The sequence below is a fragment of the Sylvia atricapilla genome, chromosome 7, assembly GCF_009819655.1.
Source record: "Sylvia atricapilla isolate bSylAtr1 chromosome 7, bSylAtr1.pri, whole genome shotgun sequence".
Classification (NCBI taxonomy): Eukaryota; Metazoa; Chordata; class Aves; order Passeriformes; family Sylviidae; genus Sylvia; species Sylvia atricapilla.
In genome coordinates, this window is record NC_089146.1 from 26,902,380 (window position 1) to 26,957,947 (window position 55,568).

General features: G+C 42.7%; 1 protein-coding gene across 1 annotated transcript; it reads right to left on the minus strand.

Annotated features, from left to right (window-relative positions):
- Window positions 1–20,350: 20,350 nt before the first annotated feature.
- Window positions 20,351–55,341, minus strand: TFCP2L1 (transcription factor CP2 like 1). The gene is given in 19 exon segments (XM_066323058.1): window positions 20,351–25,884; window positions 26,315–26,366; window positions 28,757–28,899; window positions 29,302–29,402; window positions 30,061–30,127; window positions 30,130–30,150; window position 30,527; window positions 30,998–31,090; window positions 31,186–31,234; window positions 32,578–32,669; window positions 34,358–34,468; window positions 35,335–35,487; window positions 36,086–36,192; window positions 36,429–36,449; window positions 36,452–36,533; window positions 38,100–38,176; window positions 50,867–50,935; window positions 50,938–51,017; window positions 55,180–55,341. Coding segments are annotated over 19 exon segments (1,419 nt in total). The 5' UTR covers window positions 55,242–55,341; the 3' UTR covers window positions 20,351–25,846.
- Between the last annotated feature and the right edge of the window lie 227 nt (window positions 55,342–55,568).

Here is a 55,568-nt window from a genome sequence, read left to right on the forward strand (position 1 = left end):
ACTCTGGTAAAGGAAAGAAAACAACATTTTCCAGACACTGTCAGCACCAGCACACTATGACCTATCTCTAAAAAGTGAAACAGAAGATTTACAGTAATAAACTTCCAGTTACCGTATCTATGTGAATAATTTCCACCTTGTCACTAGAAGAACAGAAGTCTATATAATACTGAGCAAATGACCAACACAGCACTAAAATATGGTTGATATTTCTGTAAGTATTTGACAGCTGAAAAATGAGTCAAGATTATTTACTGAGAATTATATAAATGAAAATATTACCTATATATAAGCACACACACAAGCGCGTATATTATGTTCATTATGCAAAAATATACCCAAATTTCTTCAGACATGTTGATTTGAATAAATGCCATTCCTTCTCACCATCTGTTCTAAAGAGCATTCCTTGGCTTTAAGCTGTAATGTGTTTATGGAAAACTGGCTACAACCAGCTCAAACAGGTTGAAATTTCTGTCCTTTCTATCAGCAATCAGTCTCTGGCAAGGAAAGCCAAGGGGAAATGATCCTTGACACACTGCTCTGGGTGCCTGTGAAAATCCTTCTAATTGCACACTACTCCCAACAGTGACAATAAGTAGATACTATTTGCCATTAATACTGATTGCCATCAGTCTAGGGCAATAACCAGATAACCCATAAATAAAAGCATGATTTGTTGTAAATATGTCCTCAGTTCACCTCAGCTTTAAGTACCTCCCACAAAGCTGGACATGGAGACAGTTGCTGTTCAAGGGGTTCAGGCATTGTGGTGATGCAGCTTTCATATCACAGGTGATGCAGTTATGTGTCTGTGGTCTCTACTACTGCTAAATCACAGGGACTTTCCTACAGGTGACATATGTTGCTACTTTAAAATACCCATAAGATAAAAATGAGGGTGCCCGATGACGTGTCTCCTGCTGGGCACACAAAATCCTCAGTCAAGTGTCACTCTAGACAGTTTCCACACACTGGGGAAGACAAAGGAGTTGTCACCATGCTGGTTTAGGTGTCCTCTCATAACAACACAGCAGGCACGGCTGCACCATGCAGCAGGAGGGGAGTGCAAGCAGTGCACTGCAGGCTGCAGTGACAAGCTGAATCACAGAAGCAGTCACCGAGGTTGGAAAAGACCTCTAAGATCACCGAGTCCAACCATTAACCCAGCACTGCCAAGTCCACCACTGAACCATGTCCCTAATCACCACATCTACACGGCTTTTAAATACCTCCAGGGCTGGTGACTCAACTGAAATATCATGCCAGACATTTCCAGAAAACTTGAATCTCCCCAGATTAGTCCAAAGCCTGGCAGAAGTCCTGATACCAGGACTTTTTCCAAGTGAGAATCTTATCTGTGAGCATGTTTACAAGAGCATCACTAACTAAAGTTAGAAATTAGGGATCCCCTGGGGAATTCAGACTAATGGACAACATTGGTTAACTCGGCAGCACAAGCAAAGACCTCATGCTGATGGAATAAGAAAAGGTGTCCTTCCTAGCTCAATGTATGTGCAGTTCTTTGAGCTGAGTGAGAAATTTATCTGCATTTTTATTTTCATTTCCTTGAACTAGAGATAGCACAGCCCAAGCAATGATTATGTATCAGGTGTATTTTTTGCTGGACAAAGTTCACCTGACATGGGGGCAGCAGTCACATAGGCTACAGCTTTGCTGGGTTTTAAAGACCTTAAGGTGTTGTTTGGGCAAATAACTGCTTGGCCTCACTGCCAGCAATCCAGCGGTCCCCTTTAAAATATTTTAAAAACAATGAAATAACTCATAGAAGAATCTTGATGATGCATGTTTAGGCCTTCTAAGTTACATTTCAGTTCCATTAAAAGCTGCAGACATTTTGTGAAGCAGAAAGCTGAAAATAAAAATGCATGCCACGGCAGAATCCAGGACCACAGGAGGTCAAGATTAGTTAACATATTAAGAAAAAGGTAATATCAAACTTAACTAGAAGCCTGTCTGAAATGAGGATGCAGGAATGCTTCCAATTCAAGAGCATCACACTGACCCACCCAAGAATAAAGACCTGCAGGGAGACACTCAGAGAAGACTGGGGGCAATCCCTCACTTTACAGAAATGAGAGGGATACACTTAAGCAGGACTGGGCTCAACTAATTCAATGTCAGCATTTACAAGCTCATCACCAGTGTATGCTGGTCACACAGGCTCCTTCTGCATTTAAAAAGGATTCACCCAAATGTGTGTGGAGAAGTGGGCTGGACTAGTTACTCCATGGAAGTTGATCATAATGGATATGAAACCACTGGCTTAGACAAGATAGCTGACTTTTGGAGGGCTAAAGATGACTCCTAAGCACAGTTTGCCATTTTACCTGGAACGGTTTCAGCACCAGACAGTGCAGGACCAATCACTTCCTCATCTACTGAGACCAGGTGTGTTTTTATTTACTGGGTAACACCATAGGTTCCTCCAGGCCAATGGATCCAAGTTTTTTTGACGTGAAAAACCAAACCGTGCATGTCAAGATCTAACCTCTGCCAGGTCTTGAGACACAGCAGGATCAGGCACTGGGTCTGGCAGTCACAGTAAAACTACTTTTGGTCCCATGCAGTTCCAAAGTCACTGTCTATTTTAAGTATTTCAGTTTCTCAGGCAAGGGAGATGGCATTTTTCTGGAAGGCATATCTGTGTGGAGCTGCATCACTGAATACTGAGGGTCTCTTTCAATGACATCTGCCTGGAGTGACACCTCAGTCCTGTTCAGCTTAGCTAAAGTTATCATCTGACTACATCCAAAATATCATAAATCCGTCTTCAAGGAAACATTTGTTCTGACCACTGACAGTCTCTGTCTAATAAATGTCTTCTAGAAAAGGCAGAGTATGGTATATCACATGAAAAAATATGCAGACATTACAGACATTTAGCAAATCTGGATCTTGGGAAAAATACCAGGTGAATTCAGCATGTTTGGTAACAGCATTGCACTGTCACATCCCAGCAGATACTGTCATCCACCACACGCAATGTCTGCATTCCCAAGTCAAAAAATTGGCATATATTTTTCTCGGAAAGCTTGAGCCTAGTGCCTCATTCCTCTCATCAACCACTAATTCCTTCCTTTATGTTAGAAGGCATCTCATTTCCTTTGCACACATCAAACTTTCCCCCTTATTTTTCCCTCACGAAGACTTCTGTATATTGAACCACTTTCTCTCTTTGATTATCATTGGTGAAAAAATCACATCACCAGATACTCTTACATGAACAACCCAGACCATTGTTTTGCCTCATTATACATTGCTATAATATTCAATTTCAGTGCTTAGGACTCATGATCAGGTTCACTGCCAGCAGAATTTCCTTTTGCCATTCCCAGTGTCTTTATGAACTTCTCTAATTTCATTGCTCTTTGAAAGAAGCAGGGGTTTTGGGTCAATAATTTCCCATCTTTGGAAGCTAATTAATATTTTATTTCTTGTGGTGTCCTTGTGACTGTGCTGAGATGCTATTCCTAAAACAGTTTTAGACTATTTATTCTTCCCCTCCAGGGATGAGAACACACCACATACTCCTAGTTCACATCATCTTGAATCCATTCCTCACAGCACTGCACACATTTTCAGCACTTTCCTCCATTGTAGCTCAAAAGCCATAAGTTGTCATGGCCCATGAAAATCATCGGTACAGCTTCACCAGCTGTTACTTAAACCAACTTCATCAATCGATGAGGCAACTAATCCAGGCAGTCATCTCTTTTCAAAAGTGTTCCATCACTTTATTTTATTTTTTTAATTTCTGTCTACACCTCTGATCCTAATGTTGGTCTTCAAGCTGCCAGCTGAACTGTTTCCACTTGTTTCCATATCACTGACAAACCCTTTTTGGTAACACTAACCATTGTCTGCTGGCCTGGGTACTTGGGTGATGCCCCTTCACTATTACCAAATTCAGTTTTGCTGTTTTGTTGCAGCTAGCGGTTAATATCAAGAGTTAACATTCCTTTCTAATTAGATTCTACATTAAACACATGTCACAAAAATAAACCTTTTATTTTTTAAGCACATACTGCTGAGCAAAATTAACTTACACCCTGGTCTTTGTGTCTTAAGTGACAGTGATGTGTTTATGGCCAAAATACCAACAAAGCTATGACAACACAACCCAGGTGATTACAATGTGAGAGCTCCCTGCTGATGCCACAGGCTGCATTTTTTTAGCTTGTAACTCACTGCCCTCTCCAAACCCAGATAAAACAAAAAACAGAGAAAAAAGACAAAGGCAAAGACAAGATGAGATGAAATGGAGGAAAGAGAGGTGCACAAGAGGAGAAAGGCATCTGAGCGTGTGACTCAGCCAGGTCAGGCAGGGCCATCAAAGGCTGATAATATTTGGCATCATGAAAACATTTTCCTCAGAGTTTGGGAGTCAAGAGCATCTTCAAAGAACTACAGACATGAGATGATATATTATGATCCATTATTGTGGCAAACTTAACCAGCTAGATCCCACCCAGACTTCATTTAAGATCCCTGTATTCTCTGTTACTTGTTTTCCTGTGTCCTGTGCCTTTAGTCCAGTCTGTCTCCTCTTCTCCAACACAATGACACTTTGCAGAGATGACATTATCAAATGTCAGAATGTGCTCATGCAAACCTTGCTGTTTGCTACACAAAAGAGTCAGTGAGAAAGAGACAGATGACCTTCTCTCCAAATTTCAGTGTTCAGCTTAATACTGATGACCCTAAGGCTGCTCAAGTTGTCTAGGCTGCTATGTCACCTCAGTAAGCCCTGTTAGCTAAGGACAACCTAAAACCAGGCAGCACTGTCTGCATGAGGATGGATGGGAGCCACAAAATCTGGATGCAATCTCATGCACTACTTGTCTCGTGGATATATGTCTTTTATTAAATGACATAAGGTGGCTAGACAAGACAGTCTGATTCCCCCCTCTTTCATGTCCTGCAATAGCTTTTTTCAGGTCTCCATCAGTGTTGCCTCTTGCACAACCAACACTTTACTTACTTCCATGGTCAGGAACCACACAGTCCTTAAACCCTCACTGTGCTTAAAACAGTCCTTAAGCCAGCACTGCTTATGGACCAGGGAATCCCAGTGCTCTTCCCATGGCACTGGACTGCAGACGTGCAGGAGCAAACTGTGGAAGCAGTGGGTGCCAGGTTCTCTCTGCCATGTTAGTCCCAGCAGGCAGGACTCAGGGTCACTCCCAGTCACCTCTGAGATGCTGCAGCAATGAGAACACAGTGACCAGGCTGGACAGAAAGAAGAGAAAACCCCCAGCCCAACAGACAGGGCAAAGTCTGTAACACCAGCATGGCTGCATAAACCAGAGCCAGTTGGAAACATGAGCAGATCCTCGCAGGAAGGCAGACAAACACTTTAACACCACTGCTCATAAAGGGCAAAGCAGAAACAGGGAGGTTAAGTAGTTTACTTAAGCTATGGAGCAGAGCCTAGTTAGACACCCTGGAGCTGGGCTCAAGCCACGGTTAGACCAGCAGCTTTCAAATAATCATTCCCACAAACTTCTTCTGTGGTGATATTTCTGAACAATACCAGGGAACATTCCACCATAAATTGTGCTGTGTTCCAGTTTCCACATTATAGCTATGATGTAACTCAGTAACACTTTGTCCCATCAAGCCCAACAACAATAGATTTGATCAGAACATTTGTCTCAGAGAGACAATGGGGAGTTCTGATTAACCTGGCACCAAGCTCTGGCAGTTGCCTGCAAAGAATTTTTTTTTATTTTTATTTTTTTTTCTAAATGCTTGCCCTTGGCAACTCTTCAGCCTGCAGTATGCCAAGCCTGTGGCTGCCAGGAGAGCTGTGGAAATGCCCCATGCCATTTGACATGCAAACAACATACTTCATTTCAGAAATGCAACATTTCTGCAGAAGTGCAAGGAGGAAGACACTGTTCCCCGAGCATCCCACCAGCCAACCACATGAGCATCAAGGACATCAGACAGATGCATAGGCTCTGTCCTGTGAGAACTTGCTGGTGGAAAGTGAACAGCAGGCACTAGGCTCCCAAAAGATGAAAGAGAACAAGGGTAGCACTGCAGCACTGCTCTGCAATGGCTTGGTTGGCTCCTTTTGCACCTCTGCCCAAACCACAAAACCTCTGTGGGTTGCTGCAAAGTGGAGGGGCCCCTCCACACAGATAGGTGCAGGTGGAAGCCCCGGTGAGAAGTCAAAGTGGGGGCATACTGGAACACAGTGACTGACAGGCATCAGTCAGTCATCAAGGGTACAGGAGCACAAGCTACAGCCCAGTGTGACTGTGAACAGAGCAGAGCTCAATTCTGCATCCAAGCAGCAAGTTGCACCAAGCAGTTCCCTGAGGTCTGCAGGGTGAGATAAAGTATTTTTCAGTTTGGGCTTAGGGGATATCCTGTATGATACCTGACACAGCCCTCCCTGCTCACAGCCCATCCCAGACAGCTGCCTCCCTGGCTTGCCGGCAGCTAGCACCGCCCATCTTCCATCCATCCACCTGTCCCACACTTCTGCTGCTCACATCCCACAATCTGGCTGGGTCCCTGCAGGCAGCTGCCCTTCTCCCTAGCTGTGCAGTCACAAAACCCCTTTCCATAAGGGGCCAAACCATATCAAGGCTGAGTGTCAGACTTGTCCTGGAGTAGATTACTGCTAGGCAGTCATGCTGAGGAGATGAAAATGTAATAGGGGTGTATCTCAAACTTGTCCTTGCTATTTGTGATCTAAGACAGTTTGACATATGTTCAGGGGAATATGGGAAAAAACAAAAAAAAACCCCACAAAAAGCCCACAAAGAAAACAAGAAATAAGAAAGAAGAAAATACAGTAACCAAAGCCAGCCAGAGGGTCTCAAAGCAGCTCTCGGCCTCCAGTTCTTACTCCATCCTTCCTCCTGCTCAGCCTTGCTGTCACTGCTATCTCTGCAGCAGCACAAAGGAAAGGGGCCCATTCAGCTAGAGGAGATTTGGGTCCAGAGAAAGAAAGGGGGCTTCCCCAGGCCTCCCCATCAGAGCAACTACAAATAGACCATAAGCACAGCATCTTCTGCATAGCCTTCTTTCCCACCAAAAAAAACCCCATCAAGGCAGTTTTTCCAATACTGGACAAAAATTCCAGATACTCTTGTTTACACCAACAGCCACTTCCATTCTCATCCCTTTGCCTTTCCCATGGTTGGCATGAGTGGTACTTCTGCAGTTAATAAGTTCTTGTGTGTGTTGATGGAGTTGAAGGAACTTTCTCTGGGTGGATCCAGTCAGACAGAGAAGTTTGAGACTTTTTTTAAGCATGTTACTCATCCAGTAACCTAACCAGCCTCTGCTTCCCATTCATTTCAATAAAATATGCTTGTTTTATTATAAATTCTGATTTGATTTTTGGAACATGAAATGTCAGCCCTTGCCAAGAAAAAAAGCTACGTTCTGCATGTCACCACTACGTTCTCCTCTTCTTAAGAGCTTGATGTTGTGAAATAAAAATATCAATTTATATTAAGGCCATATTTCTATCAGGCCAAGGCTTTTAATGGAAGGAATCTGTGTATGGTAATATATATTAAAAATGACTGTTACTAAAAAAGCCCACCAAAACAGTCACTGCTCAAAGCACGTAAGCCACTACCTCGTTTCCTCTATAATTTATTCAAAAGTCCCTGGCAGTCCTATGACAGTTGTATTATTGTTTCATCCACCACCAAAATAACGCCCTGATTCTCGGGTTCATTTCAATATGCAATTGCAATTGCTCTGCAATTATACAGCCAGATTGCTAAGTGTGCACCTAGAAATTTAGAAACCAAATAAAAAATTAAAAGAATGAAAAAGAATGAAAAACACCTTGTCTTGAGATTTCTTAGAGGGCCTCAAGAGTGGAAACTCTCATTTCTTAAGGACTTGGTTCATTTTATTAATTATATTCCTCCCATGGAGATGGACAAATGTTTCCAGCCCAGAATTTTTGGAGCTATGCAATAATTAGAGTTTTCTCCAAGCTCAGGAGGTATTGGAATATTCTGAAGATACCCAGATTTAAAATACAATAAAATCTTTTCCACATGGTTGCAGAGTGGTTTGAAAGCAGATAGAGAAGATCCAGCTGTATAAACAATTATCCTTCAACATTATCTGGAAGCCATTCAGTAGCTGTAATAGCATGAATAACTCCACAGTTCTGTTCCCCAACACCAGTAGACTAATTCATATGCAATTACATTTCCAGCCATCACCATCCACATTCCTAATTCATGGCATTTCAAAGAGACTAATGTCACATTTATCCTCTCTGTTACTAACCCTATAATAATTTAAAACCATCTCTTAGTTGATCTGTATCTTCATTAAGGATAGTTTCAAATTACATTTTTGATGCCCCTGCTTTGGGGTCATTCACTGTGCAGACCTCAGGTCTATCTCTTCCTGTAAATATTATCTACCTAAATAAACCAGGGCCCAAAGCCAGTGATCCCCAGCCTAGTTCATCTTGATATGTTATTTACTCACTCCTCATTCCATTTAATAGATCTGAAGTTCTACCTCCAGATATTTTCTTTCCCTATGCCTTTCTTTCTGAGTCTAGTAGGTTTAATTATTTCCAGACCTTGCAGCCAAAAGTGAAAGAAATCTAAAACATACTATTAGAACACTTTTTTCTTCAAACACCACAAATAATCCATTACAATTATTTATGTCTTTGGATTGAGACAAAGAAAGAAAACAAGTATGCCATAAATGACAACTTGATGTATTTTGGTATACCACAGAACTGCATCAATGAAATTACTTTTAACTTGTTGTGCTGAGGTTCCTGAGAAATCTTATCAGGATTATTGCTGAACACAAGCCAAAGTTGATACTGTTTGTATTTTGAGTTGCAGGAAAAACAAGAAGAGCTTTGGGTGATGATTGAAGACAACTAAGAAGGTGACTGTTTTGAGAAAAGAGCAGTGGTTGTAATGGTGTAAGGGCAGAGGCAAGGCACTGTCTGTAAGGAGAAGGCAGAACTGCTGAAAATGTCCTTTCATTTCAACCTGCCAATGTTTTTTTTTTAAATTTAATACCAAAAGATTATATCTTTACCACAAATTTTGCCCTGATCACCTGTATCCTGCCCTTCACCTACAAACCTTTGCATTTCCTCTGGGAATCCAGTTGCTTTAGGTCAAGTGGGATATGAGTGAAAAATCAAGTGATGCATCTTGATTCACAATAGGTCACAACAATAAGAGTAGGCACAGCATTTAGAAACACCTTTAGATCATGATGTGAACACCACAAATCGTAGCAGGTGCCTGCATCCCTTTCATAGCAAGAAATCATAGAATTGACTGGTGCTGTTCTCAACTTTGAATTTGTCATCATAGGATAACTCAAACCATTCTTTGCTTTACCAGAAATTTTGATGATATGGTACATTTTTCTAGAAAGAAAATAGTCTCTAATCAATTCTCATTCAATAGTCTTACAGAAAAATACTAATTGAATTCAGCAAGCAATACTCATACTAAAAAAAAAAAAATAAAAAAAAAATATTTTCGGTTCTGAAAGAAAATTTTCCAACTCTGGTGTTATTAGCAGCTTTCTTCTTCACTTCTGAAAATCTACAATTTTTCTACCACTACCCATATTCAGAATTTACAAGGAAGAATTTCTTCCTCTACAATGAGAATTTGAAAAGGTCTGTGAGCAGCCTAAAGCAAACTAGTTCATTTATTTCATGTGGCCCTGCAGAAAGACAAGCACTCTGTGTTTGGGGTTTTTTCTCAGTTACTACCTAAAAAAAATACTGCAGGGTAAGGATTTGGTCTGTGCATCAACTATCTAACTTTTGCCAAGCCACCACATATCCCAGTTTGGGGTTTTTTTGTGCACTGCTAAATCCCATGTGAAAGTAGTTTTGCCACAGCAGGGCAACCTGTGATGATCAACCAGCACATGCACTAAGTCTCCACTGTGGTCGTGCTGTCTTGCTAGAAATTCATGCATCCATAACTCATCTCAAAAGAGCAGTTCTGACTCAAACCTTATGGAAAAAGTTGCACATAAGCATTTAAGCACAATTAGTGGTGCTGGCATTTCTGTGTCATTGCAGGTAGAAGATCTTAAGACTTCTACACACTCCATGAACTTTAGTAAACTGACACATTTTGAACGCTCCAACACATTGTTTTGGTTAACAGAAAAACCCACATCAAGCTGTTTTGCAGCTTTATTCCTAAAAATCCATGACACAATGTCTTTCTTTGGAGATAAAAAGAGAGTTCTGTGTCAGGTTTCCTGGCTTGAGCAATCCTAAGCTTTATATACTGTGAAGCTTTGAGAGCACTAACAAAATCATTGAGAGACACTGAGGCTTTGGCTGTTTTACAGCTTTGTCTCAAGGGAAAATAAGAAGAGACCATTAATTTGTTTGTCTTTTAAGGAACTGTACTTAATGGAAGCAAGAATACAGGGAGGGTGTTTAAATAGTAGCCCACATCAAGTAATAATAGTGGTACTGACATTGCTTTTTAAAGTAAGTTCAAGTGTAAGGAGCTGGGGCTGCAGGAAGCTGCACACATCTCTTGATTCACAGTGCTGCCTGCTCCCTCAATAGACTTTTTTTTCTTTATCTCTACGGGCCTGTGGGTTTTTTTACTAGTTAATTGCCTCATCTCTGGCTGAGGACCTCGATCAGATACATAAACCACTTGACGAGTTCATGCTCAACTTCCATGGAGCAGCAAAGAGTTAGGGTTAGCCTTGGCTTTTGCAGGACACAGCCAAACCATACACCCCAGCTCTTCCTGATGGTGGGCTTCAGCACCCTGGGATGGAGGTGTTCAGGATCAGATCAGGCAACTAATCCTGCTTAAAACATTTTTCTTGAAGGGTAGGCCCCTCTCACAATCCAAGTTTGCCACCACCTGGGCCAGAGACATCCTGGGAGATGAGAAGAGATGAAGGGACTGAGAGGGAAACCACAGCTCTGTAGCTGCAATGTGGTAGGAAGATGATGAAGTTAAACCATCACAGGGGTTACTCACAGAGGCTGGAGATGTGGCCCCTCATTCACACTCCACAAAAAACGAAAACCATATCCCCAGGGTGAAGCACAACTTTATTGCTGACCTCTCTGGTATTGTCTGAAGGAGGACAAGACACTCTTCATTTGAGGCTGCTACTGTCATATTTGAATGTGCATTTTCTTTCCCCAGCCACCTCAAACACACTGTCTTGGACCAATGTGCCCATTGTTGTAGCTATGAGATAAATCAGATTAAGAAATTCTCCCAAGTCACAACCAGTCATTTATTTCTAACCTGGAGTAGTGTCTGCACAGACACTGGCACAGGGCTTACACTGCAGCCCAGGCAGAAATGGAATGCAGGGCAGGAATCTCTGTGGGTCAGTGCAGCAGCTAGACACCTCCTGATGTGGGAGCCCATCCCCAATCACAGACAGCTCATCCAAAGAGAAGCAGTGCAGGATCAGCAGCAAGCGTAGGGCAAATTACACTTAGAAAAGCTGAAAGAAGAATTTGGGTGGGGGAGGAGGAGGGAACAGGGCATGGAAATGAAATACTGTGGCAGAGGAAGCACAGGACAAATGGGTTTTGATCTTACCTACAAGTGTGCAGTGAGTGGCCATTAACACACACCACAATTCCTGGGACTGTCCAGCCACACAACACCTGAACCCAGACAATGTATAAGGCCAGGGAGGAGGAAAGGTTTACTTTGATCAGTGAAGCAGTGAAGAACAGGCTCACTGTGTCTACATGAGGATTTTACCCCTTGCTAGTTCACAGGATCCCAAAGTCTCTGAAGACATGTGGGACACAGATGGGAAACATCAGAGCATTTGCTGGTGACTGCCCATGGCTCCCACCTTACCTGTGCGGCAACACCAAATATTGTTCTTGCCTGCACGGGGCAGGGAGTTCCACCTCTGAGCTCTAAATCTCCAGTGACAGTGGGAACAGGTGAAGTCAGGGCTTTCTGCTCCTTGCCCCAGGAGTGTCCCTGGCTTCATTTTCCCATGTGGAGGACCCAGCCTGCACAGTGTGATATGCTGTGACTGCTTGGTGCTGATCCAGCACTCTCCAGCTTCTCTTAGAGTGCACTAACCTCTCTTTTTGACTGTCATCCAAACACACTCTTAGCACCACACTTTTTATCTCCCCAGCTGGTAATTGCACCAAAGGAGGCTCCCAGATAAATATCAGTAGTAACACATTCTCCCTCACTTGCCATTGTTCTTCCATGATTCAAACAGCTTCAAATGACAGGTTTGAAAAATGGCCAAGGCTTGTAAAGTGTGGGAATGGAAAGTTTCTGGATGCTGGCAAGTGCTTATCAACTCCTACATTGTCATATCAGTAACCAACTGGCAACAGAACTGTGCCAAATTAGGTGGAAAAGGAGCACACACAAAGAAAGATCAATAGATCTAAAGACAGAATTGCTATAAGCATGAGTACTCCTGAATAATTTCACCCACTATTTGCTACAGCAGGACTTTCTCTTCAGTAGCATCTCAAAGTGGCGTTCCAGTGGCTCTCAAGGAAGCCGATACCAACATCCAAGTGTTTTAGCTTCAGTACCACATATACCTCATCTACTTTTGCAGCTCTTCAGCAAAACCAACCCTACAGCTTAGTCATAGTTTGTTGTGGAAAATATTTTATCAAGCCATGAATTTTTTGGATCTGCTTAGGATTAATAAAATGCTTAGGCAAGCCTTTCAAAGAGAAATGTTACTGGCTATCAAGTGCTACAGAGAAGTTCTTACTCAGGAATATCCAGTGCATACATAGTTCAGTGGTGGGATGCACTGCCTGTCCAGTTCTGTGACATGGTGCTCTTTCCCTGACCACCACTGAAGCGATGCTTTTGGTAGCAGTGTGTGCAAACCTCAAACACAGAGCAGTCACACCCATCCCATCTTCTCTCTCTGGTAAAGAGGGTTTAGCCATGCTTCCCTCGTTCACTTACTGCCACAGGATTCTGACAGACCAAAACTATTTTTACACTACAGAATTTCCCTTTTCATAAAGATTACGTGGAAGAGAAAGATCATCAACCCTCCCAAAAGTCCATCTGAACATTATAAAAGAGTAAAAAACAAACAAACAAAAATCCTACTCTTTTTTCAGCAACTTTTCCATGAACTAGGACATACTCACCAAGCATGGCTGCCTCTTATATGCTGAGAAAACTCATCTTTAACAACATGAAATTCCCCCAGACAGACAGCATGTCTTTCTAAGGTACTCCATTAAAAATACATAAAGAAACAAAATGCTACAGATTAGTTAGGAAAGGCTGGCTTTAAACCTAATTCTAATAAAGTTCCTATTAACCCCATAGATGTCAGCTGAGCTGGTCCCAGAGATGCTGCAGCCATACTCAGAAGGCATCCAGATCTATCAAACATAATTCCATAGGTCTTGTGGCCAAGTCATCATGTCAAGTACCTGTTCAGAAAACAGTTTGTGTTCCCAAAGCAGTGAGAACAAAGTGTACAGGTTAAACAACTTAATAAAAATGTACCTTAAGCAATTGGTGTTCTACCCTGCTCTGCTGCCTTTAATTTACTGAGATGAACAATGAATTAAATAATACTCTGCCAAGGGGAAAAAAGTCTGTGTCAGAATATCTCATTTTGAAAGTGAGAAAGGAGTAATTTTGAATGGCAAAACCTAAATTTACCATTTGTTGAATTGCAGTTTTGAAGTAGTATTTTCACCCTAAATATCAATTGCTCAAAAAATTACTAGCAGCTATGAAACAGAAAACTCTTCTCTTTCTCAGAAGCTTTATCAGTCACAGGTGGACTGTTTGAAGGAAGTTTAAAATAAAATTCCGCTATATATTTACTGCTGAACAGACCACAGTATCTACAGATGCTTAGTAATATTGGCAAGGACTAATCAGAGTAGAAAATGTGTCAAGTAGGATTTTAAATGGAGAAAACCTGAAACATATAACATATAATTTTATTCTCATAATCAGATTATGCTATTTCCCACATTTTAAATCTTTCAAAGGTCAAACCCTTTCTAGCATGTGCCTCACATTCATCTGAGAGTGTTGTACTTAGAACTGGACTCTTCAGTGTGAAGGCCATGGTCACAGCTTGGGTGATTCAGGAGTTTCCCCATCAAGTGCCCTCTAGAATTTCCTCCCCTTTTGAAGGAACATTATGATGATTTTCCTCAAAGAAGACACATGAAGGCACCAAATCCTGCTTCTCCTGCTTACAGCCTATAACCCAGACTCAGCTTTATAAGACTTATCTTGGTGCAGAAAGCCCTGCCAGTTGCAGCCTCTCCATCCAAATTAAAAAGCACTGAAATAGCTTACATCTTTATTTACTTCAAGACTGTACTTAAGGATAAGCATCTCCTTATCCACCAACTCCAGAGCCATTTCTCCTCTTGATTGCGTGCTCTTTCATCATGCACAAAGAAAAGCCAAGTTAATGCAACCTCTCACATCTGGAGACAGCAGAACAAGCAAACAGAGCTGAGACTTTTCAGCACACACAACCAATTGCACAAGAACCCAGTTTGGAGATTTAATGCATTCACAGCACAGGTTCCCCAAGCTGCCCAAAATGTAGACTGCTCTGCCAGGCACATGTGGAGCATGATGGCATCTACACAGTATGGAAAAGCCCATCCACTGAAGTTTCTCCCCAGTTTAAAGACCCCAGATCCCTCACACTGCCAGTCCTACCCATCACTGTGAAGGAGTACTGTTAGCAAGTAAAACCTTGAATTTTTAGTGTCCAGTTCCAACTTAAGTGCCCAGCTACATGTTAGCTGGCAAACACACCAACGCAAGAATTACCCAACTTGGTAGAAAGTGGTTGCCAAGTTATATTTTTTTTCCTAGTCACTGGGGAAAATATTAAGTAAATAAATATATCCCAATATACATTCTTAAGGGATGAACTGAAAGATAATTATGGCTTGGCACACCTATGTTGTTTTTGTTTTCTCCCACCCAACACTGGAAAGACAAAAAATCCTTTCTTAGTGATTCATAAATTATCTGAGGCAAGAATGGGATATTATAATCTCTGGTTGGATTTCCTGGCTAACGATGGCTATGAGCTTCCCCTTGCTGACCCTGCACAACACCAAGCAGCCATTGGCCTAGCCTCACTCTGAGCAAGGTCTAGGCCAGATAACTTTTGAAGACTCCTTCCACACTAAATTATTTTATGAGCCTGTGAGTTAATAGCCTTTGTCACACGAACAGGCTGACGTCAATCACACTTTCTGGCAAGATAGTGAAACCTGATATTAAGGCTGGGAGCAAGTTTCACCCATACTGCCAGTTTTCAAGAGTAATTATTTCATTGAATGCAAAATCACTAGCCTGTAATTGATTTAATTGCATCTTTCTACAGCTCCCAGCAATGCCAAGCACTGCACAGCCAGCACTGGGCTGGCAATTCCTTGCACACCCACAGGTGAGTCCTGCCAGGAGGGATCAGCACAGTGTACAGCTGCAGGTGATACTGCTGCCTGCACCAAGACTTCGGCCCTACAATTTGGGGACACAAAATCACTTGCCTTTGTGACCATTTTAATCCCCTGTACAGCTTAGATGAGATGGCTTTTGCTCTGATTGGTCTCATTTAAACAACCAGATAGACAAAACCCCAAGTCACACAGACCCTCAAGGAACAGAGTAGAAAGAGCACATGGAGCACCACTCACTAAAAAAGGACCATCACTAGACGTTCTCATCACAAAACTCCTCCAAACTATACCATAGCATCATTCCCAGCACTTTTACTGCAAAAACCTGTATCACAGCTGGGGTGGACCATGTACTGCCAACCCCTGATGAAATGAGAGAGATGAACAGAGAAGTGGGGGAATTACTGTAAGGGTGAGGAAAGCAACAGGGATTTTCATGCTGTGAGACTTGTAAGGTGCAGACCTTTAAGGAGCTTTATTGCAGCTTTTAGTACTTAAAGGACAAATATTTTAGCAAGGTTCATTGCAATGGGACAAGAGGTAATGTTTTTAGACTAAAAGAAGATCAACTTATATTAGATATAAGGAAGAAGTTTTTTTACAAGAGGGTGGTGAGATACTGGAACAGGCTGCCCAGGGAGGTGATGGAAGCCCATTCCTGGAAACATTCAAGGCCAGGGTGGATGTATCTCTAAGCACCTGATCAGTGTGGATATTCCTGCTCATTGCAGAGGGGTTGGGCTAGATAACATTTAAAGGTCCCTTCCAATCAAACAATTCTATGATTCAATAATAAAGTCCAGCAAGAAGCACAGTGCACACCAGCAGTTAACACACATTCAGATTCTTCAGCCACTCACCTGAGATAAATCCCCTGCTCTGCCCCCAGCCCTGCTACCGAGGAAGGGAGTGATCTGGTTTAGAAAGTCAGGTCTCCTGACCAGGTGCAAGGAGGGTTCCTTGTCTCCAAGCTCTTAAGGCTGACCCCACTGTGGGCTAATCTGGGAAGTTAAACTCCCAGGAACACCTGCTGGCTCATTTGCATCTCCCAGGTTATCCTCCCAGCTTTGGCAGAAAGGGGATTTCCAGCCCTACCTTCCTTGTACGACCTCCCGAAAAGTCTAATGAGTAGGTAAAAAGTGTCACTCTTAATTAGCGGCCATCAGTTTCTTCCCTAACACTTACTACTGGGAGTCTTCCTTGCCCCCCACCCACCTGACACCCTGCTTAAGGTGGCAAGAAAACACCTGAAAAAGGAGCCTGGTAGTGTGGATTTGATACTGTGTTGGGATGGGGCTGACTATCAAAGTGGCCTGTTAATATTTTAGTTAATGTCTTATCCATGCTTCAGTTATAAATCTTCACAGGAAGAATCAAATTAAAAATCAGACACTGCAGACAACACATATCTGGCAGAGTGCTGCCATGGTACTTAAATTCTTACCATTCTTCCTGTGCTTAATGGCTGTATAATATGTAATTTCTTTTTTTAATATGTCTTATATTTATTCCCTTATTAAACCTGAAATCACCTCCCCACATATCTGATATTTGTTCAGCCAAGAGTGGTGGCCACAGGTCAGGAATACCCCGAGAGGCCAGTGGTCTGGGGGTTTCTGAGTTTCACAGTGCTATAATGTCATGAGAATTTAATTTTATAAGCAAGTGTCAGGCTAGTTTTTCCCCACAGCACCAGGCCCTGACAAACACATCCATCTCTTTGGCCCAGGGCTTGAGTTCAGGCTCCTGGTACTGTTCTTGGACCACTGGGGCTCAGGTATTTTGCACTAAAATATGTAAGGACAATTTTCACAGAGGGAGGCAGAGGGTCATCACCTGTGGGCATGGGAATCTGAAAAGTGGCAGATTAACACCACTCGGTGATGTTCATGAGAGAGAAAAAATTGTTTCATTGTTTTCAAGTGGGAGTCTCCAAGAACCCAAAGGTTCATTTTCTCAATTACTTTCCTTGTGCAGCTGGCCAGCAGGTGACCACAATCATCACCATAATTAGATCAAAAATTCAGCTGCTTGAGAATCGAAAAGTGCAAAGCCATTGGCAGAGAAGACTAGAAGAACCAAAAGCGAGCCAAAGCTTTAGGGAAAAAAAAAAAAAAAAAAAAAAAAAAAAGAAGAATGTCTCTCCCTTTTTCCCCAATAATCACTTCAACAATCACCAAATTTATCCCTAGTTTTTTTTTCAGTTGGGGATACATTACTTTCTCTGTTTCTTTCAAGATATGCGTGTGACAGTAAATAACTGTGGCTGCTGGAGAAACAAGAGCTGTGGCCTCGTAGGCACTGCTGTGAAATGAGGAGAATCAGATGGAAAAGGGAAACTGTGGGCAGCTCTGGAATAATTTTGTCTGGGACAAGGTTTTTGTCCTCAGGACAACCGTGCAGCAGCACGCGCTTGGCTCAACGTATGTGGCCTTTGCACTTGGTTTCCTCTCCAGGGATGCTCTGGCCATGCCCCCTCAGCCAGGATTTCCTACCTGCACTGAGTCATGTGTTCATCTTCTTACTTAACTTTTCCCTTATTTTCCTACCACAGGATAAATTATTAAGATCGTGGAGAGCTAATTCCCAAAGTGGTGCCAACACATCCAGGAGTTCTTTATTCTGGGACATACTAGGCTTTGAAAATATTTTCAAGGAGGAAATCATCTCAGCATTGCTTTTTGGTTTTTTTAAGTCTATCCAAAATAATATTTCTAGCATGCCTCCTCTCTATAGAATAGTTTTCAGCATTTAAATTTTCATCATTGGAAAAACTATTTCTCAGTGCCCTAATGTGCCTAGCTAATTGCAGATTCTTGCTAATCAAACTTTTTTCCAGCTGCACCATACTTGCTTATTACTTAATATCAGATAAATCAGAACTGAGGCTTTTCTAGACAGCAAAATGGACAGTGGCACTGTTTGCAACAGCCAAAAATAGAAGATTTAGAATAGGATAGGATGAGACAGCCCTGCCTCCCTGGGCCGCACATCTCTGGGGAGCAGGGGAGTCAACAGTTGTCTGAAACTCCGGTTTGATCAGGACAACCAGCCTCTGCTGTCATTTACTGAAAAAACTCTCAACAATTTAATTCATTGCAGGGTAAAATCTTTCCTACTCAGGTAAGCCTGGAAGCACTTAGCTTCTTTACAGAAGGAGTATGACAGGTGTTATTCCTCTGCCTGCTCCATAGTTGTGACTAATCTAATTGAGACTGCATTGTTTGTGAATTGGAAAATTAATTTTAAAATGTTTACTTCCTGTTGAGGATTTAGATGAGACTATGCCAATGCTTTGACTAAACAGCTGCAGTCCTGTTTCTCCTCACTCATTAAAAGCTCTTAACAGTTCCTGTCCAGTCCCATAGTTGCTGCTAACTTCTGGGTCTGTTCTGGGGTTGTTTACACGTGTTCCTCATAGAAACTAAATTGTGCAGAATTACCTTTTCCCCTGTCCTTGAACTCTTTTTATTAGGTAAAAACCTTCCTAGTGTTCCTTTCTGCATGGACCAACCCCTGCCAGCACATGGGTCAAGCTTACAGAAGAAGAGGGATAGCTTTGCATGGAGTTTAGTGGGAACTATCCATGCACATGACAGTCCCTTGGCACCTCACCTTGCAGGACTCAGGGAGGGATTCACCTTCAATTCCCAAAAGCCCCAGGGATGGCCGCTGCAGCTGGCAGGGCTCCTATAGCCACCAAGCACTTGCTGCCAGTGATCCCCCCACTTGCACCCTCCAGGCAGCCCTGGAGAGCCCAGATTCCAGCCTTGGACCCTCAAGTGCCTACCAGCATCCTGCCCTCAGGGAACAACCCACCCAGATCCCTGCTGCTGCCTGGAAGTGGATTTGAACCTACACTGAAGCTGTGTTGAACTCAGCAGCCCTACGGGACACAGTGCTGCCCAACCATGCATGGAGCAGTTGAGTAGAGTATCAGGCCTCAGATGGCTGGATTTCTGCCTCTAGAAGAATTTTAGGCTAATAGAAATTGGGGTAGACAGTCCCTTTTCTCTTCTCAGAAATGTCTGAGTCACTGGTAGGAAAAATTTACTAAATTCTCTTGAACCTCTATCTAGGAACATTGTCTGCGCCCTTACACTTTGCATGTGAACTGCTATACATATAGGCCCAAGAGGAGTTTTCTAATTTTGTGATTCAAATCTTCTTCAGCAAAGGAAAAGAGCTGAAATTGTACAAGGTCAATTCAGATTAAGGAGCACCCTTACACTGGCTGTACATGCATCTTCATTACTTTGCCTTGACATGAAGTCTGGCTGGTGTAAGACACTATCTCTATACTGGGCTCCATCTTCTCCAACTGGGAAATAACTCTGAACATCTGCTCATTTCCTGACTATGTAAGTTACTAGATCTATGGTTTAAACCTTAGAGGATACTGGAGTTCTTCCAGCCAAACCACTGTGAATGCTCCACAATCCGAACCCCACTGCCAGCATGTGTCACACAGCTGCTCAGTGGGACAGAGCATTGCTGTGAGGAGGGACTCTGCTCATCTCTGATGTCAGCGAGGAACAGGCTTTGAAATGGCTGTGCCCTCAGAGCACTGCAACACCAAAGCCAGCTGCCATCTGACACAGCTGGTGCCTGCAGTGAAGCACATGCCCACTGTCACGGCTTCTGCAGAAACAAGGCGCTTCTCCTCGTGCCTTGATCCAGATGAAACACAAACTGGTCACTCCGTTGTGCTATAGGGAAGTCAGTCCCAACTCTGGCCAGCATTTGGCAAACTCTGCTCCCCCTCACCCCGAGAGGGTGCCCAGCCCCTGGCAGCAGCACGCTGAGCAGCAGCTGATGCCAAGGCTCTCCTGTGCCCAACCGCACCAAATAAACCAGAGACCAAACCCGTGCTTCTTACAAACAGATTTATTTGCATTTTGACTGGAGCACAGATTCTAGATACAGATTTCTTCTGCACAACAGTACAAGAGCCAGTGCAAAATATGCTTTTTTAATTATTTATTCATGTACAAAAAAAACCCCCAAATACCAACAAACGAAAAGACAAAGAGTGTGGCAGTATTTATTCACAACTGGTATGCCTCAGCCTCCCATTGACCCACCTCCACTTGCCCTTGCCATCATGCCAACTTTGTGGCCAGCACTGCCTGCCTGCTTCTAACAGCTGCATTGTCAGCGAAGAGAGGTAACTCCCCTTTGAAAGATAAACACTAACCCCAAGCAAACCAGGACAACAGCAGGCTACTTTAAAAGTTGGGCATGCCATCTGGTCACCAATGCATCCCCCACCAGGGAGCAGAATTTTGAAGGAATGGCAAAAAAAGAAGGTACAAATCAAAATGCACAAAAATTTAGGCACTAGCTTAACCCATTTGTTAGAGAGAGCCAAGCATGTTAAGATACACCTCCAGTCTGCCTTCTCATATTCACCCACAGTAGTGATGATCAAAGCCAAACACTCCCCACTCTGAGTATCCTGTGCTGTCAAACAGATTATAGTCTTATGAAAATACTTCTATTACTAGCATAAAGTTAAACCATTTCATAACTGGAGGAGAAAGAGAAGCAGTCTGAATATAAGCATTTCTTTGAGAAATCAAAAAAATCCCAACATACAGACAGACAAAATACAGACAAAAAAAAACCTGTTTCAGTCATCCACCAGATGATTGTTAGAATTACAGCCAATGCTTAAGCAATACAACACTGAGCTAGGAAAAGTCATCGTATGGTTGTTCTGCTTATGGAGTAGCCTTACTAGTTCACAAAGCATTGGACAGTCTAGTTCTCTGTTACTCTAACTAATTTTCAGAAGCTGCAATGTAGAACTGCAGTGTTAGTGAAAGAATATGCTCATCTTCACCAAGGCCTGGGATTTATATCGCAGAAATTCATCAAACTTGCATCACTCCAAGTGTACCATGTCCAAATCACCTAGTTGCTACTATGGGCTTTTACATTTCTACCCAAGGAATGGCAGGGCTTTGAAGCTTGATCAACCAGAGTCTTTTACACTGAATTGCAACTAACAAAGCAGAGTACAGTTAAAGCCAAAGAACACATGTACTCAGCACAAATATGTGTTGATACAGTACAGTATGTATGTGGATATATATGTATATATATATGCATATATATGTATGTTACATTATAAGGAGAGTGCCATTCAGGGCTTCTCAAATGCAGGACTCCTAGTACCACCTCCAAGTCTTGAAACTTCAGCCCATTAAATTTCACACCAAGACAATGAGAACTCCAGTATTTTCCATACTGAATGATTATTTCTATTTTAGCCAATTAACCATGCAGGGCCAGCAGAAACAACGGGAGCTTTAATTTTAATACCACCAGTCCTGCCATGTCAGTGAGATGGCCAAAGTTTTATCACCTATTGTTTGCCCTCTCCCTGCCCTGCAGTTGTGCACTGTGGGCATCACTGTGAGTTTTCAGGACATCACCAGAGTCAGAGTAATTGATCTCTATCAATTGATTCAGCTGATAGAGAAAATGCCACAATTTATGAAATTTCAAACAGACAGTACAGATCCAACAAGAATGCAAGTTTATACTTTGCAGAACTGGCTGGAGTCACATTGGTATTAATCATATAATGACTCTGCCTTTTCATTCCCAGCAGTCCACTTTTACTCATAGTGGCTGTCATCATACATACAACTGAAGAGCTGGACTGCTTGGGAAACCATGTTAACTCACTGTTACCCTAAGCCCCAGCCCTTAAAAAGCTCTGCTGCACAAATTTCACATATAGCTGAAAAAAGTTTAATTTAAATCACTTTGATTAGGTTTTCTTACTTTCTAAGAAAGAAATAGGAGCAACAACAATAAAAAAGAGTAAAAATAAGTTTAACAGGCACTTAAGAAAAAAGTAAAATCTATTTAGATGAGTAGGAGCTACTCACCTCCCTTGCCTTTAGTCTATCTAGAATTTAGATGTCTATCCCAGACGAAACATTAGTGCTTCCTCCCGTCTTGAGGAAACAAAAGCTTCCTTCTAGAGGCTGCCACTCCCACAAACTAATCCAGCAAGTCCCTCCAGGGATGGCAGAGCCAAGGGGAGTCAAGGATTACCCGACCCACAGATGAGAGAAGTCTTTCTTTCTCTCTCTGCACCTTCCTCAAGGGCAGCAATGGAGGGGAGGTGCTGATCTCTCTGTGGTGACCAGCAGCAGGAAGTGAGGGAATGCAATCAAGCTGAATCACGACAAGTTTAGACTGGGCACTGGAAAAAGATTCTTCACTGAGAGGGTGATTGGTCACTGGGACAGGCTCCCCAGGGACTTCTTTTGCTCCTGGTCATGGGCACCAAGCTTGCCAGAATTCAAGGAGCACCTGGGCTGCTCTGGATGACACTCATAGTCACTGGAATCACCCCTAGGTGTTCCTGTAAGGACCACAGTGACCACTCTGTGACCCTTAAGGGTCCCTTCCAACTCAAGACAATCCATGATTCTAAGCTGTAGTAACTCAAGCCTCCTGGACACCAAACCAGCCACGCTGTGCATGTTACTTAACCACAAAGCTCCAAATTCCTGGTGAGGATACAGACATTCAACAAGAACTAGAACTACTCTGTGGAATAAGGGTAGGTATTACACACATCCCTAAGCTGTACAGCTTTACAACAGGCTCACCCAGAGCCAACCCATAGGAAAATATTTGTAGTCTATGGATTGCTTACTCCGGTATACTTTTTTAGAGAGTGAAAGCAAGATATATTGTCAAATTCATCCTCAGATGAGTATATAATTATTTTATTTTTAAAATCTAAACAGAGCAAGGCCCTAACAGCCTTTTTTTGTTCAAAATTCATCAAGCAAGTGCTGTTGAAGCACTACAAGGACTTCAGCATATAAATTCCTTACAGGCAAGAGTTGTTTTTTAAACAATCATGAAGTCAGAATTTTTAAAACAAGCAAGCAGTTCTCAGTTACCAACTCTGGCAGCAAAGCCATCTCTATCCTTCTTCACTCTACTTTGGATCAGTACTGCTGCGTCGCCTCAGTTACAGGGCTATCACATTGAAGTGGATATGACATGATACAGGCTACACTCCTGGCAACTTCAAGGTCTATTTAGAACCCTTGCCATGAGGTCAGATGCACCTGAGCTGCTTGCCAATGACAGACACACCATGCACTGGACCAGTATTACAGAGCAGGATGAAAAACTACAGCCAACATCCATCTTCCAAAGCACCTTCTAGAAAATAAATCAAGCAGCTCCTGGTCCCACCTGCTCACAAGGGCACCTGGAATTCATTCACTGTTTTGGAAGGCAGCTGCGTGTGGCTACAACCTGGATTCCATGGCCTACACAGACTGGTTTACGAGGAAGCCTCAACTCCTTTATTTCAGAAGGGGGAACCACCATGTCCCCAAAGCCAGTCATCCTTTTTGCATGCCCACAAGTCATGGAGCACCCAGGACAGTCAGTTGAGCATGATCGTGCCTAAGCAGGCATTGCTACTCAATTAGCTGAGTTGGCTGAAGGTTTTCCCATTGTAACACAAGTTTTCTATTCTAGTATTATTTTCGGGGCAAAAAAAAAAAAAAATTTTTAAAAAAATAAAAAAATCAGTGGGGATGGGTGGGGTTTTTGCGCAAAACTTGATGCTTTAATGAAAAAAAGGTTGCTTTTCTCAATATTTTGGTGTTATTTCTGTTGGGAAAACTTGAAACACATAACTTTTGTCAGAGAAGTATCAGTCCATGTCTGTCCGAATTCCTCTAGTGTCAGCTGGGAGCTGTAATTCAAGGGCTCCGTGGCCCCCTCTTTCCCTGGGCACCTCTCCAGCCCTCATGACGCATTCCCTGTTTGACTAACCCAGGGTAGGAGCATCATGGGATCTGTAATTCAGCCAAAGATCTCTGCCCAAGGGAGACACGACACACAAGGCACTTGAACGACAATTCTGAGGGCTGCAACAGTAGCTCGAACTAGGGCTGCTTTAAGGGCCAAATGGATTTAATTAAACGTTTACATTTCAAAAGGCTGGAACATTTTATTCAGTGTTTTCCAGCTGGCAGTGTCTCAGTTTTTGAAAAAATTCCATTCCAGGAAGATGTTTGGTATTTCAGCTTTCCATATCAGTTCAGGATGAAATGAAATGTTCAAGAATCAGATTCTGATGGTATATAGACAGTCAGTTTGGGTAAACAGCCGTATTACTTAGCTGTCAAAAGTGAAATTATATCATCCATGCAAGAAAGGTGTGATCCAGCTTGCCCTTTGACTTCACTGGAAAGCCACTGTTTTAGCTTAACAGAGCCTGGACAGAGTCCCAAAAGACCAGAGGAGGGTGGAGCTGATCATTGTTACAGATATAGGAAACAGGAATCAAAAGTGAAAGAGCAAGAATGTAAGAAGCAGCAACTAAGATGATCTGTTACCTGGCCTTGATCAAAACAGTTTACTTCAGTAATAGGTTGAAAATCTACTAAGATTATAACATCTAATTCCCAGTTACAGTAAAGATAGCAGTTAATCACTAATTTGTAGAGCAGAATTAAATCCATAGTATGAAATTTTCATGAGCACTTCAGCTTTCAATCTTCAGAACAGTTTCTCAGAAGACCTTCATATGCTCCATTCAAGGAGACTAAAGCTAAAGATAATATGGTACTGAACTGCTCACCTCAAGTTGTCTGTCCTCCCTTGAACACCCCCCAGAACTGCTCTCCTGGACTGGTACTACAGAAGGTCTGTCAGGAGGAACCAAGGTCCCTGGACTTCGAGCACATCTGCAAGTGGAGAACAGCTAAGTGTGGGCTTCCAGAGTTGACACTTTGGGTGAAGGCTGGGCACCAAGCCCATCCTCTGCATTACCCAATCTGTTCTGGGAGGGAACTCCAAGCCTCCCACCTCAAAGAGTAGAAAAGGAGCCCGGGGGAGTCCATCAGCATCAGGGTGTGTGTTGAAAGCAAGAGAGCACTCAGAACTGTAAGTAAATCAATTCACCCAAACATGAAGGGTCAAGAGAACTGGGATTTGTTTATCTTTCGTTTCCCTTTAGTACAAGGCAGATGTTTCTAAGTAATAAGCAGAAACTTAACCAATTTTTAAGACTGAAGAGGGAGGGAGGAAAAAACATGTACAAGCTGAGGATGTTCTCAGCTCCAGCTTAAAAAAAAACACAAAAGAACCAAAACAAAAATCAAACCAACCAAACAAAAAAAACCAAATCCACCAAAATCACACACCACCAAAATTTATATCTGTAAAAGTAAGTTTTTTCTTAAGCTGTTTGGTAATTCTTAGTTCACAGGAGCATCTATCCAGAAAGTTCTTCATGTTTCCAGTCTAGGTTGTAGCAATCTCAGTGAGGCATTAAATTTTAGGCCATTAAAGTCTCTCTGTGCAGCATGGTCATTTTAAAATGATGTGGTAGCCATCGTTGCTTTCAGCTGTAACAAAGAAATGCAAAGCATATTTTCATTGCTTTTAGGAAACACCAGAATAGAAAATCTCAAGTTCTGTTTCTAGGAAGTCTGCAATAGTTTGTACACTTGTTTCACAACCCACTCATGAGACCCAATGTTGAACATCTAAGTCAAATAATTTACATTAAAAAAACCTTATATATTTTCTCATTTTACTTGAAGGTGTCCTGCCCATTTATGCCAGTTGTGTCAATGGATTTATGAAATTTTTATAAGTGTAACAGAGTAAGCATTGCTCAATCAGTCTATCATAGTGTAGTCAACACCTTGACTTACACTAGATTAGATTACTTATCTTTTCAGGATAACAGCATTGAATTTGTGATAACATTTAGTGCAATTGAAAGGAGGAATTATCTTTAAAGTAAAAGGTAACAGCAGCAGCAATACACACCTTTTAATGTGCTGATAACAAAACAAGATTCATCTTGGAAGTTTTGCACCATCTGAAGGGCAGAAGGAAAAAAGCCAACAACACAATTTAATTTAGCAATTAAATTCACATTTCTTTCAGGGCCAGTATAGACTTAGAGGAGAGGTATCAAACAGCATTTGGTGTCTAGTCCTGCACAGTCCTGAGTAACCCTGCCCATAAGATTGTTAACATACATGACTGATGAATTAAGGTCCTTCCTTGAAGTTGCTAGTATATTTAAGGGAAGCTCACACTAAATGTGCTTGCCTGCACTGATCTAGCTTACTCAGCATTTTACCATCCTCTTTGCAGCTCTTGATCCTGAAAGTTCTTACACCACTCCCATTATTCTATTAAAGATCATGCTCTTTGTTGCTTTCAGTGAAGCTGTACTAGTTCACATAGGATTAAGGAAGTCCCCTTCCTAAAAATCCAACAGTGGTAACTATGTATTCAGCTAAACAACAGAGCTCAGCTGAACTTAACATTAGTATTTAAAGAATACCTGGAAATGGTAAACCCCAAGAAATGAACTGCCTGCTGAATAAAGGAATTGCTACTGAAAAGCTACCTCAGCAATATCCATCTGGCTATTTTGATCAGACATTAGTACAGACGCTGTGCTTGCAGGAATCATTTGCCTGTATTTTGTCAAGGAACAGGAATTATAGTGAAACTGTTATGAGAAGCAAGGCAAATCATGGGAAGAACGACTAGAACCTAAGGCTATTTGAGTTATTAATGAGAGGCAACTAGATTTTCAGAAGAGGTGCAGATTTTAGTGACAGCTTTAAATAAAGAGATCAAGATTATTTCAGATCTAGTATGAAAAGCCCTTTTAAGATTCATCCTTAGTCAATGCTTTCTCCCATCTAAGAGTAGCGGCGTGGAACAGAGAAGGTGAATTACCTTCAGGAGGTGCCTCACACAGTTGAAGAAATACTGGACACAACTTCAGAGAAGGGAGGTGTGAGCAGAACCTCTCTGATCAGTTCATGAAATCCATCTCTCTGAAAAAGCTTTTCTCCTAGCTACTGAGTATCATTCAATTAGTGGATTTTTCAGCTGTAAGTTCTTAAATCAAAATACTCTTTTCAGCTTAGACTGATCTCCCTATACTTTTTTTGGATTAACATCCAGCCTCTACTCCTTCAAATCAAGCTTTTCTGGCCAGTTTGTGTGTCTGTGCCTAATGATGCATGAAGTACATTCACAGACTACCACACTCTTGCCACTATAGTACTAGAACAAGAAAAAAAATTAGAAAAGCAATAGACCTTGTTAATAATTGACTTAAACAAATACTTAAAGCCTTATACCCAGGCTAGTTCATGCAATTCCCCTACCAAGAGCTGCCTCCAAGCACTTTGCATCCATAAAGCATCAAAGTTTCAGATTTAATCAGGCTGGAATAGCAAGGAGACTTCAGGAATAAGCATTACAGCCTTCAATTTAGGCTCCAGTTGAAACCTATGCTCTGCTTCATTTGTTTTAACAATGCTTCTTATAAATGAAGCTCCTTAAGTGATTCTGGTGCATGAATGAGTAAGTAATTTAGTAGGGGGAAAAGAGGAAGAAGGGCAACTCACTATTAACCTGTAAGTTAATGGAATGGACTAAATGAAGGCATCATATAATGGGACACAAACAGTAGCAGAGGTCCATAAATTATTGGGTGTGTATAGTGACAGACCCAGTGCCTGGAATCATGGGCCAAGACATAAAAACTAATTGCCCTACAGATTTTAAAACTTACCTTCTTTGGGCAACTTACCTATTAATTTTAAAAATTCTTACTTAGATCCTCACTTTAAAATGTGTGTAAGCAGCCAAAAACGAAAAGAAATTCACAGAATCATTTAAGTTGGGAAAAAAACCTCTACAATCATCATGCACATTGACCTGACACCAGCAAGCCCAACACTAAACCATGTCCCCAAGTGCCACAGCTACATGACTTTTAAATATCCCCAGGGTTGGTGACTCAACCTCTTCCCCAAGCAGCCTGTTCCAGTGCTTGGTAAACCTTTGAATAGATAATTTTTTCCTAATACCCAATCTAAACTTTCCTGGTACAAGCTGAGGCCATTTCCCCCCATCCTGACACTTGTTACTTGGGAGAAGACACAGAGCCCCACATTGCCACAGCCTCTTTTCAGGTAGTTGTAGAGAGCAATAAATGACTGCTTTTGTTTAAAAAAAACCAAACAAGAACACTGATCTTTTACAAAGCAAAGGTCCTGAAACCATACCAAAATGAGTGCTCTGCATGGTTGATCCACTCCAAGAGTTTACTTTAACTTGTGGGATTAGTGGCTTTACAATTCTCCCTTGAGGATGCATTCCATAATTTCAAAGTTTATTCTACGTTCAAGAAATCAGACAACTGTTAGATCCCTGACCAAAAATGTAGCCCCTTACCTCATTGCTCACTAATACATGGATCCCTGTGGGTCCCTGCCGGTAGATCCGATTTATCTGCTGTGGAGAAATGCTGTACAAGTTTGCAATCTTCTCCATTAATTCCAGCGTGGTCAATTCTTCTAAGAAGATTGCATGATACACTGCAACAAGTGGAAAGGAGTTACAGAACAGCAAGTACAGATGGCACCAAGAAACTCAGCATCAACAACAAAATGGGTTTAAGATGAAGGTTCAAGTGGAATAACACAAGCTTAGTATTTTAAAGCATCCCCCAAATACCTGGCTTGATGATTTGCAGAAAAATACCCACTACTTGTACGCAGCAGGCAATTAAAGCACACACAACTTTTACCCAGAGGAAAACATGGGGACTAACTACAACTTGCATCATGGGGCACTAAACAGCCTTCTCATAAAGCTGCTTTTATATATATATATATATATATATATATATGGACACCATATATTGCACAGGAGCTCAGGCAGAAAACATCACTCTCATCAGGCAAAGTGTTTAACAAAATCCATACATAAGAACTTACCACAAAGACTGCCATCTCCATTTTCTCGTTTTTGATGGAGATGGGACCTGTTTTGCTCTGGTTCTTGACAGACATAAATTGTCATCTTGGGTCTTACATTTCTATGGATTAATCAAAAACAGTAGTAAGTTATTTAGTAGATCTGAAATAGTTCTAAGTCAGCTATCAAACAGTAAGAGATGGAATCACTCAGGCCATGCAAAAATAATAAACTAAGGGATAGTCTCGATGCTGGTGACTAGACAGCTAAGGATGTCTGGCAAGAGACCCCTGGGAGGTGATGTAGAGCACCTTAATCTTTTCAAGATCAGGTAAGGATAAACAATTTACAGCATTTGCTAAGCAGTTCGTCATAATTGCCTCTACTGATTTAAATCCTGCTCATAATTTATGAGGTTATGGCATGAAAGTAAGTTTAAGAGTCATTTGAGGCTCCAGGGCTTTGGTTTTTTATTTTTTGTTACCTCTGACGGAGATGCAGCATACGGTATTATTGTAGGCTGTGTATCTCATGAAATGATGCAAGCTATCAGCTGGTAGCAAATAAACCACTAGAGATACACATTATGCTGCTTCGTTTTGGCAGCATTTCTGAGCTGTACTTGGATTTGAATATCATTGTGATCTCCTTTCCCCCTGAGAGAACCTCTCTGAAGTATTAAAAGGAAGTCTAAATGCTACAGCTCCAGGATTAACTTCTAGTTAACATTGAAATTATCAAGGGATCATAACAAAAAGTAGGAAGGAAAGAGTACAAACCTTCCTTTAATTGCATTAAAGAGCCGAATTCCATCAGCAGGCCCACAGATTTGAACAAAATCTTCTTGGACATCTTCAGTAAGTCGGCACCTACATATTTCAAATTGATTTTTCTTCAGAAGTTAAGCAAATTTTAGCTTTCTTGTATTATGTATGGGCAGCAGAAAAGGGCAGGGGTGGAGGGGGTAGAGAATCCACAAAGCTAAACCAGATAGATTCACACAGCAGTCGCAAATTCAGAGAGGTGTGCACTTCAAATCAATCATCGCGAAACAGAAAGCTGGAAGCTGCCAAAAAGAACAGTGGACAATACTCCAGCCACTCATAAACAAGCCTAAATATTTCACACAGGCCATTAAATGACCCAGTCTTCTGTAACTGTCACATTCACTGAGTTATTTCATCATGTTGCAAATCAGAGAGAGTGTCCTCAAGGTTTCAACACCTCTAACTACTGCCCTTCCACCCTCTTACTGCTCTGTACAGCTACCTAATGAGAGGGTACAGTGAAGGTGCTAGACGCTTCTTAAACGTTGCACAGCGACGGATGAGAGGCAGCAGCCAGAAGATAAAATGTGATTAGATAGAAGAAAAACATCTTCACTTCCAGAATAGTTAAGTATTTGAAGAGGTTGTTTAGAGAGGACTGTAGGATTTCCAACCTTGGAGATATTCTAAGGCAACTGCACGAGGCACTGGACTTGCTTCAAAGTTGCACTTAATGAACTTAGGAAGTCCCTTCCATCTAAATCTTCTTCCATTTTACTTTCTCTATAGGTCTACAAACTCTCTGACAAATGGTAGCTCACTCTAAGAACAAAAGAGCAACCACACTGGATCAGACCAAGGATCCCCTCAAATTGGGCCAGCAGCAGTGTTACCTGAACTGCACTTAAAGAAGAGAAAAAAGGTTGTAATTGGACTGTTTTAAACTCACCCGAAAACTTGAGAAGAGTCTACAGAATGGAGAGAACCTATTACGATGAAGCCACTGCTGGGCATCTTGAATAGAAGCAGAAGGAAGGAGATGATACATTGCAAAAAGAATAAGAAGGTCTTGAATGAACTGTTCACCAGTGTCCTAAAAGAGAAAAGCACCACATTAACATGATCTCAAGTACTTACATCATTGCTGGGAGGCAGGAGCTCCATTTGGTGGGTTGGAGAACTGTTGCTAAAAGAAATTTCATAAAGTTGGAAGAGAAAAAAAAACATTATTTTAAATTTTACACTGCAGTGTCCATCCTCTTCCCCCTCCTCTATTTGACTCAACTTTCACAAATCACATCCAACTTGGCTTTTTTCCTCTATCAGATTTTAAAAAGGTGTTCAAAATTTGAAACAAGAATAAAAAAAAACCTCTCTCCTGAGTCTTTTGTTGGTCAGCTGAGGTCCTCTTCAAGACTGAGAGGAAAACCTCAGGTTTACTGACCTCAACCAAGATTTTTCCATATGGCTGACTCAATAAGGCGCCATCATCTAAGCAAGAAATTGTAACCTACAGGGTGGCAGAACTCGAAGTTCTATGAGCCAGAAACATCCTAACTAAATCCACTGTCTAATAATAATTCTTTACAAAAACTGAATAAAGGACCTTATAATTCAACTCTGGTGTTATCTTAAACATAGTCAAGTGCCATAAATCATGCAAAACCACATTTCTACTAAATTCTCTTAAACACAGACAGGATTCCCAAACATATCAGGGATTTTTCCAAAGGAAAATATACTCAGCAGATCTCTCTCTACTGACACAAAATAGTGTGATTTCAGTGTTTGTTCTTTTTCATAGGTTGAGGGGATTCATTGAAAATTAGTGATACAACACGTATTAATACAACCTGGTAATTAAATAGTGTGGGAAGGCAATAATATGGCAGAGTCCTGCCAAATGAAAAGGTCTATGCCAAATTCCTAAGAGGAAGTATGTAGCAGGGAGGGCTTTTAAGTACTGAGGGACACTGCTGTACCTTCCTGACACCAGTTATCTTCTTCAGCATTTCAGAATCACTAGAGCTGTCTCATTATGACGGCTATTTAATGAATTAAACGAATGCCTTCATCAGTCCTTTGTTCTGAAATGGCATCTCAAAACCCAGGCTGTTATGCCCCAACAGGCTTTCTTTACACATCATTCACCTGGGAATTCAGCATCCTAAACTACCTCAAGACAGAAAGTAAGGAAGAAACACCATCTCTGAAGAGGTGCTGAAAGCTTTTAACACTTCTGAGAAGATCCTGGGAATTGCTGGTACAGAGCAAGGTGTGTTCTCACCAGGAACTGCCCTGGAGGCCTTCTGATGCTCATCTTCCAGCCACCATATAAACAGTGCCCATACAAACAGTACTCTGCATTACAGGGAATTCCTGGATGGAAGGCCTTAAAGGCTTTGGAAAATACTTTCTCTTGCTAGAAAGGGTGGTGGTCCTTAACATCATCTTCCAGAGTATGAAATGCATGGACACACAAAGGCTACCATATCAACAGGAAAGATAAAGCATGTGTTTGTTACATACCCATCTCCGAGGTTGAAGCTGTTGGGAGAACTGTTGTAGCTTGGAGATGGAGCATTGTTCATTTGATAAGGCACATCTGGCCAGGGAGAGCACTGTTGGAAGAAAGGCAGTGGGGAAACTTTCATAAGGATGGAAATAAAGGATTTGATTCTCCTCTAATACCACATTCATGCTGTTGCCACGCCACTAACTTCAGCTCATCACTCCTGCTGGGAGGAGGAGATGGGCCATGGATTTTCTACACTGCTCTCCAAGCGGGCTGTCAGGGGGCCAGATTGATTCCAGTTGTGCATTCCACATTTCTTTCTCCCATTTCACAAAGCCTGTCCCCAAATAACACTGGGCCAAAGTGTGCACAGCTGTAAGTCAGAGCAATGCCAGTAAGTCAACTCAGACTGAAGGCAGCAATGATACAGAAATAACTCTGGTCTCAATTATAAATCCCTAATTAAATCCAGGCAAGAGTGACAAAAATGCTCCAGTGGCATTGCTTCAGGTTTATACCAGCAAAAGAGCAGAATCTGAACCAGCCTGCAGAAACCTCTGGCCATTAGTTGAACAGCTCCAGTCATAAATGGGTATTAAATGGAGAAAATTTAAGACACACCGACACAAAACTACTAAAAGCCTTCACAAATACAGGTCAGACTCCACGTTCCATGACAGTAGTGTAAAACCAGAGTAACCCAGCTAGAATTGGTGACTCTGTTCTGAATTTAAGTGACAGTAATCAGCAGGAGAAATCTAGCCCTGTTGAACTCCCCACCACCAAGAGCTCAAGAAAATGCTCTCTAGTGGCCTTGTTTGCAATGATAAAAACAGCAAGTGTAGCTTTGGAGCTTATCATCTCCACAAACACTAGCAAATATTTTCATCTCCTCAAGCACTGGCAAATATTTAACTCTTTGGCAACCCACATTTCCCCGCAATATGTCAAAGTGCATCAGAGCTCATAGGGAGAGTCTGGGATCTGCCAACTCAGTAGAATTGGGTCTGTCAATCAGAAAACATGCTCATTGTTCCTGGCAACATGAGGAAAATGGAGTGGGAGAGACTGGATCTCATAAACAGGAAGTTGATTTAAATTAAGAATAATTAACATCATTTTGGAAGTCCAGCAAGCTAGAAATCGAACAAGTCATTCCCATAGGGAGACTGGACAACACTTTTAAATCCCTTTCTTGACTCCTGTTGCTAACTAATTCTGCAGCCTATGGTGAGTTTATACCAACATATTAGTAATGACAGGGAGGGGAAGAAACACCTACAACTCTACATCAGATACATCAGAATATAAGACCCAAGATATTCCTAGAGTACAAGACAGAACCTTCTCAGATTTTGCCTGTAACAATAGCTTCATAGGCACATTCACAGAAAAACAGATTAATAATTCAATCAGACAGCTATTCATCTGCCCCATCTCCAGTATGAGCTTTTGCCAAGAAGTTCTGCAAAAAAATACAGACAACTGTATTTTCATACAATTAGCACCTGAGGGCCATGACAAGTGCCCAGGAGCACAAGGAAAATTGAGAAAGTTGTTTTGTTTTTATTTTTTAAAGTCAGGCTTGTAAGGGTTGGTTGATACCCCAAAACATAAGAAACTTTGGCATCTTTCATAAATTTCGACAGTGAGTCATTTTATAATTCGCTGCACTCTCAGTTTCACTCAGATCTGAGCATACATGTCTCCACAAGACAATCTCCAGGGCTCACATGCTGTTTTCTTTAAATTTCTCCCAACATGATGTAGTATGATGTGTCTAAAACACTTTACCTCTGTGAGAATAGTTGTCTCGTAGGAAGGCTGATACTTCTCCTTCTCTTGGGTGGTCTTCTTTTCCATTTTTTCCCTGTCAGTCTTCTGCTTTCTGTCTGCTCCTTTAGGCTATAAGTACAAGCACAGGCTCTCCCTTATGCCAAGTATTACAAGTTTGGAGACAGAGGCCAACAGATTTATCTAATCAGTTCACAAAAGCCTCCTTAAGATTTACGGGAATTCTACATATGAAACAAGATCAGATCTGCATTTTCTAGACAAAAGAATTAATCAAAAATCCCCTACTGTTTCTGTACATCCACCACTAATGCCTACTGCAAATCTAAAATAGGCTAACCAAAGTGCTGAGATATGGACTGAAATAGTTGGAATCACAAGTTATGCACCTCAATTGGCATTTGTACCATCTTTCCAGAAACGGGAACTGCTCAAAGGAACAAAACTGGAGCAGCAGATCCCTTGAGAAAACAGGCCTATGGAGACTGTTGTTAAGCAGCTATAGGTCTGCCATGCCCAGATTAGGAGCTTCAAAGATGCCTTTTCTCTGAATCTTTTTCTCCTCCAGGTATCACAAAGAGAAACTCTGCTCCAACAACAACAAGGTATTTTAAGATGGCCACAATAAAATTTTATTGTTTGTGGAGGCGTCAATCAAAGAAACTGAAGACATCCTAAGGTCTTGATTGCCTAGGAGCATCAAAACACACTGGATATTCTAAATAGCTCAGTATTTTTGTAGTGTTTGAGCCACAATGGACTAGCACAAGTCTTGGTGCAACACTTCAGCTAGAACTGCTGTGTAGGTCAGCTTTTATGCCACCTTGTGCACAGGAGTCCTGTTTAAGATCTTAAGCAAACCCAGTTAAAAGTCTGTTCTTTTCCTCCAATATTTGCATCACTCCTACACAATGTGAAATCTTTGCATGTTCCTTTGCCTTAATCTAGTTGATGACAAAGCCAAAACTACCTCATACCTTGAACACTTTGATCTGGCAGCTTGCAGAATGCAAGTGTTCTGTGTATTCACCATTTTCATTCTGCTTGAAAGTGTCAATTTGCACCCGGAAGGGCACTCCTTTCTCTCCTCCGTGTTTCCGTGGAGTAAATTCTGTGCTGATGCAATGTACCTGGCAAAACAGAAGCTGTGCTCATCTCTGGAGACAGTTGGAACCTGTGCTCATCTGAATTTCAGATACTGCCTGAAAGGAGGTTTTGTCTCCTCACAAAAACCTAAGAGAGGCAGAAGAGTCCATGTGGTTTCACTTCTGTTCCTTTGGACAAAATAATCAGGAGAACAAGCAGCTTAGAAAGAAACAGGGCATCAAGAAACGCATCCTTTGATTTAAGTAAATCCCTCATTCAGATGAAAAACAGAGGGCTGATGCTTAGAATGAGAAATAGTCATGAGAGAGGAAAGCAAGGAAAACTAACAGGTTATGAACACTTTCCTCAAGATGAAACCCATGCTTAGAAAGCAACACCACGGTCTGAGTATTTTTTTAAAGAAAATGCTGGCAGTAGCAGGTAGTACTCAAACATTAACAAGTAGCTAGCAAATTTCTTTAGTGAGTATCCTGCAAATTCATGACACATGATTGTCATATGAGTTAGTGATTATCCTTAACATCCTTCTCTCCTGTTCATGTACTGACTATTTTGTCTCCCCAGGTCTTTAAAAGATATCTAACCACTGTATTTACCACAGAAATATGATTTATCTCTTACCTGAATGAATGCTGAAGCTCTCTTTGATGGATCCCAGAGAAATTCAACAGTGTTCAACTGGGTTGGGCTGGCCCTGGGATCCAAGATACCAACTGACAGCGGGATATCTGTAGAAGAAAACCCCTAAAATTTTAAAAATATTAAATTGAAGAAGAGAAAGCATTTCCATACAATCAGAACATGCATGTGAAAGCAAAGCCATCTCTACTTGTGACCAGTGCTAGATCTCCTTCCCTCCCAAAGACATAGAGAATTCATTAAAAACATAAACCCACATGCAAACACTCCATCCACCTCTCATCTCCCCAGCACTGCAGAGGTGCCACAATGAAAAGAGCCTCACCTATGTCAAGGATGCGGTCCCAGGCCGACTCCACCTCCAGCCCTCGAGCTGCTGGTGCTCTGTGTACTGCAGGCGGCGGTCGTGGAAAACTACACGGATTATACTCTGTTAAAAAAAGACAGCAATATGAACAGTGTGATCCACAATCCTCTCCCAAGATGACTTTGGCTTTCCAGAGTAGAAGCAAAAGCTGATCTGTTATGCTTCTCACCCCCATTTCATGAGGAGAGTAGAAGGGTCCACCTAAGTGACCCATCACCATGTGTATCAAATTCCTAAGGGACCCCTGACAAAGAAACACACTTCCCCCTTCACAGGGCACATCTTACAGGAGTGACACATCCCTGTACAGCTTTCTGGGATTCACTCTGGAAGCACTACAGCAATGTCCACCTAATGTTAGGTGTCATGGCATGTAAATATCCCTATACTGCCTCAACACCCAAAAAAGGCTCATTTGGGGGTAATATTTAATGTGTCTGTACCATGTCCCAACCCCAGTATATCCCATTCTGATTTGCAAATGTGGAAGCCAGCTCACCTGTCCCTGCACCGGTGGAGCCAACATGTCCAGACACCTTGTCAGTGGGAATTAAACTTGATTCCAGCCATTAAGAGCCAGTCATTGGATTTGCCCCACAGCAGTTAAAAAAGGGTAGGTAAAGTAGAAAACCACCTGTAACAGCAGGCTGGCCTGCAATGGCACAGCCATGCCAATAACTGGAGAAAAAAGGCTGGAATAAAGGCAATCCCCAGGGCAGACAAGTCCTAAGTACTCCTAAGTTCTTTCGTATATTCAGAGCATTACACTTACATGAGTTAATGGCCCCTAACATCCCAGTTTCTCAAGCCTACACTCTTGCTGGGGACTTCCGTATCAAGTGAGCAAAGCAATTTTTCCCAGTGAACCTGAGAAATGCCCAAACCATTTGGGCAAAGATGCAAACAAGCCACAGTGGGAACACCTGCAAAATTGGAATCCCAATCCACATGCTACCTGAAATGGGCCAAAAGACAAATAGGGAATGGCCTAAACTTGGAGAACATCTGAAATCCAAATTGGAATACAAATTTTGCAACTAGTTCCCACTTCTCAAAGGAGTCCTGAGGCAGAACAGCCAAGAATTGAAGGTTGGATCCAGAACCAGGGTCCAGACCAACATTTCTGAATTTGAACTGTTTTGGCAGTGGAGGAAACAGCAGGGAAAAGTTCCCCAGACCAAATGATAAAATTCTATCTATAATGTTCATCATTAAGCCCATTACCAAAGTAAACTGGAACTACACAGAATCTGCCTGGCAGACCTACATAAACACCTGGGCCCTCCATGTGTCACATAACCCAGGCAATGTTGCTGCAATTCAGTAGGGAGACAAGTCTGCCTCTCCACAGCTTTGACCATGTTCACCACTGAACTTTGGGATTCCCCTGAACCCATATTCATAGTGAAACTCTGGGGTCATGATCACAAACAGAATAAAGGTTCCCCTGGAGCCCTGCAAAGCCAAAGCTGCATGGTCCCATGAAACTAGCACTCGAGAACTCCATCACCTTGCTCCCATTAAAACAATGGCAAAGTGTTTTCCATTGTCTCAGTGGGAGCAAGGTCAGGCCCTTCATTAAAGGCTGTATGTAGTAGCAGGAAGAAAAGAAATCTATATTTCCCTTACCTTTACATATTTTGTGTTTAAATCTTGAAACTCTCCCAATTTCCTATTCTCAAGTAGACGGATTTCATAAGACTGACCTAGAGTTTAAGGAAACATTTCCAAGGTGTTTAATATTTGTAGCAATGAGAGAGTCATGCTGGCATTTATGTGGCTGATAAAGCATATGTCTGATCAGGGAAAGCTTATTTTTGCTAACATAATGCATTTGCCCCAGTAATCGATAGGCACTAAAGCACAGCAGAAATCTGAGGGGAAGGTTTGCCTTTTGGCAGCTAAAAGCTCTCCATTAGCACATCAATCGTAGTTGTCTCCCGGGGCTGCTATGGTTTTCTGGTCACCCTCCAGAAAGTCACCAGGGTGTTTGAGATAGTTGTCCCCCCATGCCACCTGGCTGTAACAGCACTGCCTTGGTCTGTCCTTCTGCTAAAGCAATTCTGCCAAAGCAATGGTTGTGTGAAGAGGTACTGGTGCAACAGGTCCAGGGACAATTCTGCAGAGGATGGCAACTGGGGAAAACCTTGCCTTCTTCAGGGAGCAGCCAGACCTGTAAGGTGTTTTGGTGAACCACAAAAACAACATTTGTTTCATAAGGCCTAGAAAGTCACTGCCAAGGGCATAAATATTCCTTCAGACAATGTGTGTGGAGGCAGCAATGGGTACTACAGCATGTGCAAGGACCAGCTCCAGAAAGGGAATTCACACTCCACCACCATCCTCACATAAAGAACTTTAGCAGCTCAATGGAATTTAGCTAACTGGTTTACGAAATAACATCTCTTCGAGGCTGACAGCAGACAAAGGGGACTGATGTCCAATACCTTACACACAGAAATTACTAAGACAGTACAAAAGCTCATTGTACTACACCAAGTCTTTACAATAAACCTGCAACCAGTACCAAGGCAGGATAGGATCATTAGGATTAATGGAGCATATGTGTACCTTACAGCTAGCTTTCTTGTTCATCTTGCTGTCCTCCCTTTTCCTGAAAAACGCAGAGTGTATGACAAGGCAGGCACCAAGGAGAAGATCAGTTTGGATTTTCTGGCTCAACCAGTATCTCTGCAGAACTGGCCCTACAGAAAACTGCAAAGCAGATCTATCTCCCTCTAAGCAGCTTCTACCAGCAGACACAAAAATGCTAAATTTGATCTGGATTTAGAAATGGAAGACTTATGACAGCAGATATATCAGAGAGGCAGACCACCTTTTGAGAATCCCACCCGAGTATAGACAGCATGAGTACAGACTGCATCCACAAAACAGAGATAATTGTGCTTATTCAGCTGGCTGGTAGCTAGGAAAAGAAAAAAAGGACAAGAGAGCCCATTCTGAAGCCCCAAGCGTTTGCACAACAGCCCTACTGATGTTAGTAGGAGCTCTGCAAACAGGAAATGACCCTTGAATCCAGCAAGTACTTAGGGCAAGGGGAGAGCAGAGAATAAACCATATGAAGTACCAAATAAGCATGGAAACATGCACAGATCTCTACCATCTCTTGGCAAATAAGTAAAATAAAATTACAACAGTGATCTGCCTTTGAACTGCTTGACAATAGAAGTGGATTTTGTAAACCACAGTCCTGAAATTGAGGTCTTCCACACTTAAACTCACAAGACTTTCAGACCTTCCCACTGACACATGTTAATACTGTTCACCTGGCAAATTTTAAAGATATGTATATAATGAATACTGTTCTATTAGCATAAAAAAAAATCAAGGTCAGGTTAAGAAAATGGTTTTTCTCTCAGAATCACAGAAAAGACCCTTTAGACTATCAGGTCCAACCATTAACCTGGGAATGCCAGGTCCACCACTAAATCATGTCCTCAGGTTCCACATGTGCTGTACATGTTTATCTGTGTTGTAGGAATTGGCTGCTCAGTGGTTCAGTCTGGAGATACTCTTCACCAGCTACAGAATGATACAGTTCATCATCTTGAACCCATTTACACAACCCTGCACTTACAGTTCATTCCCATGCAAATATGAGGCTAATTAATCATTACAGAAGATTAATTTAGGCTTTGAAAGCACAAGACAGTAAAATACTTCTGTGACTGTAGTTGGGGGTAACAGGGACAGCGAAATTGTCCCTGTTGTATGTGGTATGAGCTGTGCCATGGAGGAAGGCAATGTCAGACCAGAAGCACTGTCAGCCATTCAGCAAATATCTCAGGAACAAGCAGGTTTTTGGGACACCCTTGTGCACTGACACGCTCTCACTCTTTGGTCAGCCTGACCTGCTTATCTTCAGTTACAGTGAGACAAAAGAAAATAATGGGCATAAAAACATCATCCATGTTCCTTTCAACTAGCATCAAGCACTCAGAACTCTGCAGCGTGCCATCTCTGATCCCTTACATGGTAGAGACAGAACTGCAGCCTGGCAGGCAGTGGGCACCTGACAGGAGTGACTCACCTTGGAGGGAGTCAGAAACAGAACCGCATACCAGTGAAAAAGAAACTGCAGTGTAGACAGAGTTAATATTAAACAGAAAGCCAAAGAGGAAATAACATGCTTTGATGAAAGATATATGGGTCATCTGATGGAAGCCCTGGAACGCAGTTTATGCCACGAAAAACCTCAATCAAAATGGCATTTTATGCTAACTGCTTTCCCCTTGAACTCTGAATGTTTAAACTTGAGTTGCTACATGATTATCAAACAAGACTGCTCCCAGCCAAGCTCCAGAAAACATGAGGGTTTTTTATCCTCTGTGAAACTCTGTCAGTGAGAATTTGGTCCCAATTCCTCAAAGTTCCCTTGTATATATCCATCTTCTGGTAGTGGTTTTTAATTTATTCTCCTTAAAGCTTTCCATCAAATTCATTGCTTTGTGGCTTATGGTACCAAGAATTTATTAGCATGGGCATTCAGATACTTGTACTTTTATAGCACCAAACTGCTTGGATTGTACTTTTCCCGAAAAATACATTCCAAACCTTGTTCACCCTATATTTTCCACCATCACTACCAGCAAAACTCCCGAAATGGTGAATTACAATCTCAGCCCTGCAATTCTTCTTCAGAGAAAAAAGGCTCTAAAGAATGACCACTGGGATGTTAGAAAACAAAATCCTGTTGTAAAATAAAGTGAATAATAGTAATCTAACTAAAGAAAGCTGAACTCCCCCTGGCGTCAAAGAGGGCAAAGTCACACAAGTCTCTGATACACAGATCATTTATGAATCCTGCATTGCTGACTCACCAGCACGAGCAGGCACACACTGACAGTTTTCTGCTAAAACTAAATCAGTAACAGATCATTCTAAATCAGGTATCCAAATCCATAAAGAACACGTCTGTGAGTACACAATCTGCATTTCCAGTTCCCAAGTCAGACTACAACTAGCTAAGAACAAAACAAGCTGAAACAGTGTTTCCCCCTACTGAGTTTTTCCATCTGTCTCAGAAGGAAACACAGATTAATACAGGTCAGACTACAACTTTCCAAGTCAATATGTGGTGGTAAAGCTGGAGACAGGAGCAGCGGATACCAGCGCTGAGACTGCAGTGATTTGACTGAATAGCCCAGGTCAGGTCTAATACAGGACACATGGACAGGGGCACCTAAAGCACTTCTGTCACCACCTGAAATGAAGGGGACACTTGCAAACAGTCCCCCAGCAGCTGATGCTGCAGCAGCCTGTTGCATGTCTGTGTGACTCAGTGCTCCCCTCACTCACCACAATCCTTCCCTCCCTCAGGCAGAGAACAGGACAGTAATAAATATTCAGAAAACCACAGCACATTCCTGAGATGCAGTTTGTCTCCCAGCTTCATTGAAAGCTTCAGGGGCACCAACAAGAACCCGGGCTGATGATAGTATACTGTAATTTCTATTTTAAACAGACATTCAACAGCAAATTCATGTAATCTCCTCCTGGGCAGAGCTTGAGCAATTTTTTACAATGTAGTACCCAGTAAAGTAGTAACCACCCCAGTCCAGAGAGTTCCTGGTTCATAATTCATGAAGCAATTCCACCTATCTGAAGAAGGATTTATAGACTGCTTACTTTTTTAAACTTGCATTGTCTTTGATAATTAACACACATTAAATGTGGGCATGACCGCTTAATATGGAGACAGTGGAATTGAAAGTCAAGCACTTATTACAGATGAAAAATAATTTAGTTCAACACAGGAATGATTTCACCTGCTCAAAAGGTGTAAGTTTAACAGCTTACTGATCTCCATGGAATTTAGACAGCCATCAGAAATTTTAGGCAATTTCTGAGTAAAAAAGATTATCACCATTTAAAGCTCAAGTTACATTCTGTTCAAATGTTACTTACTACACAACCACAGTATCCTGCTTGCTTTTCTTTGTTTTGGTGTTACATTTCAAGGGCCACTTGTACTATGCATTTTGTGGTTTTCTGCACAATACACCGATACGATACACTGATTTCCAATTAGGATGCTGATGTTCCAGGCTGATATGACTTGGGCCTCACTTAATCTAGCAATGTAGCCTTAGCAGAAATTAATTAAACCCTAATCTTTCAATAAGCAATATCCTCAACAAAAGTCTGTGGAAAAAGAAAAAAAAAAAAAAAAACAACGAGGGACCTCTTTCTCAGAATGGATCCACACAGCACTAGACAGAACCAGCCTGGAAACTGTTTGATTATTAAGCCAAGCCAATAAAAATTCCATTTAGCAACTTTATATGGACATCCTAAAGAGTGCACAGATAAAGGCAAAGGAATGCTGACAGTCAAATGCACCATGCAGAAGGAGGGGGAGGGGGGAAAAAAAAGCAAGCATTTATCATACCAAACCAAAGCACATCCAGCAGGCAGAAGGATCACCTTTGAAACAGCCAAACACAACTATTCAGGGCATCAGGCACACACAAAGATTTTCTGACAAGAAAGATTAATGAACCCTCACGGTAAACAGACAAGAGTGGCAAAGCTGGCATGTGAACTTGCATGCTTGATGACACATACCTTTTCAGTCAGTCACAAGGAAAAATAAAAATTAGCATAAGACTTGCTCAAGTGTTCCATGTGTGGACACTCTGCAGGACAAGAAGCAAATGCAGAACCCTCAATCCCTCAACCACAAATGACAGTGGATGTTCTGCAGTTGCTTACTGTAGCCTCATTTGACAAGATGCTGTAGATGTTTATCCAGTGGATATTATGAATTCACCAGCTACACAATAGGCCACCCTGGAAGTTCCCACTATGCTAGGAACATGGAAATCCTGCAAAGGAGGACAAGCTGTGGGCCAGGAAATGCAAAAGGAACACTAGAGTCATTCTAATACTGCAGGCCCATCTTGCCCCACATCCCATCTTCAACACAACAGCCAGAGTTGGAGCAGGGTCAATACAGCCAGCCTTTTCTTCCTCACCATATCTTCTCAGTTTCTGCTATTCAGTGTCCAGATTGCATCTACATTGAGCTGCCCAGTCATCACCAATGTCATTAACTCTTTCATGTGGTCTCCTTCTGAATTTGCTTGTACTGGCAATCAGAACCACAATTTACACGCTTGCTTTAGCACTCTGGGTCTCCATCTGCTTCCTGCCTCACCCCTTGCACAAAGCCCCCTTAGTTCCACCATATTTTAGTACCCAGGAGTTCAACATCAAGGATTCCTGCTCTGCTTGCCCCTACCAACAGGGCAGTAAAGCTTCAGGAACACAGCACACCAATTCAACTCCGAATTCTACCACCACACCACAGAGCTTCACTGCCATTGTGTCACTTTTTGTTTTTCCTTCGTTTACAGAGTGCCCTCAACTCAAGGGTTTTTTTCTTGCCCCTTTTTTCTACTTCTCTACCTCTTTCTTGTGGGAAAGCCAAGAGCTGCCTTGGAGCCAAGTTTGCTGCAGGAAAACTTCACTGCTCATTTACTATATGAACATTTTTCTGAGTCCTACTCTCCACAGACTTTTGAAGACTGTCTATTCTACAGTGGTGACACTTCATAGCTAACAGGCACTAACACAAATACTCCTCATTTACAATAGTTTCCACTAAAGAGAGGGAGGTGCATCTAAATCCCCAAAGAACACAGTCTCACTTTGAATCAAGGACACAAAAAGCCAGCGGACTCAAAAACACTTCTAGCTGCTAACTTCACTGTGTGCACTTGGGTTTCTTTTGCACAGACTTCATGTGCAAAACCATGCTATAAACTTTGCATGCTATAAACCATGTTATAAACTTTGACTTTTAATACAAATTAATCAGTGAAGAAATTATGGACCTCCAGTGAAAAGCTAAAAAAATGCCTACCCTGTGAAAATAATTTCTCCCTGTATTTCCACTTCTCTAGCATGTACTTGAAACACTCAGGATTATCTTAGTCACATCTGTCCAGCTCAGAAAACCTCAGCCCTCTCTGTGTAAGTAAAAAATACAGGCTTTTTCTGGTTTCAACCTGCTTTAAGTCCATTTGGACAACAGGTTTTATAGCTCTGAAGGAGTAGCTTTGTGTGTAATATTTACTTGAGTTTCAGATAACTAAAAGAATGGTCTTGGGTGAGGGTGCTGACTGACCAGGGATGCAGAAGAGCTGAGTATGACTCCTGACCCCACCTAGCAGCTCCCTTAGATGCCCTCAGATTAAGTCCCTTCCTTCACCACATTTCTGCAATAGGAGATTGGGAGAAGCAAATCCTACTTCTACCCGCGGCTGCTCAATCAGGGCAGGGAAGGAGACGGGATCAAAACTGACTGTACCTTCCACACTGGTCACAATCATGGCACCAAGCTGGGACAGGAGGAATCTCAGTGCTTGCTGTCTAGTTTCAGGAACACATAATAAATGCTTGGTTGGAAGCAAATGGGAGGGAAAAGAAAATAGGTGCTTTTTTCCCCCCCTACCTCTTTAGAAAAAAAAGTATATTCTCTCATAAAAATGTATATTACTCCTACAAAAACAGCTAATCACAACGCGCAGCATTTTCAAGCTTCTTACTGCTACCTAAAATGTGATTTTTTAGAACACAAATTAGAGAAAGCTAATTGGAAAATTTCTACATCATCTCACACTGACAGTAACATCCACACAAACATCAAATCCTGTAAAATCACTGGCAAAAAACTCTTTGTCATAATTAAAGGAATCTCAAATGACACAGATAATGGGGTGAAGTAAAAAAATTATGTGAAATTTAAGAAAAAAATCTTCCCAATATTTTCATACTTCTTACTACATTCTGAGGAACTTCTGAGCGCTCCCTTTTTTCACAGATATTGAAGATTTATGGGGGAGCAAAATGCAGTCTAGGGGCTTCCAGTAGGAGTTGTGCACAGGCTACAATCCAGCAAGTTCACAATCCAGTTTGAATTTCATCCAGATGTTAGCAACAGAAGAAAGGATTACAAAAAGAATAGAAAACAGCCTCTTGGTTAAAAGACAACTGAGATTCTAGCTTCCTAGGGACAACAGAAGTCAGATGCTCTACTTACGCAGAGGTGCCCTGTCATCTGAAGCAAGATTCATAGTGAGCTTTGGGATGGTGTGGTTTGGAGACAGGGTTGTTTATCCTGGGCTGCCAAGTGAAGACAGAGCTGCCAAACATATGGGGAAATTGCTTCTAGCACAATTAATGGCTTCAGCTGAGACACCAGAACCTACTCAGAGCTGTCTTCAAAGTCAGGCAGGAGACAAATTCCTTCCCAAAGATGAAGTGCACCACAAGAACCAAAAACACCAAAAGCTACTTTCAGAAATGGGAAAGACAAATTAGCTTTGTTAGCCATTTCTTTTTTTAAGCCACCCAAACCCAAGAACAGAGTGGAAAGGGGTCAAGGAGCAGTACAGGATCCCATAACAATTAGGGGAAAAGGATGCACGGTGGGTGGGCAGGCACCAGGCAGCACCTGGTACTCACAGTCTCAATGACACAAAGCCACTGTTGTGTCTGATCTCAGGCAAGGGTGGAGCGTTTGTCCACACGGAGAAGCCACCAGCAGCAGAGCTCCGACACATGCCCAGGGCCTGGTCAGTGATGGCAGTGACTATAAGGAAAAGAGGTAGTTCCTAGCACAGGACAAAGCAAAAATATCCCTATAAACGGAGCTATAATTAACCAGCACACCAGCCAGAGTTGGTCACTCAGCCTTCTCTACACTTCATTTAGGCAAATAAAGAACTGTTCCAGGGAAAGTACAAACATCCAGGCAGTTGTGACCCCATAAAAACTCAATTACGTGGGAGTTAACGTCAGTATAAAACAGCTTTTTTCATTTACTGTAAATCTCAGTGTTTAAAACTGAGTTCCCTGGCTGTAGAAGATTAGACAACTAATTTGAACTTTAGACTTATTAAGGGAGGCAAAGGTTCCCTGTTGCCTCCTGCTGTAAGCAATTTCATCTCCTACCCAAACAATTAGGAATCTACTCCAAAGCATCCTCTTCAGCTGTTCCTTGCCCAGTGCTTCCTGCACCTCTCTTTGGAGAAGCAACCAGAGCACACCTGCAGTTGAGCTGAGGCAGGACAACACCAAAGATTTTAAATGCAGCACCATTTAAAATGTACCAGTTTATGCACACATATCTTGAACCTGGTATAATATGCCTTGGCACCCCGGGGTTGAAATTTGGAGCTTTTGTTTAGGTGTGCCCCAGACCCAAACTAAGTCCATCATTAGGTTTATGAGGCATCATTTATTAATGCACCTCTACAGCAACACTCTCAATCTCAGAAGTTCACTCAGATGTTAGCAGTTCCCTCACGGCTTGGGTTTTTGGCTTGTTTGTTTTCTGAACCATCTAGGACTGGCATTAAGGCTGACTCTGGAAGACACCATAAAGCAGAGGTGTCCAGCTTTCCAAACCCTAACCAGCTGTACACTAAAATCTTTGCACTGCCAAGAACCACAAGTCACACACTGCAGATCGGAGAGCTGAACAGAGCCCAAGAAAACTTTACAGGCAGATGATGGCAAGTTACTCAGAAGTACCACTGGGACACTGGGCTGGAATTCTCACACAGCCTGCTCTCAGACCCTCTGCCACCAAACTTAGCCTCCCTCTATTTGAAGTAATTAGCATCTGAGGTTCTGAGCCAGCCCAACGCTGGTCATGAAACAAAATCATGACTTGAACAGCTCACAGTCCACATGTGGTTCTGGCATTAAAAGCTGATTCCCTTGGGCAATGACTTTCAGGTTTTTGTGATTTTTGACATTCTGTTTTCTAAAAGAATTACTTTATTTCCTCACATTTATGAGCATTCAGATCTACTGTACACAGCTTGTTTCCTCCACATTCCTCTTGCTGCAGTTTCTGGAACCACCTTTCATTGCTTCCATTTCTGTCCCTGTTGAAACTGTTTCAACCAGCCATGGTCAACCACACCCCATACGACTGCAGACCATTGGATATGCACTGCATCAAGCCATCTTGCTGAAGCAGTGGTTTGTAATATGGTTGCTGGTTGATTGTTTGTCTGAAAATCCCTATCCACAAGAGACACTGAAATAGTGCTAAGAGGCAGGCTAGTTCCAGAAACGTTAGGATGTTTGTGCTGCAGACTTCTGGACAGTGTAGTTCTGACAGATGTGATTCCTGACCAAAGGAGCAACGCCAGCAGCAGCTTGCAGTGCAAGGACAGCACCTTTACCAGTCTCAGAGACTGAAGGTGGAGTGGTATTGAGACACCCAACTAATAAGCCCTGTCCCATCAGATGAGTAATCCTCCTGAGATCCAGTAAAGACCTCTAATGAAGGAAGTGCTGTAGGATCAGCAAACTAATACTGTGTTCAATTTGGCTCCAGTTTCCCAAGGAATGTGGGAAGGCAGGGGGAAGAGATCAGGAAAGACAAGTGTAATGAGTCAGTCTTTGGAAACCAAGCTACAGATTTGACTCTAGTTACCTCATTTACAGGCTGGTTCTAGAGTTGTGGCCAGAGAGCACTCATGGTTTCAAACTGGAGCAGACAAACTTGGGACTCTGCCACTGCTGAATGTCCCCAAGTCAACTTAACAGCTAAGCTCACTCCGTTATTCTCCCTTGCAAATACTTCCCTTGACCCTTGGTGAAAACACTGGTCTCTGGTTTCCAGCTCCAGAGTCCTCTCAGCCTCCATCCTTGGAGAAGTCCAGGTCAAAGACCTCTCCTTCCTCAACACTACTGACCATCCCTCTGGGTCTACCCTGCAAGAAGCAAGGCTCAAGAGAAGCCATTATGCTCCACAAGCCACTGGAGCCCTCTCCCACCTGTACACACACAAAGCCACTGGACAGTCCTCCTTCCTAGCCCTCACAAAGTCTTTTTAGATCTCACATGAAACTCTCCACTGATTCCTCTTCTATATTTGCTATGCACCTTGGCCTTCAGTTGGCTACCCAGTACTTCTGGCTTTCCATAGCCCACAGGTCAGGTCTGACAGAACTTTCTTCCATGCAATTCTGCATATGGACACTCCTGAGTTGGTCCACTCACCACCACTGAGCCAGCACGTGTGGAGAATGTGTTTCAGGGCAGGAAGCAGAGCCACTTCAGAGTGACAAAAGGTCAGTAACTGAGTGGTGAGGAGCTAAAGCTGAGACAGAACATTTGAACAGCAAGTAGCAAGAATTACCCAGCAAGCAGAAAACCCCAAACCATTTACTCACAATTTGGGAAAGTAACCACACTGGATATTAACTGCTTTGTTGGTGCTGGAGCAGCCACTGTGTCTTTGTATCTACCTTACTACAAGCCAGCCATGACTGACACACAGGCCGGGCAGAGGGACATTCATTAATGAAGTTACCATTTGCTAAAACAAGCCATCACAACACTCACAAAGGGAAGTTTTATGTAACAGTGCTTGGCCAATCCATGATAAACAGAGAGAGGTTAAGGTGCAAGAGGCGTCTCTTTGCTTACAGCCAGCACAAGCTGATAAGGGTACGGAATGGTGTTAAATTGCTTCACGAAGTGGCTGTGGCATTGTAGCTGTACACAATGCTTTGGAGTCAGCCAGTTCTTCTCCCATGCAACAAGCACTGGTTTCAGAAATTTCAGCTGCCTCGAGGTCCCCTTCACACACCCTCAAGCTCATAGAACATAACTCTACTAAGGGGAATGATTTCCTAACAAAGCCTTTGAATCCTCATTCCTTTTTAACCCATGTCAATGTTCTCACCAATAGCCCACTAACAGAACTAGACATGCCAGCTTCCCAGCTCAGCCCCTCTGCACAGCTCCTGCCAGCCTCATCCCTGATTTGCTCCTCCAGGCATACCTGGCTTCATGCTCTTCAGAGTGTATTCTGCAGATACATCCCACCCTGAGGATGAAACAGATAATATCCAAGAAACGCCAATGAAGCAAGAAGCAGTGTCAAGATGTTGCAGTAGATGACTCCTTGCAATGGTAAGCAGGACAAAGCCTAACACAACATGGTCTGTCTAAAAGGCAGTAACAGTCTTACTCTGCAAAGGAAAACAGGACTGCTCCAGTCAAATAGTTTTTTTAAAAACTCATGGTATTACATTAAGAGTTGTCTAGCTTTTTCCCTGCCAAGGTAAAAAAAGTAGGCACTGCTTCATATATGCTAAAATATTTGGCTGTCAACAGATTTTCATTTAAAAAAAATCTTTTATTCCAATACAGGAAAGAATTGTGTTTCATCGGAAGATTCATCTCAATCTCACAATTGACAAATCCCATTATAACCTCCTGGGATCTGTTGTGTTTAGATGAATAAACTGAGATGAGGCAGTCACATATCCCAAGCATCTTTTGATCCTGAGAGACAGAACAGTACCAGCTTACATGACAGGAAATACCTGGCTCCTTGGGTAGACCTGCAGTATTCACTGATCTTTCTGGGGGGTTCTATGGATCTACCAGCTACCAACACAGATCCAGCAGCCAGCTGCACCTGAAGGCTGAGTCCAAGGGAGGTCAGGGCTCCGATTTCTACCAGCATTAAGAGAACCTGTCCAAGTGAGCATCCTACTCAGTGCATGAAGCTTGAAGAGCTGGGGCAGTATTCTAAAGCATGAGAGGATCTCAGTAAGAGGGCAGACAGCCTTCTTGTTTACAGCCTGGTAGAAACTGAGCAGAAATATGTTTTAGCATCATCTGTGCATGAAGAGGGTCTGATCCTCTCAAGATCCATGCACAGGAGGTGGCTGCAAAGTGACAACCAAACACCAACCACAGATGTTCTGCACAAATGCTGCCGGGGGTGGGGGGGAGAGAAAAGAACGCAGAGAAATAAAGTGTTTGTTTATCCAGTATGAACTAGTCTGTGAGGTCATCTATAGAGGACCTTGCTGCACTGAACCCTGGCAACTCATCAAGTTAGGCACTGAGCAGAGCCACACCAGCCCCTGTGGGAGATGTCACTGCACTCTGCCCAAATCTCAGAGCAGCCCTTGGATATCTGCTAAATCATTCCCCAGCTATGCCCTCCAGCAGTGCCGGAGGACTTGCAGTGGTGAAGCCCTCCCCAGCCCAAGCTGGCCCATCTGCTTCATCAATCTGGCCTTATGAGATGAAGGCAGGAGGCTGCAGCTTAAGGTGAGATCAAGCCAGTACTTTGCCACAGGGCACTGTGCATGCTGTAACACTGCCTTTAGTCACAGTTAAATCAGTGGTACTTCATTATTTTAAAATAGTTGATAATCTGGTATCTAAATGCAGAAAATTAAATATTCCTTTTTTCTCCCACCCCCCTCCTTAGTTCTATCCCTCTTTCCCCATCCCACTGCCCTCCCGGTAAGGCAAAGCATGGATTAAATCTCATGAACTGCTCCCAGGAAATACCCTCTCCTTCAGTATACTGCAGACCCTACCTTGGTTGAGGTAGGTCAGAGTTTCCTCGTGCAGTTTCACGGCGGGGGAGGTGGCTGTGCAGAGGACTACTGAAAGGGTGGCAGTTTGGCATCGTTCTCGGGAGACAGCTGCGGCTCTTCCTGCTTGAAGATCGGCAGCGCAAGGACATCTCTGCAAGTGCAAGTTACACACTGTCAGCTGCAAAGAGTTTATGGACTACCCTAACCTCGATCTGCGTTTGGTTCTCATGATCTGAGATAACGGGGGTGGTCTCTGGAGAAACGCCGGGTTAAAATTCCTCAAAGAGGAACAATTTGGCCTGTTTAATGTAACCAGGCAACTTCTGCGCCCAGGATATCAGCGCTGCACACGAAAAAACATAGCAATGGCTAAACAGAGTACGTCTGAGAATTAACCTAAGTTTTTAAGAATAAGTAGATTACTTCTCAGTTAAGCAGTCTTCTGCTGAGGAAAAAAATCACAAATAAGATCCTTCATCCTTGTGAATGTATTTGATTAAGAGTTCTCAGATGAAAGCCTTTCAGAAAAAAAAAAAAAAAAAAAGGCAAGAAAGGGCATTTTGACAGCTGAACGTAAGATTAGTAAAATGTCTTCAAGTAGCAGCCATGGGTGAGAAGCAGACACAGCTCTGGTGTACAAAGGAGATATTCAGGTAATGATGGCATGAACAGCTGGATTAATTGATTCAGAATATCTCCCTGCATTCTGATAAACTTGGTCCCAAGGAATCACACAGCTTAAGCCAGCACAGGGCTACCTTCATAAATGTGCACACAGGTGCATGAGAGCAGCTTCACTAGGACCTGCACACAGCCCCAGCTCCCACTTCACAAAATACTGATAGTGACCTGCCTGTTGATTTAGTCCCAGGCTGATCCCGACCCACACTAATCCCCAAGCAGAACTGGTATGAGCAAGGCTTAGAGCTCAACAAATGATCAGTTGATTCGCACAAAATGAGATGTCAGGAATAAGCATCCTTATCTTAGCCTGTCTGATACTGAAGAACCATATTACCCTTTCCTGTGCCACTAACGCTGTTGATCATTGTGTCCACCTACTTACACCATTAATGCCCTTTCAAATTAGGAAGATTATACTGAACATGGTGACAATTCAGAATGAGTGATTCTTTTTCTCCTCTATTTCTTCCAGATGTGTGAAGACTCGAGATTCTCTTTACACAGGCTGCCGTTCTGCTCCTTTAGACAACCTCATACACAAAATGCTCCAAGAAAAACCATCCAGCATGTGCAGGCATGCACCTGAAAGGGCATTAAGAATTTTTTCCTTGCCTGTTCAGTTAATGATCCACTCATAGCACTCCCAACCTTGAAGGCTACCCAGGTCACCAGTGAAACAGTGCAGCAGTTTAGAGTAAACTGCTCAAGTACCTGGTTCAAACACAGGTACTCCTGTTTACAGGTAAACAATGACAGCGAATTGTGCCATTTCAGATGCAGACAGGAGAAAAGAAACACCCATCTCTGTTTCCATTCTCTCTTCCAACCCCACGCCCTCAATATTATCAGCCACTCGAAGGCATCTAGCCCCATTTGCTTCCTGACATTACTGACATAATCACAGCTCTTGCCTAACTGCTGCCACAGAGAGGTTTTTTTTTTTTCCTTAGTGATGATTTACTACAGTAACGAAGTGACAGAAATGCCTGCAGTAGATTTCTGAAATAGACAGCATTGCTCCACACATGCAGGATCTGATACTGCTCTGGAGTCATCTCACTCAGCCCAGATGCCAACATTTGCTCCTAACCCACTCATCTGCACAATGCTCTCAGAATGCCTGTGGCTTTATAAATGTGAACAGGTCAAAAACTCCAGCGCCCAAAAACTTCTGCACTTCGGCAGAAACAGTGCATAATATCTGGGCTGGGTTTAACAGTCAGAGGTGAGGATTTTGTACATTTGTACCTGAAACAGCTGAGAAATTTAGGCAAGGCAAAGTCAAATTTAAATACCATATTTCACATCAGGTTCTTTGCACCCCTACACCTGCCAGCACAGCTGTCTGATGGCTGAATTCTGCAAGCATGGAAGAATCCATGACTCGGTTTCTGGAAAGCTTCACCATATTAAAGCTCCAACGAAGCCACACAAGTTAATGACATTTTTACTTCTCGAGCATTTGAACTAATGGCCGGTGGTATAATTGCTTTGGGTCAAGACCTTCTTAAACATTCGACCTTTTTATAAGAGTTTGTAACTTAGAACGAGGTCAAAGAATTTTTAAGTTATAAGTATGTAAGCCATCACAACACTTATACAACTCTTAACTCAAGAGTTGCAAATCAAGTTTAGGGAAAAACAGGCTCTTACAACATTTTTACCCTTAAAAAAACCTGAACTCCTTAAAACACTTCCGATTTTCACCCTTATGCTAAAGATTTACAGTTCAGATCTTAAATAATAGTTTGCATACCTGGGAGGGAAGTTTTTTGAGAGTTCACTAAGCTGACAAAACAGAGACTAAAACACATACTGGGTTTTCACAAAAATGAAAATTTTCAAGAATTTTTCTGTAGTATCATCTTGCTCTAGCTACAAATATGGATTTAAAAATTTTAATTTTTTTTTAATTTACATGGATTTTTCAAATACACAGAAAGCTGTTGATCCCTACAAAGTATCACTTATACAAACTTTTCTTACAGCAACTTCAAATATTGTACTATTTCAGTTTCTTGTGCACTCACTACAAGGGGGTATGGAAAGCCTTCAAAAAGGCATTGCTCAGCAGAAAAATGCCCCAGTTAGAAATTCGTGTCTTGGCACATTCTCATGGAAAGTGAATTGTCCAGAATCAGCCATCTCTACATAAAAAAACAAGGGTTTTGTTCAACCAACCTTCCCTGAAACACCTGAGGGCATTGTTGCCATAAAAGTGGTTGTAAGGATTTTAAACCCAGATCAAACCCAAAATGCTCACAGAGGCAGACACTAAAGCTAAAGTTTGTTCCTAAAACACCAATAGGTCACCTCCATACCAGCAGCCTTCCTGACAAAACAGGTATCCTTTTTCCCCCAGGTAGCATCAAGCCAGCAAAAACAAGCTAATGTGTTTTCTGGCCCATTAAACGGAATTTAAATTGTGAAGTGAAGCCTGACCCAGACCTGACGATCTTGTAGCACTCCTGCTACAAATCCACAGAGTTAAGGAAGCAGCCTGGCCACCGTAAACACTCTCTAATGGAGAATATGCACAAGCACCAAAGCTGATGCTCCTCTGCTAGTACCATTTTCACTGCCCTAAACTAATCAGATTTGCAAGCGCAAAGCAAGAGAGAACAAGACTTTTTGCCACATACATGTTATGAAACTGAGTTATTGACACAGAGAGAGGAGAGGAAGAATCTTGTACAAAGAAACTGAAAGGCTGCCAGAAGGCAAGAATCTCCCAATATTGTATCATTCGATAATGGGAAATTATTATTTAGTCCAAAGTAAAATTCCCTTGCAAATACAGTGACAGGCAGCAGGAATAGTCAAGATAGCGTGTCTCCTTGAAAGGGAAGCATTATCTGCGCTCGAAGTGCTTCCCCAGACAAACTAAATGTTCTCTCAAGAGTGGTTATTTGGGGGTACATTTGAAAGTCAGGGTTCTTGGGCCCCAGCCAGGTTCTCCACTGCTACAATTCAGCAAAATCCCACTCCGGCAATCGACACCAGCTGACGGCTGAGCTTTACATCTTCAGAAAGCAAGTAACTCACAAGCACCCAGCAAAAAGGAACTCCCAAAGTTGCCTGCTTTGACATCGTTTGGAAGCAGGAAACACGGATTTGTGCTACACATGTCACAGACTATTGTTTAGCAGCCCTTGTACTTAAATTAGGCACATTTAATTAAACGCAACTGTGCGGAGACAGGAAAAAACTAGTTTAGACAAGTTCAGAAAGTGAAATTCTGCGCTTTTCACACATCGTCCCAAAAAGCAGAGAAAGAAAGCCCATCCCCAGAAAACTGGGTTCCTTTTCAATTTGCCAACAGGCGCTTTCCGCAGGCTTCTGACAGCGCTCTGCCGCACCTCCTCCCCTGGAGCTGCGCTACCCCAGCCCGGAGAGGGGACCCGGCACAAGCCACAGAGCAACGCCGCAAAGAGCTGTCTAACCAGACGCTAAACAAAATAAAGAAGGAAAAAGAGCGGAAAAAAAGGAAAAGGGCGTCTCAGAGGGAGCGGAGCTCAGCCCCGGCGGCGCGGCGCGGCACCGCCAGCGCGGCCGGGGAACCGGCGGGACGGGGACACACCCGACCGAACATCCACCTCGTGCCAGGGCTGCCGCCGCCCGGGACTCACCGCAGATAGCTGCCGGTCGAGTGCTGGTTGTAATGCTCCGGCTGCGTGTGCCAAAACAGCATCTTGGGGGCGGCCGGCGACGGTCCCTGCTCTGCGGAGCGGCGGCGCGCTGCCCACCCCACGGGCACCCGACACGGCTGCCGCCGGCTGCAGGCGAGGCCCCGCCGCCTCCCGGCGCTTTTATGGCTCAGCCCCGGCGGACGCGGGTTGGCCGGGCCGGGGCGCCGCAGCCGGGCCAGCCCTCCCCCGGCCCGCCCCAGCGCCGGCCGGCCCCCGGCGGGCACGGGCATCGCAGCCCCGGGGCGGAGCGCCGGCCCCGAGGGCTGGGCCTGGCGGGGAGCCGGGCGGGAGGCTGCGGGGTGTGGGGGCTGTGGGTGTGAGGCTGTGGG